The 64,765-nt window shown below is 34.1% G+C and overlaps 3 protein-coding genes across 3 annotated transcripts; all 3 read right to left on the bottom strand.

Annotated features, from left to right (window-relative positions):
* Positions 1-5,508: 5,508 nt before the first annotated feature.
* On the bottom strand, positions 5,509-7,886 carry LOC131605008 (protein NRT1/ PTR FAMILY 2.9-like). Its single transcript, XM_058877415.1, has 4 exons — positions 7,736-7,886; positions 7,429-7,646; positions 6,614-7,173; positions 5,509-6,520 (listed from the first exon to the last, which is right to left on the bottom strand). Exons 1-4 carry the CDS (start codon positions 7,860-7,862, stop codon positions 5,659-5,661), a joined length of 1,767 nt encoding a protein of 588 aa, XP_058733398.1. The 5' UTR covers positions 7,863-7,886; the 3' UTR covers positions 5,509-5,658.
* Positions 7,887-18,682: 10,796 nt separating this feature from the next.
* On the bottom strand, positions 18,683-19,329 carry LOC131622472 (uncharacterized). Its single transcript, XM_058893537.1, has 2 exons — positions 19,051-19,329; positions 18,683-18,946 (listed from the first exon to the last, which is right to left on the bottom strand). Exons 1-2 carry the CDS (start codon positions 19,327-19,329, stop codon positions 18,683-18,685), a joined length of 543 nt encoding a protein of 180 aa, XP_058749520.1.
* Positions 19,330-30,684: 11,355 nt separating this feature from the next.
* On the bottom strand, positions 30,685-34,496 carry LOC131635653 (protein NRT1/ PTR FAMILY 2.11-like). The gene is made up of 4 exons (XM_058906293.1): positions 34,300-34,496; positions 33,977-34,194; positions 33,210-33,772; positions 30,685-31,641 (listed from the first exon to the last, which is right to left on the bottom strand). The coding sequence occupies exons 1-4, from the start codon at positions 34,430-34,432 to the stop codon at positions 30,780-30,782; spliced, it is 1,776 nt and encodes a 591-aa protein (XP_058762276.1). The 5' UTR covers positions 34,433-34,496; the 3' UTR covers positions 30,685-30,779.
* Between the last annotated feature and the right edge of the window lie 30,269 nt (positions 34,497-64,765).

Raw genomic sequence — 64,765 nt, 5'->3', positions numbered from 1 at the left:
AATTTTATTTTAAACTGTCATTTTTCAAACCCCCATAATTAACTCCACTCGTGTGTGAAATCTCATGTCTAACAGTAATAAACAAAATGATAAGCAGCAAAACACCCAAACGAGATAGGATACCATATGAGCAATTTCAAAGAACATATAAGATTTGGACATTCACATGAAGGATATATGAAGTAAAACCGTTATAGCATAATCTAAGTCTCACATTTCAAGGTTCTCCACAAAATCAGGAAGTACCCTATCAAAGTGTTTTCATGTTACACCATTAGATGAATGTCGTGACATGCTCATACTTAATTACTTATGTTATTTGTTTGATGTAATGTCATTTGACTTGCAATTTACACTGATGCAAACATTCTATGTAATCTTTATATTATTTGGTAAGTAAAACATGGACTTAATTACAACTTGTTTTTGTATATGATGAATGGCCTTATAGCAAACTCAATATCTTAGACTTTAATAAAATTTAAATTCATTCAACGTGCCATCATTTATACCAAATTCATTTTCATTACACAAAATGTATTCTACATTCAACAATCAATCCTTTTTTACTTTTAATTCTAACTTCAACACCTACCTCTTCTTACCATAATACCTTGTAGACATGTTGTCTTTGATAGAAGTCACATCCAACATCATTTTTGTTAATAATTCCAAGCACATGCCATAAACACTCCAATTTGATTTGGAAGATAAAAGTCTCACACCCATAAGTAATCTAGAGTCAGAAGACCATTTAAACAACAAAGTTTCTCTTTCTTCAAACAAATTATAATTTTTTTTCGCTTTTGGGAGTTGTTTCCCGTCAAAATATTGAGGTTCATCCTAAGACATATTCACCTTCCAAGTGTCGCAAACTATATCATCATTAGATGAAATTGTTTCTCATATTCCAACAAAGGCAATATGAAGCTCACTGAGATAGGCGAATACAACATGTTGCCTAAAGTGAGGTTTCTAGGCGCCCATTTATCGCAATACGCTAATTGGTTGTAACACTCGCTTATTTTTCACATTACTCTCCCCTTTTCGGGCTTGGGTTAAACCACTCATCACCCACTTACGAAACATGAGATTTGATGTGTCCTTTGGCACTAACAATATATAAACTTAGTCAAAGGGGAAGTCACGTTCTCCGTAAGAATAAGGAGAATAATAGTTTCTACACTTCTGAGAGGAGAAGAGTAACCACTCCTTGGGTCTAAAGATGGGTCTAAGAATTCAGACCCAGTAGACTTTTTAAATACCTCAACCTGGGGGTTGAGTGGGGACACTCAATTCATATAACATTCAGAGAGACAAGGTTCTCCCCACACTGCGTGAGCTTGCTCTAACACCGAAAATAACCCTAAAACCCCGAGACAACCCTACACAACTAAGGGTTATTTCTCATTATACTTTTAGCAAGTACAATTGATGTCCACTGCGGGGCCTTGGTAAAACTGACTTGTGCCACCCCTATATCATACAGTCAAGTTTGTATTCACATCTTCAACCCTTATCAAATATGGTGAGCAAATGAGTAGTAACTCCAGCCAATAGAAGTTCCAGCGTAGATCAAGACGCCATAGTGGAGATGCTTGTCGCCATGGATGATCTGCATCCCCAAAATCAAACTTTGGAGGACAACATCCTTAATCTCTAATGGCGTTAACAAGAGGTTGACCCCCCTGAAGAGACAAAGGTTCTAGTCTCTATACTTCTCTCTGACGAAATATGAAGAGCATCAGTGCCCGAGAATTTCAAGTTGCCATTGCTAGCTAAGTTTGATGGATGTATCGACTCCCACGAGCATGTCACCTCTATCAACAAACATATGAACATTATTGTAGCATCTGATTCTCTAAAACGCAAGCTTCTTTCTAGGTGTAAGATAGTATATGAGTCTGCAACAACTCTCATTCACTAGCTACTAGGACCTAGTGAAGAAGTTGGTCCATCAACTTTCGCTGTGTAGGCACAAAAGGATGTCTACCACCAACCTAATCAACATTCTCCAAGGCTCTTCAAAATCCTTGAGAAAGTATCTCACCCAATTCAATGAGGAGACCATCAAGGCCATCCACCCCAACAAAGAGATGTTCGTATGAGCATTCAAGAACAGACTTAGGAGTGGGCATTTCAATGAACCCATCGCCCAGAGGTATGCTATTTCCATGGAAGAAATAATGAAGCGTGCAAAGTGCTATATAAAGAGTGAGAAGAGCAACACGAAGATAATGGCCTGAGATGTTAAAGAGAGGGAAACCAGAAATCTTGATAACTCAAAGCAGTCACACATGAGCTATTATACCTCGTCTATTTAAGATAGGGAAACCTTCAAACAGAGTTCGAAGCTTGTAGAGAACTTTGTGCCCCTAAACACTCACCATGAGCATATATGGGGTGAGTTTATCCACACCCACGACATTCTACTTCAGTCGACTCCCAAGTAAGACGTCATAGGATCCGAGTCAATCTGATGGTGTAAATGTCACAAAGTGAAAGGCCGCCACACATGTTTGGAGTTAAGGAGATCTCCAAAATAATCAAGTTAAGATATCTAGTTATAGAAGATCCTTCTTCTTATAGCATGAGTATAGGGCGACATGCTTTCAATAAAGTGGGAGAAGACCTCTCCATGTTGTACCTATGCATGAAATACCTGTTTCCCGATGTGCGTGTTAGAGTTATCTAGGGGGATCAGGAGACCACCAAGAGATGTTACCTAGATAGTTTGAAGCCGAAGAAGGCGACTATGACTATGGTCCACACCTAATAGTTAGATGCAAAAAAAAGGAATGTTGTGGACTTAAAGCTAGAAGTAGAACCATAGAAGGAACCTCGAGAGGAAGATTTGACTGCCTTATTCTAGAGGAGCACGAAGGTGACAGACAAAGATGCCATGCAAAGATCATTAACTTCTTTAGGAATTATGACATATTTGTTTTAGTTTGAATTTATCAATTGGATTGATAAAGGCAAGGAATCATCTTTGCCGATTGTACGGTTTATTTCAAAGATATTGTTTGTTTTGAGGGGGCCTGCAAGTGTAGGGGTTTTTAATGAGGTACCCCATGCTATTTTATGAATTTTGGTGTACTGTTGTTCTTGTTTTTGTAGGAATTGATGATCGAAGTTAAGAATATTTTAAAAACCGCCCAAGGGGCGGGTTATGTATGTTGGATCCTCATGGAGTAATCCTTGTCTCCCAAGAGGCAATTAATTATGTTGGGTCCTCATGTAGGAATCCTTGTTGTCGAAGGCACAATTATTATACTGGATCCTCATGGAGGAATCCTTTCCGCCCAAGGGAAATTCATTTATGATGAATCCTCATGGGGGAATCCTTGCCACCCAATGGGCAGTTATTTATGTTAGATCCTCATGGAGAAATCCTCGCCTTCAAGAGGCAACTACTTATGCTGGATCCTCATGGAGGAACCCTTGCAATCCAAGAGGCAATAATTCATATTGGATCGACATGGAGGAATTATTGTCGCCCAAAAGGAAATTACTTATGGTGGATCTCATGAAGTAATCCTTGTCAAGAGGAAATTATTCATGCTGGATTCTCATGAAGGAATCCTTTTCGCCTTGTGGGTCATATAATGACAAGATATCTATTCAACGTATTCTAAAAATAGTTAACTTGAGAAAAATGAGCAAAGGTGTCTAAGGACACCATTTCATTATTCAAACCTTAAGGGGTAAAAGTACAATAAAAAGCCCTCTAGGGAACCATTAATCATTACAAAAGCTCCTAAGGGCGTGGTTACAAAAGAAGCCACAAAAGGAAGAAACAACAAAGCCTGTAGCTCACTAACCATCCTCTAGAGCCTGCTTTTCCTCTAAAGCCTTCTCCTATCGAGTAGAATCGTCCTTGGAATTTTGTTCCCGTGCCTTGTTACCCTCAGGTTCAGCTTCAACGTCCCCATCATGAGATTTGCTTGAATAATTAGGAGGCGACACTTCTTATTCTTCCACTAACTGATCGTCTCAAACCACTTTGAATAGGTCCATTGAAATCTGATTCAGATCAGGGTATAGGAAATTAACAAAATTTAAATGGATAGGTAACAGTTGATTTGAACCTAAGTTTTGATTACCAAATGATGAGAATCTCGGAGCCTCTGATACCAAATTAGGAGCTGAGATGATTGATTTGTAAAAGACGTCACTATTAGGGTGAATAAATGATATGTTTTCCTTTCTCTATGTTTTCTTTTCTCTTTCCTCTTTATTTTGCTCACACATTTTCTTTCTTTTCTTTTTCTTGTGACTGTCTTTCCTCGCATTTTATTTTATTTTCACTTCCTTATCATTTATATTTTAATTTTTAATTACTCCCTATTTTTTTCTCATTGACATAACTTACCATTATTTTTTCCTTATTTTATATTATTTTATTCTTTTCTTCTAGAACAAGAACAATTTGACAATTTTCAAATAAAAATATGTATTTACTTTTCAGATAATCATGCTTTGATCATGTTGCATCCATGGAAATTCGAGCAACAAGTTCCTATTTTTGGAAGGCACCACAATCCAAAGTGCTCCAGCTTTATATTCTCCAAGCGTGAATGACACACATATTTGTTTGAACACCAAAACATCGCTCGTGTTTTTAAATTCTGAATCTTCAAGACTAAAGTATATGCGATTGTGAAAGCTCAAGAATCGTATGTCTCAATTTCTCCATCATATTTGTACTTGTCACGTTGATCAAATATTTTCTATCAATGACCAAGCCATAAATCTTATCATTCACAAAACATCTTTTGTTTGGCTTCCATGATGAATCACTAAAATTAAAGATATAAACTTGGTAAACAACACCAAGAAATATGAGTAAAAAAAGAAATTTTCGATTGTTTTCTTCCTTTTTCCCAACTTTTTTCTCTATTTTTGACAAACTTTGAAATATAACACACCCCGGAATTAACAAAATTTAAATGTATAGGTAACATATCTGATTTGAACCTAAGTTCAGATTACCGAATGATGAGATTCTCAAAGACTTTAGGACCAAATTAGGAGTAGTGATGATGAATTTGTGAAACACGCCACTATAAAGGTGAATATCCGGTTGATAAGTCTAAAAGACGCCAAAGTTTTGGTTGATATTTTGAATGTTTAGTACCATAAAAAATCGATAAGTTAAAAGTAAGGTTCAAAGAATGAAAGAGAATAAACTCTACCTTTTATACTCGATCAAAATCTATGAACACATTACGATTTGTAGAGCTCTTGCATCAAGTAACTCAATAGACTCAAATAAATTAAAATAGCACCTAGTATTACTTTTAAGTTTGAATTAATAAATTTTAAATCAAATTTAAATATATTTCCAAGTTTATTACTTCTTTACTTTAAATCTCTAGGAATTCATGTAATGCTTAAATAATTCTAGTAGTTTATTTTAAAAGTAAGGTCCAATAGATTTAAAGTGACTCAATAATAAGTCATAAACCATGCACCACATAATCCCAATTAAAACTAAGATAGTGCTAAAATAATAAACCATCCACTTGTGCAATAAATCTCCACTTATGTAAGACAATACAAAGGAGTTTAACAATTCATATTACAACATTTATTTTCTTAGGCCAAAATAAAAGAACACTATTATCAGAACTCAGATTTACCTACATTACACTTTCATGCACTATCAATGATACTGCTAGTTTCTCTATACTTGAACCATTTGGAACAAATCAAAAAGTACCCAAAATTGAAGGCTTCTATTGCAGCAATCAAGTAATAAAAATATTCCAATCTTCCCTTATTAAGATCTTCTGATAACCAATTTCCTGTTGCAGCTTTGGAAGTTGTTTTATGAACAACAGAAATAATAAAAGCACTCAAATAACTTGATCCTGCCATGCCACAAAAGAAAACTGCCGCTGCAATGGTTTTCATATTCTCAGGAAACTGTTTATAGTAAAACTCAGTTAGTCCAACAGCAGTAAAAGCTTCAGATACTCCAGCTAATATTAACTGTGGAACCAACCAATAACCCAACATGGACGAAATCGCGCCTTTTCTCGGAAGAATCCCAATGGGATTCGCTAAAGCTAAGCGCCTTCTTTGTATCTCAACTACTGCAGAAACAAGCATAGCTATTATAGATAGAAATATGCCAACACCAACCCTTTGAAGCAGTGTGATTCCAGCTTCTTTTCCAGTGAATCGGCGGAGGAACGGAACAACTAGTCTATCATAGACAGCTAACCATATTGTCATGCTCAACATTAAGATCACTTGGTATGATGCACCAGGAATGCTGAAGTTGCTATTCGCGACTCGTCTATCCGATTGAAGTGCTTGAAAAACAAGGAATGTGTGTTGTTGAGAGATAGATAGAAAGAACAAAATGCCTGAAAAGCATATAGGTAATACTCTGACCAAACACTTTAACTCTTCAACTTGTTGTATGCTGCAAAGACTCCATGGATCAGCTGGTGAACCATCTGGATTTATCTTGTCATGTGGAGTAATCATTGCAGCTTTGTCCAAAATCCTATTAATATTGATCGAATCGAATACTCAGAAAAACACGAAGTTAATTAACAGAAAAACTAGACTCATAAACAGACAAGATTGACGCGTTTACCTGAATTGCTTTGTGTGACCAAGCCTTAAGTTACGAGAGTTGGGTGGCACATAATCAAAGAGTGAAATCATTGGATTCTGAGAAGGTAGTTTAAGTTTTCTTTTCTTAACTGCAACCACTAAAACTTGTATAATACTTTTGATGGGACTACCATTTGGTTTGAGTCGAACATACAATTTGGTTCCCACGAAAAACACGACACAAGCTAAGAACATCAAAGCAGCAGGAATTCCAAGACCAATAACCCAGCTCACATTTGATTGTATATACACAATTACTGTCAAAGACATCATCTGTGCAAAAGTGAGTGTAAAAAAGTACCAATTGAAGAAACTGTTGATTCCTTTCTTTCCCGCATCAGTTTTCGGATTGAATTGATCAACACCGAACGCTAAACTACATGGTCTAACCCCTGCAGAACCTATTATCATTAAAACAAATGCAGACATCAGAAAAAACATTTGTCCTGTTGTTGGTCCTTTGCACGTGGGGCTTTCCTTTTCGCAGGGTGGTGGATGAAGATTCTTGAATACTGCTGTAAATTCTATTCCAAGCAATCCCTGTTAATTAAAAGTGTTTATTATCAATCGAAACGACAATGACTGAATCTGAGTGAATCGTGACAGTATGAAATAAATATAAAAATTAAAAGAGAAAACAAAAGATTGAACAGACAGTCAATTGAAACGCAACAGCTAAATCTCAGTAAATCGTGACAGCATGAAATAAATACCAGAAAATAAAAGATTGAGCAGACGTTCAATTGAAATGCAACAGCTAAATCTCAGTAAATCGTGACAGCAAGAAGTAAATACCAGAAAGCAAAAGACTGAGCAGACGGCTAATGTGTTGTAGCGGCCAAAAAATGTGTCGGAGAAGAAAGCACCGAGCAAGGTGGAAAAGTTGGTGCTGCCACTGAAGATGTTGATGATGTTTGCAGCTGTGACGTTATCCAGGTTGAATACTGTTGTAAGATAAACCAACAGGTTGGCTAATGTTCCAATGGCTCCCAATTTCTCAAATATTTCATTTCCTGTTCATAAAAAATTTCACCCATAATTAGACTAAAAAAACAGAGATTGTAAGAGAAAGAGTGTTCATGTTTTTTTACTTGTTAGTTACCTATGATGTAAGGCATGACTTTCCAGCCTCTGTAGTTGATCTTAGGATCATCATCAACTTCATGCTTTCCACTGATCTCAAAGGTTTCCTTCTCAATTGTTTTGATTGTTGCTTCACTTTCTCCCATTATTCACAGTTATGCATGAAATCTCAGTTCACACGAAATATATATAGACAAAGAAGGACACTGTTAAAGCCTTACTAAGAAGTGTTTTTAAATTAAAAGACATATATTAAAGAGTTATTAATAGAAATTTAATTTTGGAATTATCTATTTGATTGTTTAACATTTAAAAATTGATTTTTTTTAACACAACTTTTAGGATAAACTTTACTCATTTCATCGTAAATAATAATAAAAAAATATTTTTTATTGTCAATTATAAGGAATTTTTTCTTTTAATTTTGACCAAATGTAATTTGTTGTTTCAAAAATACTCTAATATTATCTAATTATATTTTATAATATTCTAATTACTCCTGATTAACTCAAAGGATTAGTCATGCAATGCATTTAAAAGAATACTTTAGGAAAAATTGTTATTTTATTAGTTTATTATTATAAGTAAATCTGATTTTTTTTCTCTTAATTTCATTCAACAACAAATGTATATGGTTTGAATATAGGCTAGGGAGTGTTTGTGTGATAGATTAAAGTTATAATCTCATAAATATCATTTCTAATAATATTATTATTAAAAAAATTATTTCCATTAATGTGTTTGATAAATGAATAAACTTTTTAGGAATATTTTAAAGTTTTATTTTAATTTAAATTTTAAAATTAAAAATTAAAACTAAATGTGTTAAAATAATTTAAGAGTAAGAAAGTTTTTGTTAGTTATTTTATGCTGTTATTAAAATTAGGAATGTATGATTTTCTTTATTTGAGATGATAATAAATATTAAAAAATTCTTATATAAATTATATTACTAATAATAAAGAGTGCTTTTATTAAAATTTACAATTAATAAAGAAATATATGAATTATAATGTCATATTTTTGAGAATAAAGAAAAAAAACATCCTAAATACATCAATTATTTAATAAATAAAAAAATTATTTTTAATTAGAAAAATGGTCAAAAAAATGTTTTGTTTAGTAACTGTTAGAATATTAAATCATTTTTTAATAAACATCTATTTCTTCTTATTAATGAGACTGAAAAAGTATAACTTTGATTCTTTAACATAACTTTGATTCTTTAACATGTGTTTTTACTGTATATTTTATAATTTGTTAAAAGAAATTGTTAAACATTGGTAGTTGATTGTTATTTTTACCGTTATTAACCGTAACGGTAAGTAACTGTATATTTACTTCTCTAGTTTGAAGATAGAAGTATATATTATGCTTCATCTTCCGTTTTCACAAGAATGAGAAATACAAAATTTTCACCATGAATTCCTTGTTGCGCGTTTTCTGTGCATTCTATCTCAACATGGTATCATGAGTTATATGTTTCGATAGCCATTGTTTCTCTGCTTTCTCTTTCATTCCTTTTCTCATTCAACAATGGTTGCTGCGCCTTACTTTGACTTTGCAACAAACTCTGCAAACCCTTATTACTTTCATCCAAATGAGAATCAAACTCTCATTCTATTTTACCCTCTTCTTGATGTCAATAACTATCACACATGGTTAAGATCTATGAAAATCACTCTCATATACAAAAACAAACATCAATTCAAGATGGATCATTATCCAAACCTTTGCCTACCGATCCACTACACACGCCATGGACAAGATGCAACACCATGGTTCTTGCGTGGCTTTTTCACTCTATTTCTGAATCCATCGCCAAATCAATCCTTTGGATTCAAACTACTTATGGACTTTGGACGAATCTCCGCAAGCAATTCGCTCAGAGCTACGTTATTCGTATCTCCAATACTCAAGAAGACGTATACAAATTTTGACAAGGTACTCTCTCTGTCTTCGATTACTTCACTCAATTGAAGTTTTTTCTGGGACGAATTGGAATCTTATCGACCGATCTTATTTTGTTCCATTCAATGTTCGTATGGAGCCGTTACATCTATCAAGAAACATCGTGATGAAGACTATGTTATTTGTTTCTTGAAAGGTTTGAATGAAAAGTTATCATCATCAAAGTCTCAAATCATGACGATGAAACCTCTTCTAGATATCGATCGTGCTTTCTCTATTGTGATTCAACATAAACGCGAACTCAATCCTCTTGATTTTCCTTTTGATGACACCATTGCTCCTACTGCTACATCTCAGATTAACTCCACTCAATACAATGGTGGAAACAAATAATGTAACCCTAATTCCAGAAGCAAACCTCCTTCCTCACGCCCTAATAGGATCTGCACACATTGCGGATACACTAATTACACGATTGAAACATGCTTTGTTAAGCATGGTAATCCACCGGGTTTTAAGAACAAGCCACGAGCCACTTCTTCTGCCAATAATGTTTTAGACCATCCTTCAGCTGGTTCAACAAATTCTGGGATTGGTTTCACGCAAGAGCAATACAACATCATGTTAAAGCTTCTTCAACAATCAAGACCCAATCCTACCACTAATTCCATCATCAACACAACTTTGGCTATAAACACAAACTCTACACTTGAAGTTGGTAAGCATTTAATCTCTTGGATTCTTGACACAAGTGCTATAGACCATATCACATATCACCTTGATTCCTTTATCATACACAAAACCATTAAAACTATCCACGTTGCTTTACCTAATGGTACTAACATTGTTGCTTCCATATCTGGTAGCATTGCCCTCACTCCCTCCATTATCATTCACAATGTCCTTTATATTCCAACCTTTAATGTAAACCTTATCTATGTAGCAAAACTTATTAATGATCTTCATTGTCATTTGTCATTCTTTGCTAATACATGCCATATTCTACAAAACACCTCCAAGAGTCTGATTGGTATAACTAATCTGCACAAAGGTCTCTACATTCTTGAATCCTTTAGACATGTATCAATTTGTAATTTTGTTGATAGTAATTCATATGAACTTTGGCTTTCCATGTTAGGACACATGTTTGATATAGGATTAAAAGCTATTTTTAGAATTTTCCTTTCATTCCTTGTAAGCCTACTTTGGCACCTTGTGATTCTTGCCATAATGCAAAACAAAAAAGGGCTTTCTTTTCCCTCAAGCAATATTCATACTACTGCTCCTTTTGAATTGTTACATGCTGATCTATGGGGTCCTTATTCTACCATTTCCCTTTTAGGTCAAAGATATTTCTTAACCTTAGTGGATAATTTTAGTAGACACACTTGGGTAATTTTCTTCAAAACAAAAGATCAAACAAAAAACAATCTTATTAACTTTGTAACCTATATTGAAAACCTGTTTCATACTACTCTTAAGTGCTTAAGATCTGACAATGGAAATGAGATTTTAACTCTAGCACATTTTATTTTATCTAAGGGTATTCTACACCATAAATCTTGTCCTGAAACACCACAAAAAATGGTGTGGTAGAAAGGAAACACCAACACATTCTAAATGTATCTAGGTCCCTCCATTTCCATTCGAATGCCCCTTTATTTATGTGGAATTATTGTGTGCAACATGTCATTCACATCATAAACAAATTACCTTCACCCCTCATAAAATCCCACATCCCATATGAACTTCTTTTCAAGACTCCTCCCTCTTATATGCATTTAAAAGTTTTTGGTTGCTTGCGTATGCAACTTCTACCTAAGCTCATAGAATAAAATTGAATTCTAGAGCCAAAAAGTCTACGTTCCTAGGTTATAAAGAGGGTTTCAAGAAGTTTATTCTATATGATTTATCTAGTCATGGCATCTTTCTCTCTATAAATGTAATTTTTTTATGAGTCATTATTCTCTTTTCAAAAGGTTCACAACACCCCCATCTCCTACCAATCCTATCCACACTCTTGATGACATGCCTATTTCATGCCTCTATCCCTGCCCAATTTGTTCCCCATTCCCACATTTCCCCACCAAACATTCCAACTGAATCACCCACCCCTTATAATCCTATTCTTGACTTGTCTCCATCACGCTCTCTCCTTTCCCAAAACCAGCCTGCTACCCCTGCTCCAAACCCTCCTTTACTCACTAGACAATCAACCAGAATCTCCAATACTCCTTCTTACCTAGCAGATTATCACTCCTTGCAAACTGTTACACATCATACACATCACATCCCTTATCTTCACCCCTCACATAAACAAATTACCTTCACCCCTAATAAAATCTCACAACCCATATGAATTTCTTTCCAAGACTCCTCCCTCGTATATGCATTTAAAACTTTTTGGTTGCTTTTGTTATGCAACTTCTATCCAAGCCCATAGAACAAAATTCAATTCTAGAGCCAGAAAGTCTATGTTCCTAGGTTATAAAGAGGGTTTCAAAGGGTTTATTCTATATAATTTATCTAGTCATGGCATCTTTCTCTCTAGAAATGTAATTTTTTATGAGTCATTATTCCCTTTCCAAAAGGTTGACAACACTCCCTCACCTCCTACCAATCCTATCCACACTCTTGATGATACGCCTATTCTTGCCTCTATCCCTGCCCAATTTGTACCTCCTGCCCACATTTCCCCACCAGACAGTCCAACTGAATCACCCGCCCCTTATAATCCTATTCCTGACATGTCTCCATCATCCTCTCCCCTTTCCCAAAACCAGCCTGCTACCCCTGCTCCAAACCCTCCTTTACCCACTAGACAATCAACCAGAATCTCCAATCCTCTTTCTTACATAGCAGATTATAACTGCTTGCAAACTTCTATACATCATACTCCTCACATCCCTTATCCTTTATCCTCTGTCTTATCCTATGAAAATTGTTCCTCATCTTATAAACACTTAAGTTTCTCCTTATCCTCACAACAAGAAACCTAAACCTTTGCCCAGGTCAATAAACTTGACTGTTGGAAACAAACTATGAGTGCTAAACTACAAGCTCTTATTGATAATCATACTTGATCTATTGTTAGCCTGCCTTCAGGAAAAGTCCCTATTTGTTGCAGGTGAATTTATAAAATAAAATACAATTATGTTGGTTACATTGACAAGTATAAAGCAAGACTAGTTGCCAAGGGGTATACTCAACTTGAAGGCCTTGATTTTTTTGAGATATAATCTCATGTACCAAAATTACCACCATTCGAGTGTTTTTTTTCCCTTGCGATTATTCAAGGTTGGTATTTAGCCCATGTAGATGTCAAAAATGCTTTTTGCATGGAGAACTCAAGGAAGAGGTTTATATGTCCGCTCCACTTGGCTATTTAGCATCTTCCTCTTCTCAAATTTGCAAACTTCACAAGTCTATCTATGATCTGAAACAGGCTAGCTGGTAGTTGTACTCTAAACTTTCCTCTTTTCTAATTTCTCTTAGTTTCAAATATTCTAAGTCTGACCATTCCCTATATACTAAGTCCTCAAATCAAATCTTTACCACCCCACTTGTATATGTGGATGATTTAGTTCTTGCTGGAAACTCCATAGATGAGATCAATTTTTTCAAACATTCTTTGGATTCAAAATTAAAGATTTAGGCTCCTTGAGATATTTCTTAGGTTTTGAAATTGATAGAACTCCCTTAGGTATATTTTTTTACCAAAGACAATATACTCTTGAGTTATTGCAAGACATAGGAAATCTTGCTTCCAATCCCCCTGCCACTCCTATTGATCAATCTCTCAAACTTTTTGTATATGATGGAACTCCCCTTGTCGATCCCATAATTTATAGGAGACTCCTTGGTAGATTGATTTACCTGACCAATAGTAGGCCTAGAATTTGTTTTGTTATACAACATCTTAGCCACTTTATTTCTAAACCTCTTGCACCACATTATACTGCAACCATCAGATTTATTAGACATCTCAAGTCTTCTTCATCTCTAGGCATTTTACTCTCAACCTCTAGCATACTCAAATTGCTCGCCTTTGCTGACTTAGACTGGGCTAGATGCCCTGATACTCGAAGACCCGTTACAGGTTTTTGTGTTATTCTCGACTCCTCTCTAATCTCATGGAAATCCAAAAAGCAACACACTATATCTCGATCCTCTACAGAAGAAGAATATCGATCCCTAGCCTCTCTTACATGTGAATTATAATGGATGCACAACTTGTTTCAAGATCTCAACGTTTGTTTTCCTTCCCCTGGTTATGTTTATTGTGATAGCCAATAAGCTATCTACTTGGCTCACAATCCCACTTTTCATGAGCGAACTAAACACATTGAACTTGATTGTCACGTCATTCGTGAAAAGATTAACTCTAAGCTGCTTCATCTTCTGCCTTTTTCTAGTACCAATCAACTTGCCGACGTATTCACTAAGCCATTGCATGCTCCTGCTTTACTTGCTAGCCTTTCCAAGCTTGGAATTTGCAACATACATAGTCCACCTTGAGGGGGGTGTTAAACATCTTGGGCCTTTCTCTGTTATCGAGTTTACTTGTTGTAAGGCCCATTTGACTTATTGGTAGTTTATTGTTATTTTTTACCGTTATTAACTGTAACTGTAAGTAGCTATAAATTTACTCTCTCTAGTTTGAAGATAGAAGAATATATAATGTTTCATCTTTCCTTTTCACAATAATGATAAATACAAAATATTCACCATGAAGCAATTCCCTGTTGTGCGTTTTCGATGCATTCTATCTCAACAAATACATATGGATTTGGAATATAAATATTTAGTTTTATTAAGTTTGGCTTTTTAATCTTAAAATTGTATAGTTGAAAATCCATACAAAACACAATTAAATTATCATCTAGAACAGTTGTAAAATCATTAATGGTGATACACAGGGGCAGTTTTGTAGCCTAGCGAGCGCGCCCGAGCTCAACCCTCTACTTTCTTTGTATTTCTCCAATCTGATAGCTGATTTTTAGATAAACCCAGAGACAAAAAATTAATAAGAATAGAATATGAAAACTAAGACAGATGAATAACCAATTATCCAATCCAATTAATCATTTTTGTTCGGACTGTTTAAAATTTATGAATCTGCCACTGCCACTTACCACTGATGGTACACTTACTAATTGATGTATGAAAACGTTACCTTCAAGTATTATTGAGACAGATGGTGTCCACAAGATTTAGAAGGGGGCATCTTTTGTTGCGAGGGATCCCAGATTTGGTTGGAGCGTGGTTTTCACTCATGGATCTGGTATTTAGTTTTATATAAGCTAGTATTTATATTCTATTTTAATCTTTATTTTATATGTTTTTGTTATTTTAATGAAAACTAGAGCTTTTTTTCTCTTTTTCATTTCTCTCTTCTTATTTTTAGGTTTAGATGGTATCAAAGAGTTTATTTGACTCAATGACATATTTACTACAATAAAAAATCTGATTTAATTTTATTGTATTATGTTTTGTTTTCTTGATCTTATCAATTTGTAAGTTACGATTTTGTTAAATTCCCCACAAATGTAACATGTGAAATCTCTATCTATTCATTCTTTAGAGTCACTATATATACACATTACAAGACTACCTGTTTACAATCTATTACAAAATCTACTAATCTCAGAATTCCAATCATAAATGACTCCTAAATATAAGGCAACTGCAACAGCCAAAACCAACACATAATTGTGCAATAATAACACTAACCTCCACCAGTGGAAGATAGAGCAAAATATGCCATAAACTGATAAATCTATAATTGTGCAATAATAACAATAACTTCCACCAGTGGAAGATAAAGCAAAATACGCCATAAACCTCAATAAATCTCAATACTCCCCCTCAAGTTGGAGCGTGAAGATCTCGAATGCCCAACTTGCGAAGAAGGAATTCAAACTGCACTTTTCCCATGGCTTTTGTAAAAATGTCTGCTAATTGTACCGATGTGGGAACATACAGAGGACAAATAATTCCACCCATCACCGCATCACGAACAAAGTGACAATCAGCTTCAATATGCTTTGTTCGCTCATGAAACACTGGATTTTGAGCTATATGCAATGTTGATTGACTATCACAATACAATCGCATCCCTTTGGAATGACTAACTTCCAAATCACCAAGTAATTGTTTCAGCCATTTTAATACACATGTAGTAACCGTCATAGATCGATACTCAGCCTCTGCAGAGGAACGAGAGACGGTTGGTTGTTTCTTAGTTTTCCAAGACACCGGAGAAAAACCAAGTAACACCACCCATCCAGTCAAAGAACGTCTCGTAAGTGGACAACTAGCCCAATCTGAGTCGCACCATCCCTCTAGGTTCAACTCACTATCAGACCGCAGTAGAATACCTTGACCCGGATGTTTCTTCAAATATCGAACAACCCTTAAGGATGCCTCCCAATGCTCTTCACATGGTTGTTGCATAAACTGAGACAAAATATGTACAGAATACGCAAGATCTGGTCTAGTCACAGACAAATAAATCAACTGCCCGATAAGTCTTCGATAAGGTTCTGGATCTGCAATAGGCTTATTAGAAGCCAACGCTAGCTTATGGTGTTGTTCCAATGGAAAATCCGCAGGCTTGGCCCCTAACAAACCTGTTTCCTCAATTATCTCCAATGCATATTTTTGCTGGCATAGATAAATTCCCTCGTGATTACGAGCTACCTCCAACCCCAAAAAATATTTTAAGACTCCCAAATCCTTCATATGAAAGCATGTACCTAAGTAAGTTTTAAAAATTTTTAGGGTTGCAATATCATTTCTTGCAATAATCAAGTCATCCACATAAATCAGCATATTGATTTGTATTTTTCCCTTATGCAAAGTAAATAGTGAGTAATCTGAATAGGACTGAACAAATCCATAGCGCTTCAATGCCGTGACCAACTTAGCAAACCAACAACGAGGAGATTGTTTTAAACCGTATAATGACTTTGTTTCTCATCCCCCTTCCCATCTCAGGTGTCACAATAGTCTCTCTCTCATCTGCCACCTCATTCTCTTCAAATCCCGCATCATCCTCTTTCATCACCACAGCACCAGCCTCATCAACTTTGTGCGTGGGTGCTTCCTCTCCATTTATACCACTGACACATACTCCCTCGTCGGCAGCATTACCACCTTCACGCAACCCCCTGGAGCCGTGTTGGCCCATTGTCTTGCAAGACCACTGATGCGTTCCCTCCTCCAATTGATGCATCATAAGTCTTCCAACCAATATCATCGTCAACATACTCAATGTCAGAAATAATAGGAGGAGCAGAATGAGTTGTGTCTTGTTGCACAGTAAATTGAAATTCATGTTCATAAAATTTTACATCTCGAGAGACAATGTACTCTTTGGTTTCTAAATCACACAATTTCCATCCCTTTTTCCCATAGGGATAACCCACAAATATGCACTTTCGACTTCTACTCGCAAACTTATCCCCATCACGTCGTTGATTGTGGACATAACATAAGCAACCAAAACTCTTCATGTTGTCAAATTTAGGGACTTTACCAAATAATTTTTCATAAGGAGTCTTATAATTTAGTACCCTAGATGGTGTTCGATTAATTAAGTAACATGCTGCCAACACATATTCACCCCAAAATTGTATTGGTAAATGACCCTGAAATCTAAGTGCTCGCGCCACATTCATAATATGTTGATGTTTTCTCTCAACTCTCCCATTTTGTTGCGGAGTACCCACACACAATGTCTCAATCACAATTCCATTATTAAAAAACAATCACGTAGAAAATTAAATTCGGTGCCATTGTCACTACGCACTTTATTTATCTTTTTATCAAATTGTCTATCAAAAAGTGCCACAAAATTCAAAAACATAGTCTCAATCTCAATTTTATTGCATAACAAATAGACCCAAACAGCACGCGAATAATCATCAACAATTGTCAAGTAATATTGTGCCCCACACGACGAACGAGTTCTATAAGATCCCCATAAGTCACAATGAACTAATTCAAAAAAACTTGCTGCATTATTCTCACTTAATGGAAAACTATCCCTATGCTTCTTGGCACGAGGACAAACACCACAAGGTCGATTATTCTTGCTCCTAATAAACTGACTTACATGAGGAATAAACCTTAACACATTTTCTGATGGATGACCCAAACGTTTATGCCATAAATCCATTGTTGAATCCCCTTCCACCATCAAGGCATGCACCTTCGGAACACCCCGAAAAAAGTAAAGTCCATCGATCCGTTCACCCACTCCAATCAACGTCCTCGTCATCCGGTCCTGTATTACACACAATGTATTAGTAATTTGAACGATACAATCGGAGTCATCGATTAGTTGAGTTACAGAAATTAAGTTGCAATTTAATTGAGGCACAAAAAGAACATTATTGAGCCGCAATCCATTATCCAAAATCACACTGCCCTCCTTTATAGCTGCAACATCTTTCCCATCCGGCAATCCCACCGGTGTATTTCTAATATTTTTTACATTAATCATACAAGAGAAATTTCCTGTCACATGGTGTGAAGCTCCCGTGTCAATAATCTAGGAAATGTTATTCTTACCATGGAGGCGATCTTTAGTTTTGGAAATATTCAAAGCGTCGAGAATTTGTTGCCATTGTGTCGGGGTAATTCCTGATATACCTGATGCCTCACTTGAGTGTGGTGGTGCATGAGACTGTCCACCATTACCACCGCTGCTACAACTACTTGTTGTGGCTTTGTTGGCGCGCACAGGTGTGTTATAGGTGCCTCTGCCACGCCCTCTGGAACGGCCTAATGTGTCTCTGCCACGACCCGGTCCACGACCACCACGAGGACGGTCCCCCCACCACTCGGGGAATCCATGAAGCTGAAAACATGAGCGTTCGTCGTGTCCTTCTCTGTTGCAGTGAGGACAAAATTTTTCAGAATTGTCCACAAGTTTAGATTTACCTCGCATATCAGCTGTATCTTTAAAAGCCATGACATTGTCACGGTTCCGATGAATTGAAGATTCTCCTTGCAGCAGCCTCCCGTCTTGAACAACTCGCTGATATGCTTAATCAATATTTGGTAATGGATTTTGAGAAAGCAAATTTGAGCGAATCGTCGCATAAACCCCATCAAGGCCCATAAGAAAATGATGCAGATAATCTTCTGCACTCAAATCAATCACTTGTTGGTTGATGTCACAGGTACACCCTTCACATTTGCAATTTGGCTTTTTGACATAAGTCATAAGTTCGTCCCATACACGAGATAGACGATCGAAGTAGGCCGACACCTCTTCACCTTTGCCTTGCTTGCATTCTCCTAGTGATGCCTTTAATTGGCATATACAAGTACCATTCACAACACAAAATCGTTGCTTGAGATGTGTCCACAAGGATTGTGAATCATCATAATAAGAAAGAGTAGCAGCCTTGCAATGAGCATCGACTGCACTGCAGTCCAGTCTTCCAATTTCTCAGGTGTTGTTGGTTTTGGGACTTTCCCTTCCACAAAACCGTATTTTCGCTTCGCTTGCAACGAGGTTCGAATTGCCCTTGCCCATTCGTCATAATTCGGGCCACGCAATTGTATTGGTGTGATCACGTTGCCGGGATTGTCATTGGTGCCGAGAAAAAACACCAAATCCACCTTCTTCTCCTTATTACCACTTTTGTCACCAACGTTCTTCTCATCATTATCACTGTTATCAGCCATAATCTCTTATGGTGCTTGATCTGGAAGAAGAAAAAAATATGTATTTAATTTTCCCTAGGATATTCCCTAGCTCATGATACCATGTTAAATTCACCACAGATGTAACATGTGAAATCTCTATCTATTCATTCTTTAGAGTCACTATATATACACATTACAAGACTACCTGTTTACAATCTGTTACAAAATCTACTATTCTTCATAATTCCAATCATAAATGACTCCTAAATATAAGGCAAGTGCAACAGCCAAAAACAACACATAACTGTGCAATAATAATACTAACCTCCACCAGTGGAAGATAGAGCAAAATATACCATAAACTGATAAATCTATAATTGTGCAATAATAACAATAACTTCCACCAGTGGAAGATAAAACAAAATATGCCATAAACCTCAATAAATCTCTAATAGATTTGTTTCTCTCCATACAAAAACCTTGGTAGAAATTATTTTGGATTCATCTGCATTGTTTGAATTTGCTGGTATTTTAAATTTTTAGAATATTATCAATGGTCAATAAAAAAGATAATTACCTTCCATCTATTAATGTTTAATGTTCAATTCAATGAACAAAATCACAATTATTAGAACTATGTAATGAAAGAAAAAAAGAAAGAGGGTGTGAAGTTGTGTTGATTGAACATCTTTTAAACTAGAGATAAAAAAATGAACTAGCTAAATATGACAAGAAAGTTTGACATCATTTAAAACATTTATATAATTATTTTAATTTTATAAAATGGTATCAATTGGAACTATTCAAAAAAATTTATTCGATCATGATTAATTTATAGAATCAATTAACTTTTACATAATCAATGGAGTTAAAAATTGTCAAACTATACACCAACCAAAAAGAATACAGTAGAAACTCTTTAAATTAATAATGTTAGGACCGGAGAAATTTATTAATTTAGAGAGTTATTAATTTATCGATAAAAATTAATAATTATTAATTTAAAGAGTTTTTAAGTAATCATATTGTACATGTTAAACAAAAAGGCAAATTAGTCTATGCCTCTTAGAATTACGTTGAAGCGAATCTTGGGACTCAACGTAAATTAGTAACTGTTGTGTTCATATGCATTGGAAATCAATAATGACTTTTGAAGTATAATAAATGTAAACAAGAGGAACAAATGTGTTCAATGTATTCTTAAAGGAAAACAAACAACTATTGAACCATATTTCAATATAGTGTAATATATTTTTTCCAGTTTCTATGAATTATTAATTTATGATTTTCTTGGGACCAAAAATTATAAAGGAATCTCCCGAAAAATTATTATCTTCTTATTTTATCGAGTTTTTCAATTTTTTACATTGGCCCAAGTCGGGACTGAACAAATTTATTATTTTAGAGAATTTATTAATTTATCGAGTATTAATATAAAGAGTGTCTACTTCATTGTCAAAATAAACACCAACCAAAAAGAATATCAGTGTCTTCTTCGGAATTTTTTGAGAGTCTTTTTTGTTTTCATTGTTGTTTCACTTTCTCCCATTATTCACAGTTATGTATGAAATATATAGACAAACGAAGGACAATGTAAAGCCTTGCTAAGAAGTGCTATAATATTAAAAGACATATATTAAAGACCTATAAATAGAAATTCAATTTTGGAATTATCTATTTAATTGTTTGAAATTTAAAAATCGATTTTTTAACACAAGTTTTTAGGATAAACTTTAATCATGTCATCCTAAATTATAATAGAAAAAGATATTCTCTTATTGTGAATTATAAGGATTTTTTTTTTAAATTTTGAGCAATTTCAATTTGTTGTTACAAAAATACTTTAATACTATCTAGTTATATTTTCTAATATTCTAATTACTCACTTAACGTGATTAGTTCAAAGGATTAATCAGTGGAAAATGCAATGTATTTAAAAGAGTATTTTAGGAAAATTTGCTATTTACTATTATAAAATTTGATTTTTTAAAGTACATTAAACAATAAATGGATATGATCAAATACATCAATTAATTAATTAATTAATTTTAATAATAATAATAATAATGGTCAAAGAAAATATTTTGTTTAGTAAATGTTATAATATTAAATCATTTTTAATAGGTTTTTTTTCTTCTTATTAAGGAGACTGAAGAAATATAACATTGATTCTTTAACATGTGGTTTTAGTATTTGTCAAAAGAAATACATATGTATTTGTTGAAATCAAATGGAATGTAAATATTTAGTTTAATTAAGTTTGACTTTTTAATTAAAAAATTATAGATCAAAATCAATACACAACACAGTTAAATGATCATTTTCATTTAGATTATCTATAATGCATGTTTGTTTGCTAAGCAAATTTGTATTCTTGACTAAGTGAGTCTTGGTTTGTTGGAAAAGTTTTTGGCTTGATTTTTTTGTTTGTTTTTAATTAATGCATAGTTAAAATGTTCAGACGGATATTTTTATAATTCTTCACTGATAAATGTCTACCTATTTAATGTATTTTGGCACTTAGCAGTTGTCATGCCCAAATTTTTATTCCCCCCCCTAAGATTTCATATCATATATCATCTCATATACATCATCAACTCAAAGCAGATACCCGAAGCAGTTGCTTGTTCATCAAATCTTTAAATTAGGGTTTCAGGCCTCAAGAAATTCAGGAAAAGGATCAATCAATGAATGAAATGATCCTCAATGTATCAAAAAGATCAAGGTGTCTCATTCATCCACATATAATCTCAAGTCTCAAGTTCATCAAGACCACCAAATTCGGGTTATTGATTCATCAGGGTCTACAGTTAAAAATTTTCATTTGAGAAGGATTTCAAAATTCAAAACATGATGCAAAGAGATCAAGCGTTCTCATATGCTCATATGATTCCCCTCATCAATAACTAAGCCCATGTATGCTTCAATTCAAGATCAACAAACTTTCAATTTCATCTGATCCACAATTAGGGTTTTGACCTAATTCATCTAGGAAGTTGACTTTTAGTCAAAGTATGATTCTATGACTCAAATCATGATCTAATGATCTCCAATGCCTCATTATAATCCACTCATATCGCTCATTTAATTGGAAGAGCCTGATTCATTTTGGTATTGGGAAGAATGCAATTCATTTGGAAAAAGTCAAATGCTCAGGATCACTTTTGACTTTTGAGGAATTAGGTCAACCATGGACTTTTAAGGGTCAAAATAATGAATATATGGTTATTAGAGCCATTTGATCAAGAAAATCAATTAAGAGTCAAAAAGTCAACATTTAGGGTTTTGACTTTTTAGTGAATATATTCATACTTTTCACTCAAACTTTGAAAGGTCATAACTTCTTCATCCCTTGGCCACATTTTTTCAACCAAAGCTCATTTTGAAGAAAAAGTCAAGATCTACAACTTTGTCATGGTGAAAAATTTCTCATAAAATGAATGGTTTTTAAGTTATGAGCTCATGAAAAATCTTCCAACAATTATAAAAAAATTCTAAGTCATTTTTAACCTAATTTCTTACCAACTTCAAGTCTACTTTTCATGATGATCCAAGATGAATCAATCCAAACCATGAACATGAAAGTTGAAGCATGTCATCCAAGCTTTCCAAAAATTCTTAGAACAATCTTTGATTTTACTGGAGCAAGAAGTTATGGATTTTTTAATAAAGCTTCATGAAACTAGTTTTCAAGCATAACTAGTTTTGCATTTCACCAATTTTTCACAAGTTCTTCTTCAATTTAGCACATGTTTATGCATTATTATCAACCAAGATCAAAGAGAATATTTGTGAATAATTTCAAAAGGATTCCAATTACATGATATTTTTCACTTGCATATGAAAAAATAATCATTACAAAATGCGAATTTATGAGATATTGGTGAATCATCAACAAGTATCTCCGAATGCCAAAATTGTGACTCATCAAGTCTAGGATCAACTTGCAAAATTGGATGATGAATAACTAAACGAACCAAGCCATAGTTAAGCTAAGAAGTCATCATTGCAAAAATGGAATATTCTCTATCTGACTCATTAAGTTACTTGAGCTCCAAACTCATTTGCTCATAAGATTATCTCACGAGCTTGGCCTATAAATAGAGACCTCTCCACCATTCAAAATCACACCAAAACAACTTCAATACTTATTTTCTCAAAATTCTCTCCTTTCTCAAAATTTCAAAGCTTCATGGAGTGAAGAATCAGTTTCTTCGAACCTGAGCTTCTTGTTCCAAGCCAAGCATCCAAACACTTCACATACAACATGTAGAAGTGATCCAAGTCCTCATTGAAGTTCTGTAACACCAGAATCACCATCTCCACATTCAAATTGGAGCTTTTACAGTTGGGATCGAGCAGAAGCATCCAAGAGGTTTCAGATCAATTTGAGCATTCAAATACCTTCTAATATCATCTTAGGAGCTATCCAAATCATCACATTGCATCTATAACACCTCAAACTCAGAATCCAATTTCTCATTTATGAAGGTAAGCCTCATAATTTGAACTATATGATTCATGCATTTTAAAATTTCAAATGAGTAACCATCATGTTTTTGCACATATATAGAATGTTTACCCTCAATCAATTGCATCATATCATGCACACGCACGATTTCAGATTGAAAATTCGTTTTAGGATTCTTGAGTGTTCATGCATTTTATTTTAAGTTGCACTGAAAATAAATAAAATTAAAGACCACCATCATATTCCTTTTTTAAAAATGAGCAAAGTTCATGTTTGGATCATATCATTTGGTTGAGAAACGAAGGAGATAGGAAATTCAAAAATGGTTGGAAGCTTGAGGTTGAAGACGAAGATGGTGGCGCCATTTTCAAATTTTTGAAGCATGTTTAATATACTATTGATTGATTGTGTTTAATAAACTGAATAAATCATCTGCCCTAGTGGCTCAACACGCACCTTTAGTCCTCTTCCCATGCCCTAGGTTTGGGGTTCGACCTCCCCTCAAACCTTTTGTCCATTTTATTTTTTTTTAAACACATTTAGCACCTGTTTTGAAATATTTTTGAATTGAGTCACTCTTCTAACACACTTAGTGTGTGGTTCAGTTGGTAAAGTTTTAACTAGTGAGTGTGAGGGCGTGGGTTCAAGCCCTTTGGAGGCCAAAACCAATTTTTTACAACTATTTTCTTTCATTTTTTACAAACTTCACATATTTGTTTAAAATAGTAAAATTAATTATTTTTAAATTATTTTTTGCACACTCTTCATTTATCACATATATTTCATGAATATACAAAAAAATCACAAAAAAAATAATATTTGATATATTTTTAATAGGTTAAAAATAGTACCCTTTTAAAAGTATTTTTATACTTTCAAAAAATGATTTTCTTTTGATTTCTCTTTAACCTAATAAATTTAAAATATTCATATAAATAAAACATCATCTTTTAAGTCTTTATCAATGAACATAAGATAATTATTTTTGAGTTTTTTTTTTGTGATTAAAATTAGTTTTTTAAACTGTCGACTAATCGGACGATTAGAGTTTTCTTCAACCAAACCTCTTATATAAGTAAATAAATAAGAGCTTCTCCTTGAGTTGTAAGTCCCAACATTTTCTTTTTCAAATATTCAAATAAATAAATGGGCTTCTCCTTGAGTTGTAAGTCCCAACATTTTCCTTTTCAAATATTCAAATAAATCAATGGGCTTGTCCTTGAGTTGTAAGTCCCAAACCTTTTCTTTTATTTTCAATCATCAGTGGGCCCCTCCTTGAGTTGTAAGTCCCAAACATTTTATTTTATTTTCAATCATAAATGGGCATCTCTTTGAGCTGTAGGCCTCATCTTCTTTTAAACATTTCATTAGGTGACAATGATTCCACTTATGGATCCATCATTTTTATCGCCTCATAGTGCAATAAGGTTCCCAATTAGGGATCTAGTGTTTTGATCATCTCATAGGGCGGCAAGGATCCTACCTAGGGATCCTTCATTTTGATCACCTCACAGGGCTGGAAGGGTATCACTTAGGGATCCATCCTTTTGATCACCTCATATGGCAGCAAGGATCCCACTTAGGGATCCAACGTTTTGATCGCCTCACAGGGAAAAAGGGTCCCACTTAGGGTACCAATGTTTTTATCGCCTCATAGGATGACAAGGATCCCACTTAGGAATCCATCATTTAGATAGTCTCATATGGTGATCTTCTCTCAATCTTTGCCTCATAGCCAACAAACACATATTCTCTAAAATAATAAAATTAGGGGCCTCACTAAAAACCATCGCCCTATGTAAAGCGTAAAGGAAAAAGAGTGCACCTCACAAAATAACTTGTCCTTACAATCAACAAAGATAAAATACCTGCCGATAAAAATCAACAACAAAATAGTTAAATAGTAGTAAAGAAAAACAAATAAATGACAATAATGCTTGTGGCTCTAGAGGTATTCCTTCTGGGCTTTTAGTCTCAATTTCATCACTATTTAGAGGGGGAGCCTCCACACTCTTACAAATTTCTCCTGACGTCTTTATTTCTGAGCCCACTTTCCTAACTTTCAAGCCTAGAGTGCGGACCCTTTTCAACTTGAGGCTTTCTACGTATCATTTTCTAGAAATCTCCTAATCTCCTTGGATAAATCCCATTCTCCCATTGAAGAGCGGGTAATTCATACATAAATACATAGTGGACAAGGGGCTCCCAGAGTAAATCCATTGACTACGAGCATGGTGGTTGGCTGTCTGTTCTTGGCAATAAAATGGAAGGGAGATTTAGGTCTCGCACATGTCAGAATCAAAATCCATGCTTCCATTCATGAGAAACTTAAACCAAATATGAGCGAACTCATTTTAGGTGAGTGAGAAAAGTTTGCAGTTCATGTCTCCATTGACATGGTAGTAGTCTAACTAAGCGTCCATGTGTTCGACGTGTTCGTAAAAGCCTTACTCTCCGTTGTAATTCCAGAGCTTAGGGGGTTTGTCTTGAGATTTGGGAATTTTATCGTCCAATATGTGGATGGTCAGTGGATTCTTCTTCCTCGGCTGAGTAAGAGCTTCTTCTTCTTTCCTTTCTTTTCTCCTTGGTTGACAAATTTCTAGGGGGAGTGTGACTTCCCCTTTCTCCTTTAGGATCAGAGTATGAATTCGATGCCTGTAATGGTCCAGGTATTTCTAGACCTCTTATGGATCCTTTCTCTACTTTGAGACCTTATGTGAACCCACTTTCTACACGATGTTGTTTTTTTAGGATAACATTGTGTAGACTATCTTCAATATGAGTAAGTTTGTTTGCAAGAGCATGGGACTTTTGCTACTGGATAATCTAAAACATGTTGTTCAACAATTCGTGAGCTCCTTGTGCATAAAAATTAACTTGTAATAGTTGGAAGCTGCGATGCGCTTTTCGTCCGATTATTGTACGGAGAATAATAGGTCTGGCAAAAGGTTCCCCTATATAGAATTGTGGAGCAAATATGACGATTGGAGGAAATTGAGTGGTTCCTTATACTGTCCCTGGTTACACGAAATTTGGTGGTGGAGGAAAAAAGGAGTAGATTTTAAGATTTAGTCGTGCGTCCTTTTAGAGGCAGGAGGAATTTCTTGCTGCTTCAGCAACATGCTATTAAGCACTGGAACTAGTGGCTTTCGATGGTGCCATTGCCTAATAAATCCGACAAGAAGAAGGTCGATTTCATGCTTTACTTAAAGGAGATTTGGATCTGATTTAATTGAATCGGAGATCGGTGGATCGTGGTGATCATAGGAGTCAAAGGTCGATTTCAAAAAACGTCACCAATATTCTTTTTTGGAACAAAACGATGATCAGAGAGGTTGAACGAATGTTGTGTTGCATTTGTTCAAGCTTTTGATGCATGAAAAGAGTTCGACATGCAAGGTTAGCACTTCAACGCACAAGTTAATAAGAGAGTGAGAAGTATAGTATAAATGAAAAATCAAATTCATACCTCAGAAATGGTGTGTTAACCCCTTTAAATAAAAGAGCTAATTAACAACAAAATGCAAATGAGAGAATCAGATGTGAGTGACTGTCAGATGGATATGGAAAGCGAAGATGGATTTTGTGAATGAATTGATCTAAATGATGCGAGAAATAGAATCCATCTGTCCTTCACCTTGTTTTGCATTCTTTCAAGGAGAAAACTTAAATACAACTTCTTAGATGTGGTTTATACTATTTTTTAATCAAAATATGATAAATGTATTTAAATATCCTTTATGGAATAAAAATAAGAGGAAATTACATATGTGTAAAAAGAAATTATACATTTATATTTTAATTGAAAAATAGTATAAACCACATGTAAAGAATTGTATCTAAATTTTTTCTTTTTCAATATGGACCTATGTGCCTATCAACACTAAAGCTAATCGTCTTCTATATTCGTCATATCTTTGTTGCCATAAATACATGTTAGGTATTATGGTATGTTATACAAATTTATGTTGGATTTTGTTAAAATAATACATATTGTTTTTCTGATATATCAAATGTTATTGTCCATTTCTTTTAAAATATAATACTAAGAAAAATGGTTAGTAAGTTTAATAAGCATATTTTACATGTTGAAATTTTAACAGTATCCTTTATATATTAGTACTGTAATTTGTTTCTATTTCAAAATAAATTAATAACATTAACAAAAAACATTTTGAAAATAATAATAAACATAATTGATATGTATTGTTTTGACTTCTTCTCCCTTTCATACGTTAAGCACTGCCCCCATTTCACCTACTCACTCCATCACCCAACCTGAAAGGCTATACATGACAGCAAGGCAATGGATCCTCCCACATGCACCATGACATCCCTCTATCTGATCTATCATACAAATGTTATGTTTTTATTACCCATATATTCAACTCTAACCGTTCCCATTTATTTAGCAAAACAACAAATCAATTTTTTTTTTAATAATCAAAGAAATATATTAATAAGCACTAGGGGTGCTTAACCCAAGAGTACAAGAATATTAAAGAAAAACATAAAAACCCCACATGAAAACAACCACCCAAAACCAAAAGACCACCACCTCACGTAAGATACGGTATCGGATCGACACATCAATCCGGCCAAGTACAACTGTCTTTCTCCTTACAAATTGCATATCGATTAGATGTACTATTTTTCCTAAATTTAGTGTGTTTCAGCTTCTTTTTTTAAAAAAAGATTTTTATAATTTTATTTATTTTTGTTTTAAAAAGTCATAAAGAATTTTAAAATAATTAAATAAAAATTAATTTAAATAATTATTTATAAAATGCTATTTTAATAGTTATTAAAAATTATTTAAATTTAATTTTTTAATAGCTTTTTATAAAAATTATTTTTGAAATGTTTTTTTTTTCTAAAATATCATGTTAACTAGGTTTTGATTTTCAATAATATATACTTATCTTATTATATGTCAAAATTAATCTTGTAAACTTGAAGGTTAGAATTAGGGATTCTCATTTTTCTTTAATCGATTTTAGAAAATTAGCGATTTTGAATTTTTCACCCTTTAGATTGAATTTATTTTTAGACACAAGTTTCATAAGATATGATGCTACACTTTCACCGTTCGGATCGTTGAAAGGTCTGAGGAAGGAGAAATCTTGTTTGCACGACACCTGCATGTTTTTTTTTTGGGAAGTTCTACTAAGGTGTGAAAGAAAACCTAATTGGCACGAGCTCCTGAAGGGCAAGTCATCGGTATGAAGACTTTCCATGGTCGACTCTTAATCTTTGAATGACTCTTATGTCTCCATCCCTACCCAAGCATAAAAGAAATCCTTTGCATAAGCTCTTCAAAATGCTTGTGATATACTAGTTTCTAATTTTTCCAAGCATTGCCTAAAAAGTAACTGTTTGTCGATAAAAAAATACTTGAAGAGGCTTACAATGCAGAACTTGAACACTGCAAGAATAATTTACATGGGAGATTGATCACTAGTAAATGTAATGTGCGACTGAAGGCATCCTAATTACGTGACAAACTCATGAGATTATATTATTCGAGGAAATGGTGTCTATCACGAGGTATTTTTCCTTGATCATCTTAGTGTTTTGATGTAGCCTTTTACCTTTACCTAATTTCTAGAAAATCCAACTAGTGAACCTTAGAAAGCTTTAAGATCGCATGGTTAATTAATACTGCTTGATTTCCCAATCGTCACACCTAACGCTTATGATTATGGACCGTTGTCATGGGAATGGATTCCAACGGCGTCCTTGCATGAGAAAGTGATTTCAGACTCCAGAGTTTCTTTTGATCTCAAATCAGGGTTGGTGGGTGAAGCCTTTACTACCATGATTTGGTGAGCATATCTCTTATGAGCAGAGCTAGTTTCTACGCTCCCAACAAACCCTCATGCAAAAGTCTTGAAGGTATCATGTATTGGTTTGTTCCAATCTCCTCTTCTTGACTCCTTTCCCTTCTTGGACTGGGGGCTTCTTGGGGGACCCCTCCTTTGAGGTCTGAAATTGTTCGATGACTGGTGGGACCCCCCTCGAACTTACCTCTTTAAGTGACTCTCTTGAATGAGTCATTTAATCTATTTTTTAAGCTGATTATAGTCCTCTGTGTGGTGACCCATAACCTTATGACATTTACACCATATATTAGGATCATGCCCCATTATGTCAGACTTAGAGGATGGTGGAGGAGGAATGTCATGGGTATGGAGGACATCGCGCCATATATTTTCACGACGAGTGTTTAGGGGCATGAAGTTCTCCATATGCTTCCCTTTATGCTTAAAAGTTCTATTAAGTCCTGATAGCTAATGATTGATAAATGAGGCAGACTCATATACAACCTCAGTGTGACATCCCTGAATATGTTGGAGAGGAATTTATACTTCAAAGAGTCTGAGGCTCCGATAATTTCAATTTTTGTGTTAATGGAGGCAAAGTGGTCCTAGGGGTTGCTTCTTCCATCAAACTTTGTGAGTGAAGGCGATTTGAAGCTTTCTAAAACGAGGGCTCCATAAATCTCATCAGAGAGATGTTAGAGATCCAAAATTTCAATCTCCTTAGCATGACCTGTCTCGTACTAGCGCTATTAGAGACTAAGGACATTATTATCCAAAGTCTGGTTGTATAGACGCAAATTATCCATAGCGGGACCTTGTCGAGCGGTTCATCTCACGTGGTCCAACCTAGTCGGACGATCTATGGATCAATTCCATGAATCTATTCTTTGTGCACATGAGCTCGTCCAACACATATACCTAGATTTTTTTTTCTTTTTGTTGCTTTTTCATGAGATTATCCCATTCAAGGGTTTAATGTAGCTTTAGAAAAATTGGTCGTTTTTCTATTCTTTCGTTGCATATTAGTGGTCAAAGTTTGCCGATATTAATCCTATTAGATTTATGTGTGCCAAAAAAGTACTTCTAATTAAAAAGAAACAATTAAAGGATACAACAACATTTATTTCTCGATGCTAATTAAAAAGAGCACTATTATCAGAACTTTGATTCTACCTATATTATATTACACTTTCATTTCATGCACTACTAGTGCTACTACTAGTTTCTCTATACTTGAACCATCTAGAACACATCAAGAAGTACCCAAAATTGAAGACTTCTATTGCAGCAATCAAGTAATAAAAATAATCCAATCTTCCCTTATTAAGATCTTCCGACAACCAATTTCCTGTTGCAGATTTAGAAGTTGTTTTATGAACAACAGAAACAAGAAAAGCACTCAAATAACTCGATCCTGCCATGCCACAAAAGAAAAGTGACCCTGCAATGGTTTTCATATTCTCAGGAAACTGTTTATAGTAAAACTCAGTTAGTCCAACAGCAGTAAAGGCTTCAGATAACCCAGCCAATATTAACTGAGGAAGCAACCAAAAACCCGACATCGACGAAATCGCGCCTTTTCTAGGCTGAATTCCAATAGGATTAGTTAAAGCTAAGTGTCTTCTCTCTTTCTCAACTAATGCAGATACAAACATACTCAGTATAGATAGAAATATTCCCACACCAATCCTCTGAAGCATTGTGATTCCGGCTTCTTTTCCGGTGAATCTTCGGAGAAAAGGAATAACTAGTCTATCATAGATTGGTAACCATAATGTGGTGCTCAACATTATGAACACTGAGTATGATGCAGCAGGTATGTTGAAGTTGCTATTTCCAACTTGTCTATTTGATTGAAGGGCTTGAAAAACAAGAACTGTGTGTTGTTGAGTGACAACTAGAAAGAACAGAATGCCAGAAAAGCATATAGGTAAGACTCTAACCAAACACTTTAACTCTTCAACTTGTTGTATGCTGCAAAGACTCCATGGATTAGCTGGTGAACCATCTGGATTTATCTTGTCATGTGGAGTGATCATTGCAGCTTTGTCCAATACCCTAATTTGATCTTATAATATTAGTATCTAACTATTTATTTCACTAAGAAAATACATGAAGTTTAAGTTTTAAAGTAGTGAATCACAAACCTAATTAAAGATGTGAAAAAATATAGTTTACCATATTTTCAAACTGAATAGCACAATAAAAAAACAAAAATTGTTTAAATGGTTAATATATTGGATATAAATTATAAATAATTCAATTAATAAAATTTAAGTTAGAAATTAACTTAAATTGTTTAAAAAAAAGATTTTTTGAAAATACTTTTTATTAATAAAAAAATTGGAATTTCATTTTTTCAAAAAGTATAAGTTTATGAAAATCAACAAAACTTTTGAAAATAAAATAATAAAAAATAATTTTTTTTTATAATTGGAATAAAAATAGTACTCATTTCTTATGAATTAAAAAACGTAATTCCATAATAAAATAAAATTTTAAAAAAAATCATTATTTTTAATCTTTTTTTTTTATTTCTGAAAATGAAAAAAATATTTATCTTAGAAAAATTTAAATATAAAATTGGTTTTAGTTGAAATGAAACTATAATAATTAATTATTCTTTTAGTGAAGTAATTATTTAAAACTTAATCAAACACTCATAAATTTAATAACTGAAATTTTTTTTGACAGTTAATGTTGTTTAGGAGGGAGTAAAATGGTTGACATTTTTATGTTTTAGATATTATTTTGAATTTATGTTAATTTTGGAAGTAATTTTCTTCCTTTCAAAAAAAACTACACCATATGTTTCCTCTCCATATATTAACAAAATCATAATAATTTAAAATAAAAAGATTTATTAACGACTTTTTTTCTTTCTCAAATTGTTATTAAAAAAAGAAGGTCATTTAAGGCATAAAAAAATCTTTAAGTATTTTATGTTTGAGAAAATGGATGATGCACTGACAGTGTAAAAAAAATTTACACTGTCAACCAATCACAACTATGAATCAGGATAAATCAAATTGTAATTTTAAAAAAATTTATATAACACGAAAAAACGATTTGTTTCTATTGAATGACAGTGTAAAACTTTTTTATACTATCAGTGAACTACCTTTAATCTCTTTATGTTTTTCTTTAATGACATTTTAATTTAATTTAACTTTTTGTCAAGCAAATATGATTAAATAACTAATTTAAAATATAAAAAATACTTCCTCGTCAAAATAGGTGTCTCTTTCTTATTAAAACTAATAAATTTTTTTAAGGTTTAGTCAAATTTATTAATATTGAAAAGTGTGATACATTAAATGCATCTATTAATATTAAAATACAAATATGTTAAAGGAGAAATAAAAAGGTCTCTTAAATAATAAATATAAAAGAAACCTAAAAAAATTTCTTTTAAATAAAATCCAAAAAAAACATTTTTTATTATAAAGATATAATGAAATAATCATTTGAAAGTTTGGTAGAGTGTAGACAGCTTCAATTTGAGGATAGAATTGAAAGAGAAAAACAACATGTACCATTGAAAACTTATCTTGTTTTAAAATATCTTTTAGAACAGGTGAATTGCTATCATAGGAAATAAATTAAAATTAATCAGATGCATTTACCTGAATTGATATGTGTAAGGAAGCTTTGGATAATCACACTTAGATGGCACATAATCAAAGAGTGAAAGCATTGGATGCTGAGAAGGTAGTTTAACTCTCCTTTTCTTAACTGCAACCACCAAAACTTGAACAATACTTTTGATGGGACTATTACCATTTGGTTTAACTTTAACATACAATTTATCACCCATGAAAAACAACACACAAGCTAACAACATCAAGGCAGCAGGAATTCCAAGACCAATTGACCAGCTCACATTGGATTGTACATACACAATTAGTGTTAAAGATACCATCATAGCAAAAGTGAAGGTGAAAAAATACCAATTGAAGAAACTAGTGATTCCTTTCTTTCCTGATTCGGTTTTCGGATTGAATTGATCAACGCCGAACGCTAAATTACACGGTCGAATGCCCGCAGCACCTATTAGAAGGAAACCAAATCCGGAAAATAGAAACGCCATTTGACCGGAGGTTGGTCCTATGCATGTGGTGCTTTCCTTTGCACAGGACGGCGGATGCAGATTCTTAAATACCGCTGTTAGTTGTATCACAAGTAATCCCTGATTCAATGAAAAAAATCATTACAAATTTTAAGAATCGAAACGACAAAAACTGAATCTCAGTAAATCGTAGCAGCAAGTCAGAATGCCACGTAAGTTTTTCTAAATTAGTGTCAGTTTTCAGTGTGAGGACACATGCAGAGTGTCGGTGCCTCAAAAAACTTGTCTCCAATGTTAAATATGTTAGCAGCATGAAATAAATACCAGAAAGGAAGCGATTGTGCAGAATCCTAATGTGTTGTAACGACCAAAATATGTGTCCGAGACGAAAGCACCGAGCAAGGTAACTAAGTTGCTACTGCCATTGAAGACGTTGACGATGTTTGTAGCCGTGATGCTGTTTAGGTTGAATACAGTTGTAAGATACACCAACAGGTTCACCAATGTTCCAATGGTACCCAATTTCTCAAATGTTTCATTTCCTGTTGATCAAAAATTTCAACCATAATTAAACTAAGAAAACACATAGAGATTGTAAGAGAGAGAGAGAGAGAGTGGAGATGTTTTTCTACTCCTTAGTTAGTTACCTATGATGTAAGGCATGACCTTCCAACCTCTGTAGATGATTTTAGGATCATCATGAATTTCATGTTTTTCACTCATCTCAAAGGTTTCTTTCTCAATTCTTTTCATTGTTGTTGTTGTTTCACTCTCTCCCATTATTCACAGTTATGTATGCAAACTCAGTTACTCGCTGGTCACACGGAGGAGTAAATATATATTTATAAGTTGGTGGGAGTTCAACTAGACTACAAAGGACGCTTTAAAAGTATTAATAATTAAAGTGTACTACTCTCAATTTAATTATTTAAAAAAAAAAAAAAGTCTTACTCACAAGTGTTTTAAAAGGCATATATTAAACAATTAAAAATTGAAATTTAAGTTTAGGAATTGTATATTTAATTTTTTCAAAAATGGGTCTTTTGAACCAAAATTTTAAAATGAAATTTATATCTTTGACTAAGATTTGTAAGTACTTTAAAATCTTTAATAAATATAACTTAAATTTGATATCGAACACATTTGTAAAATGATTATTTTAAAGAAGAACAACTACAACCAATTGTTAGTTGGTTCAGTGGTGATTGGCACGGTTCGATCCCTCACAACTGCGATCGGGAGGGGGATGAAACCATTTGATACCAGAAAAAAGAACAACTACTAGAAGCAATATCAATGACATTTCAATTAATTAGTGGCGGAGACATATCCAATTTTTTTTATTATAAAAAATATAAAGTTAATAAAGTTTGAGAAAACAACTTTTATATATAAATATCGCTGCTAATATATTTTTTGTTGTTTCTCACATTTATAGAGAATAAAATAATTGGGCTAATTCTCTTGCTAACATAAATCATAGTGTTACAAACTGAATTTACATTAGCTCAATATCTATTTTTTTTAGAGCATGTTTTGTAAAAAACATACTTGTCTATAGATTTGTTTCTTCCTTAAAAGGTTTTAGTATAGTTGTCCTCTCTAATTTATACGAGTTTTCCTTTTGATATATATATATATATATATATATATATATATATATATATATATATATATATATATATATATATATATATATATATATATATATATATATATAAGAGGAGTGCTAACAACACTCTTTTTTGAACACTCTCTCGAACACTCACTTTTTTATTAGTTGAAACATATGTGGGACCGATTTTCAAAGTGAGGGGTCCACATATGTTTCAACTAATAAAAAAGTGAGTGTTCGAGAGAGTGTTAAAAAAAGAGTGTTGTTAGCATTCCTCTTTTATATATATATATATATATATATATATATATATATATATATATATATATATATATATATATATATATATATATATATATATATATATACATATATATATATATATATATATATATATATATATATATATATATATATATATATATATCAAAAGGAAAACTCGTATAAATTAGAGAGGGCAACTATACTAAAACCTTTTAAGGAAGAAACAAATCTATAGACAAGTATGTTTTTTACAAAACATGCTCTAAAAAAAATAGATATTGAGCTAATGTAAATTCAGTTTGTAACACTATGATCTATGTTAGCAAGAGAATTAGCCCAATTATTTTATTCTCTATAAATGTGAGGAACAACAAAAAATATATTAGCAGCGATATTTACCCATTTTTTAATTTTAAACAGCAAAATAGATGGTTTGTTGAGAATTACTTATAATGATATATAATGGTAATAATAATTTATATAGGGTTGAGCTCAGGAATCATTGTGAAGATTTTAATGGTTGATATTCACCAACCAAAAAATATATTTTCTTCTACGGAAAAATCACAAACCAAACAGGTACTTCCTAAGACAATCCCAAAACAAATAAGAACTTTTACTAGTTTAGCTCGCAAAGAAACAACTTATAGAAGGATATTTTACTTAAGAGATAATGTATTACAAAATTTCATTAAGCCCTCCCTGAAAACAATGATTATTACTTAGACATAAGAACACTCTTAAAACATATGACTAAATATATGTGAGAAAACGAGAGATTTATAGAAAATGAGAGAGAGCGGAAATGTGGATCAAAACCTGTTTTTCGATGATTAGAAACAGTAGAGAAACTCTCTATTGATAGGCCATATTATGGTTTAAATTTGGAAATAATCCATGGGCGAAACGAATGCCATAATCGATTAGGCCAATCGATTATTTCACCTCAATAATCGATTGTTCAAGATATAACTGGAAGATGTTGATATATGGTTGTTACCAATCATTAAGAGATTATCCCAATCGATTTTAGACTCAAAAAATTGAAAATACTCGATTAGATGATTAGGGTTAATTGGTTATCCAGTTGTAAAAAGCCCTCCAATTGACCTGACAATCCTCTAATTAGTTAGTTAGGCCTTAAAAATATTTTCAAGTGGTTTTAACAAATAAAGAGAGACTTCTCATATATTTTTAGTGTGATTTTGCCATAGTATTTCCGGAAGTACCTTTGCGTCTTTCGAGGCACTAGCCATTCAAACAGACTCAATCATGCAAGCTTTCACTCTTTTCCTCTTTCACAAATATGAAGCTTAAATTCTTGGCATCTTTATCTTTTAATTTAGGATCACACGTGAACTTTTAGTCTTATAGCTTGACGAGACTTGAGATATATTTAAGCTGATTGCCATTATTAGAGAGTTGAGAGGATAAACCATTGGAGAACCTTGAAATACAAGTCTTCACTTGAATATCGTTTGACCACAATGTTAACTTCATTCAAGAGTATAGCTTTATAAAGTATCTTGAGCATATTTGACATCTTGGGTTATCTTCAACAGATAAGGACTTCACCATATATTATATTTGATATCAGGTGTTGCTATCATCAAATCCAAACAACCAATAAGTTGATTGCAATTTTGCTATCAACAAGCTCCACCATCTTGGATCATCCTGCTAATAACTGCAAGCACATAGATTCACAACTCTAACAAGATCAACATTAGATAAGATGATCCAAACTATAAATACTATTGTTGAATTATAAAAACATAAGGTAAGAGAAACATTGAAAAGGATGAGTAATTGTTGAGTGGTTGGGCCAGACAACATACCTATTGGAGTTTGAAAAGTCTTGAAGATATAAGCATTGAGTGGCTCACCAAAATTTTCAACGAACTTATAAGGTAAAAGAAATGGGTGATTAATAGAGAATAATCACTTTAGTTTGAATCAATACGATCAAGGGGGATATACAAAATTGTGAAAATGATAGGGGATTAAACTTATGATTCATACCATGAAGTTATGAGAAAGAGTGATTGAATGCATAATTCAAAAAAAGACTCAAGTTACTGATAATCAATTTGGTTTCATGGTTGGGAGGTCGACCTTGGAAGAAATCCACTTAATACGACGTATGATTGAACAATATCATATAGATCAAGAAGACTTTCACTTAATTTCCATTTATTTGGATAAGGCGTATGATATATGACTGAGAGAGATTTTTCGGAAATTCGTTGAGAAGGATTAACAATACTTGAATGAGTTTCTTCATTAGAAGGTAAGGCAAAATCCTTAATTTTCTTACGGTCTTATTCTTCTTCCATTAACCTTTTGATTCGTTGGAACAAAAGTCGTGCACATGCGTATCTCTCTGGTTCATCTATTGGATCTACTAAAGCTCTGGTATTGCGAGATCTTCGTATCCCTAAACAACGGTGCCAAAAACTTGATGGGTGTAATCCAATAGTATACGGAGTGTATCAGAGTAATATAAAATCTTTTCGAACCTACAGAGACTAAACAATCAATCTATCGTTTACTATTGATACAGTATTTATCTAAAGCGATCGCTAGAAGGTTTGTAATAAGCAGAACAAAATAAAATAATAAGTTTGGAATAAATTTGGAACAATAATGCTAGAATATGGATTTCATCAATCAATAGTACTCTTATTATTTCAAAATAGGATTACTTATTGGGCAATATTTTCTACCTTGAAAAAGAATTAATTGAACAGAAATTTTCACTTCCACGTATTTGGAACCAGATTTTACTCTCTAATATTTGTCGGGGCTATCATATTTCCCAATTTCGTTTGCGTTAAAGTAGTAAATCCTTTTTTAAGAAATTAGATCTTTTACTTAGTTGAGAAGTAGTTTTGATTTGAAAGTTTAACTTAAAAGGGTTTCTGGCTTTCGCTCGGATAACCATATCCTAAACCTATAAATGTGTCCACAAATAGTTTTAAAATCACTTTCTAGAAATATTAAACTTTCCTAATTAAGTAACAAAGTGCTTATGCAGTGTTTATTAACCAAAAGCAAATTAATTTTAGTCAGAAGTATCGGAGAACTTTTGTTCTTACCCGACGTGTTCACGACTTTACTTTCGTAATAGACGAACAGATTAAATTTAGAAAAATTGTATAAAAACCAAAACAGCCCATAGTATCAATCCTAAGAAATAAAAAAGAGTATCGTCGAATCGACAGTCCTCACATTCCAGCACTAATAAATTAGTTGAACATAATTATGGTAAAAGTAAAAGTGTTTGTTTGAAAGATGGAATTAAACATGTTGAGCGATAAATAAGAACGTGCGATAAAATAAACGTGCAAATAAAGTAAAACAAACAGAGTATATATAAATGATTTTAAATTAAATAAGAACCTACTCCAAGCGGAGGCTTCAATCTGGTACAATTGAAATAAACTTCGACGGAACGTAAATGCGGGAAATGAACTTCGACAGAATATAATTGGCAGAAATAAAATTCTTCAAAGTAAATGTTCTCCAAACCTGAAAACAATAACAATGTGATAACCCTCTAGTGCGAAGAATTAAAGCCTTTTGAATTTGAATGTATGCCTAAGTTGTACTAAGTTTGGATCCTTGCTACACTAAACTGCTATGTAATGGATGCTAACTTCGTGTGAGAGATTGTAGGGAGAAAATGGGGTGAGTGGAAGACCATGCCAAACCCTTTTCTAACTGCTGCGAAAAATAAAATATGGCGAACACCATCCCCTTGTGGCGAAATCCACCTTCCTAAAATGAGGGAGACTAGGTCTTTTAACCATTTGTGAGTGGGACACATCATTCCTTATGTGGCCACCTCCATGGCAAACGCTATGTTGGTCTCCTTTAGTGCAATTTCTTCCTTTTTCTCCGTTTTCAAACCAATTTGCTTCGTTTCTTCACATAGGCCTCTCATATGGTCATATACCTGAAAAGCAGACAAAACACTAACATAACAATATAAGTAATAATAAAACAACGATAAAACATGAGAAAATTGAGTCAAACCTATGATGCGCTTAGGTGTTATCATTAGATAATGACTTTCTTGTTCCTCTTTAATATGTATACACAATTATCATAATTACTTCTTATAAAACCATGTTTAAGAATAAGTTCATCAAACTAATTATACCACTACCTTGTGGTTTGTTTGAACGCTTAGAAAGATTTCTTCAACATACATACCTTAGCCATATCTTCTACAAAATCTTTAGGTTGTTTCATGTAGATTATCTTTTCAAGGTCTCCATGTAAAAAAGATGTTTTGACGTCCATCTGTACTGACACAAGATTATATTGATTTACAATTGCCACAAGTACCCTTATAGAATAATGTTTTACCGCGGGTGAAAAAATTTCAATGTAATCAATCCCTTCCACTTGAGTGAAAACCTTCTCTACAAGTCTTGCCTTAAACCTTTGTTCTTCAATTCCTAGAGTACCTTACTTATTCTTGAAAATCCACTGGCATCCAACCACCCTTTGTTTCTTAGTTTGTTTAACAAGCTCCTAAGTATGGTTCTTCATCAATGAATTAATCTCATCATTTACTACCATCAGTCATCTCTGACTATCTTTCCTTTTCAGTACTTCCTTGAAGGTCTTTGACTCTGAGTCTTGCAACCCTTCAACCACATTTAAAGTATAACAAATAAGATCAGCATACCCAAACCTTTGAGGTGGTACAATATGCCTCTTAACTCTATCACGATCCAACTAATAATTAGGAGACATTGTATTTTGCCCTTCAATAGTACTGGAAATATGTGTCTCTACTAACTCCTCGTCTCTAGTCTCACTAGCAGGAATCTCCACCTCAAACCGAGTCTTTTCCATTGTAGTTTATGATTCTTTAACATCCAATTATTTGCACTTTATCCCCATACGTGTCGCATAAAAAGTAATATCCCTGCTTATCATAAATTTTTATCCTCCAAGATCCATCTTCCATAGTTTGTAACATTTCACTCCTTTAGGATAACCAATGAAGACACACTTCATAGCCCTTGCATCAAGTTTATCTTGTTTGATAAGAGCACACGCCAAGGCTCTGAAAATATTCAAATTTGAGTAGTCTATCGGCTTCTTACTTCAAACTTCCATAAATGTCTTGAATTTTATTCCTATTGATGGACAACTATTGATCAAGTAAGTTTCTATAGCAACAAATTCACCCCAAAAACTCTTTGATAACCCAGCTCCCAGCAACATACACCTTACTCTCTCCAAAATGGCTATATTCATGAGTTCTGCTAAGCCATTTTGTTAAGGTGTTCCACCAACGGTTCTATGCCTTTTGATACCATGTTTCTGCATAACTCATTAAACTTTTATGAAACAAACTCCGAGCCATTTTCAGTTCTTAATACATTCACTTTAGTTTTCAATTAATTTTCTATAAAAGTATATCATTCATTAAACTTTTCAAATGTGTCACTTTTATTTTTCAAAATATAGACTCATACTCTTCTAGAGAAATCATCACTAATAGAGAGGAAATAAAATCCACCTCCATGAGTTGCCACCTATGCCAGACCCCGTACATTTGAGTGAACATTCTCAAAAGGTCTAATAGAATTATGCACGCCACTCCCAAACTTCACCATGTGTTTTTTTTTTGCATAGAAATAAATTATCACAAAATTCTAGTTTATTTAATTTTCTCACTCCCTATCAAACCTTGTTTGGCAATTTCAACTAAACCTCTTTCACTGACATGCCCTAACCTCAAATGCCACAACTTAGATTTATGAAGAAGGTCCTTACTAGCTATTGATGTATGACTAATAATAGTGGGACCATCTAAAATATACAACCCACGCATTTTGGATCTTTTAGCCATTATTAATGCACCATGCGAAATTCTTAACGCCGCACATTCAATTCTAGTGCAGTAGCCTAAATCATCAAACATACTTATGGACAACAAATTTCACTTAAGTTTGAGAATATAACTCACATTGCATAGAAGGAACTCACGGTTATCTAACATTTTTAATTTGACCTTACTAATACCATAAAATTTGCAAGCCTTATTGTTTCTAAGTCGAACGACTCCACCTTCTTCCAGCTCCAAAGTTTCAAAATGTTATTTCCTTGGACACATGTGATAAGAACAACCTGAGTCCATAAACTAACCCTTTTCTATTTCAAAACTTGCTAATAATCCCTGAATGTTAAAATCATTTTGGTTTTATTTTCTAAAATTAAAATCCGCAAGAAACCTACAGATTTTTCTGCTGATTTTAACTTTAGGGACTAAAACCAAATAAAATTAAATATCTAAGGACTTTATCTTAAAAAAAAATACAAAGACAAAAAAACAAAAACACGACAACCTACTGGGACTAGAAATTAGTTAAGCCTAATAATAATAATAATAATAACAATAATAATAATAATAATAATAATAATAATAATAATAATCAAGGTCTCAGGTTCGAAACCCGCTGGATTCAAATTGCTTATTAAAAAATAATAATAATAACAGAAGTAGTAATATTAATAGGGCAATGCTAACGAGTGCCCCCAGGGCATTCGTTAAGGATCATTAATTGCAATTTGAATCCATTAATATTCTTAAAAAACAGAGTTTATTAAATGTGTCATTTAAGACAAAAGGTGTTATTTAAGACAAAAAGATTGAAATTTTCTAAACCATAAAAAATTGAGACGTTATAAATTATTATATTTATTGTTGCTGTATATTTCATTTGCAATACCTACTGATTTTTAATTTTAAAAAATACTATTAGTTCTTTTTAAATTATTCTCATATTTGTAATGATAATGATATTGAAATGAGATTGTATTATTTTAATTTTAAATTTCATTTAATTTCACGTGTATAAATTTTGTAGTGTATGAAAGAGAAAAATGAGCGAATGAGTTAATTTGAGTGAATTTAATAGAAGTAATAATAATAATAGTAATAATAATAATAATAATAATAATAATAATAATAGAAGTAATAATAATAATAATAGAAGTAATAATAATAATAATACTAATAATAATAATAATAATAATAATAATAATAATAATAATAATAATAATCATTTTCTTACAAAATTAATTATAATTTGAAATAAAAAAAATACACTACAATTAATACTATTTGTTAAATTTATGATGACAAATATAAAGTGACCACTTTTGTCATGTACGCAATCCAAAGCGGTCTCTATCCTTCTTAATAACTTTTGCCTCCACCGTTACTTATTTTATTTTAATTTTAAAATACTCTCTTTATTAAGTTAATATATTTAAAACATTCAACTAATTATATATATATATATATATATATATATATATATATATATATATATATATATTGAAATTCTCGTATTCAGATTTTAGATGTTCTAATAGATGTCAAGACATTGATCTCTGAACAACACACAATGACAAGGTAAACATGATTTAAAAACAGGACTGGAATAATCGGCTTCTCTATTTCCTTCTTAAGTTGGTAGGAATAATTGATTTGATGTCCCTTGACCCTATTGAACTTACACCACCTTCCCCACTTATATCCCATCACCTTGGTTTTGGGAGAGGGCGGTGTTGAGTTGTTGTGCAGATGGAGTACCTCGCGCCAAATCTATTCTCGACGAATATTCAAAGGCGTAAAACTTTCCGCCGCCTTCCGTACTCTCTTGAACGTAGACTTATCCTTCACGGGGGAGTCGTAATTATTTTTCGTTGAGGGATGAGAGATTTCCACACTGGGGACCGCTTCTTGATGTTGCAATCCTTCTTTTCAACATTGCTTTTCTTGCCTTTGTTGTAGCACTCCGCCCTGATGACTAAGTTAGTCAGTCTGAGTGTCGGCTTTTAGGCGTGGAGTTCATTTAAGTGTCCCTCCTTAAGTCCACTTTGGAATGCCCCCACAAACAATTCTTGGCTCGGAGGGACGAGCTTGATGGTAGCTTCATTGAAGGGGGCGGGGTAGTCCCTCAGCAATTATGACAGACCTTAGCGAATGTTAAACACATTGGTGGTGGACATCTTCCTATGGTGACTGGCGGCTAACTAGTATACTAGCTTCCTCACTAACTCTTGATAGATTCTAATAGAGGCACATGGGATGCCCATGTACCATCTTAAGGCGGAATCCCAAAGAGTGTTTTGCAACAACTTGCATTTCAGGAAGTCTGACACCATAGGGATCGTTGCATCCATTAAACTTGTCCAATAATGAAGGTTTGAAACCTTCGGGGACAGGGGCTCCCCATATTTCATCTAAGAGTGGTTGAGTATCCAATAGTTCTACCTCTTTCGAAGGTTGACCTTCTATTGACACTATCTAATGTTGTGGACGTCCTCTTCCAGCATCTGGTTATGGTGTCGTAGTTCATCCATGGCGGCGAGCATCTTCTCCATGGAATCAAGGTCGCCAATACTGCTGGTATCCTTGGGCGTAAGGGATGGAGCTCTTCTGTTCACCATGGCTGACAATGGCTAGGTGTAGGAGTTAAGGGTACAATATGAAGGGTAATGGTGATTAAAAGAGGTGGGGCCAGGTTAGTTTTACTAGGGCCCCTTGGTGGGTGCCATTAAACTGGTTAAAAAATATAGGTGTGTATGTTCCCCTTGCAAGGGCAGGGAGAATTAGAGGTCTTAGTAAGTATATAACTCATATTGGTAGTGTTCTGGTCTGGGCCGAGCAGGCCCAACCCTTGTTACCAGCCGAGCAGGCCCAATTCCCTTGGGCCCAATTACTGGACAACAGATAAGGGCTGCCCTTCGCGAAGACTCTGGCCGAGCAGGCCCAAACCTTTGGGCCCACTTACTGGATAACCGTCAAGGAGTTATCCACGCACGAAGACCACGCGTCACGCAGCGAGGGATTCGGTCAACCACATCCGAACCCTACGCTATGATCATCCGGAACGTGAGTCTCCTGCTGACTCAGCCCTAGCATGGGACGTTCTGGCAGTTCCCTAGCACGTGGGCCTCCAGTTGGATTTGGCCCAATTAGGGAACCTTGGCCCAGCGCTGGGGGTTATAAATACCCTCTTTCACTAGAGGGTCAGGTATTCTATTCTTAACTCTAAACTTCATTCTCTGATAGCTACTGACTTAAGCATCGGAGAACCTTGCAGGTACCCTCCCCATCTTGCTCTTCAAGCCAGATATTGCGCCTTGACGATTCTCCTGATCAGGTACGATCAGGTAGTAAGGGTTTGCTCGCGGTGACGAGGAGTCTTGTATGGTAATTGTTTAGGCTGTTTAGGGACCAACTCACATGAGGTAGAGGTCATGCAGACGCCCGGTGCTGCTTGATTGCAGGCGGCTGGTTAGGTTAACAATGATTATGGTTACGGTAACGAGCGTGGTCCCCTTTAATTTGTGGAGAATTTGTAGCACTTAGAGTTTGTCCTTTCTCCTTGAGAGATTGTGTGTGTGTGTGTGTGTGTGTGTGTGTGTGTGTGTGTGTGTGTGTGTGTGTGTGTGTAGGGGGCATATCAAGTGAGAGCATTTTTAAATGAGAGATGAGAGGAAGAAATATCAACCATTGGATTCATCAAGAAAGAGAAATTAATAGTCTCATTAATGTAGTAACATTCTCTCTCTTGATGAATCCAATGGTTGATATTTCTTCCTCTCATCTCTCATTTAAAAATGCTCTCACTTGATATGCTCTATATATATATATATATATATATATATATATATATATATATACACACACATGAGTTTTTAGCATATAGGGATTTTCCCCCTTTTATGTGGTCTTAACCGATCTCTTCTTACTATAGGAGATTATTGACTGTCTATCTTGTAGGAGTCAGTAGAAACTCTTTCTTACTTGCCTCCCACGTTCGAAGAGCCCTTGAGGCGAGTCCCTTAGATCCCGTCAGAGCTGCACAATTTTTGGACGAGGTAGCCCTAATTTAAAATTTTACCAAACATAACACTTTTATATATATATATATATATATATATATATATATATATATATATATATATATATATATATATATATATATATATATATATATATATATATATATATATATATATATATATCAACTTACTCTAAGAGTAAGTTTTGTTAAATTACTCCAGAAAGGCATAAAAAAGTCAAAATACAATAAAAACAATAGTTTATGAGTATCTCACATTGAAGAATATTATAAATAAAATACTCATAAAAAACACATATGATAAGAAAAATAATCGTTCATATAAAATTACTCTTAATATTCAATTAAAAATCAAATTGTTTACATAAGTTTTAAAAGAATGTATTGTGTTCCATATAAAAAGCAATGTAAACTTGTTAAATAATAATAATAAAAAAATAAAAGTATTTATATCAAGAAAGTGGTTTTTTAAGAAAAAGTACGCGAAGAAGGAGAGCGTTTCTTATATATCAAAAGTGCCTTTTTCCTTTCTAGACTATTTGTATTCACCCATACAGAAAGTCAAGAATAAATAGAAGGATACATAATTGCAGTGAAAAAGGTGCGACAATGGTTACTTATCACAATCTTCTTCTCATTCTTTCATTTTTGTGAGTATGTTTTACTTTATTTCTCAATCTTTATCTCTCAAAAGTTTTAAATTTCTTCATCTTTTTCTATCACGTGAATATGTTTAGCTTCATACATGTTTTGGGTTATTTCTATGTAAGTTCATAATCAGCATTTTATATATATATATATATATATATATATATATATATATATATATATATATATATATATATGGTTTAGATTATTTTTATGTAATTTCACATGGTATATATATTGTTTATATATATATATATATATATATATATATATATATATATATATATATATATATATATATATATATATATATATATATATATATATATATATATATATATATATATATGGTTTAGATTATTTTTATGTAATTTCACATGGTATATATATTGTTTAGGTAATTGTTATGTAAGTTTTAAACGTACTTGTATACATATGTTGTTTAAGTCATGTTTAAACCTCATTTATAACAATGTAAAAAATTATTTAAGCATGTTTAAGTTATGTTAAGATCTTATTATTTCTTGTCAGACTCATCTCAAACAATTTTGAGGCATTCTAATTTTTAGAGTTAAACCCTTGATAAAAAGATTCATTGTCAAAGTCAAACTACTCCAATTGCAACAAGTGTCAATTTACAACGATATAAAAATATAAACTTATTTTGAAAATGTTATTATTCCGTGCTATAATCCTGAATAGATAAAAGGCTGAAGATTAGAAAATGTTATTATTCCGTGCTATAATCCTGAATAGATAAAAGGCTGAAGATTACTATAACGCGAAGGATTTCAAGATGATAGTTGTGGTTTTCAAGTGAATAGGGGGTACCTGCAAAATTTTAGTCGTCCAGTGCTCAAGTCAGTGTTTAAATGAAGTGAAAATTTGCAAGCGTGTGCAAGAATAATACACGATTTTTCCATCATGAAGTGTGGGAAATTATTGTATGTAATCAAGAAACGAGGTGATGGAAGAGGATATGCTACTATGTGATATCAAAGAGTTAAGGTCCATTTGAAGGAATGGAAGTAACAATTGAAAATAAACAATAAAAACCAAGGGAGTTGCTTAATACACCATATATATTTCTCTGAAAAATACCTCTTTGTCACGTTATCTTCCAAAGGTACTTGGAGTTTTTTTCATCAAATTATGCAGGGTTTTTTTAAAAATATTTAACATTTCATGCGGATGCACATGTAGTATTTTTGCATGTATTAGTATTAGAAGTTCAAAATGGTACATAGTGCGTTCCAAAGTTAACTTTCAGACATATGGATTTTCTGCGGATTTTACTCTATAATTTACTGTGGATTTTTATTTCGCATCAAATTTTACAAAAATACCTGAAGTTTACCATTTCCTACAAATATGTTTAGGATTTCTTCCGCAGGTAATACTATTTGGATACTAAACCTCGGAAAAAACCTCATTAGTCATTTTCCGAAGATAATAGTATATGAAAATTAACTTCTGAAAAAAGATATTTTTAATACACATATAGAATATTAGAGAAATATTTAGAGTACAATGAGCAACCTCCAAAACTAAGTTGAGATATAATCTTTCATCTAAAAGAGTTTTCGAATACTTTTCTTGTGTCTATTTAATCCTCTATCATCTTCACCTTTAAATTTACATCTTTCAATATATTTTATATTTTTTACTATTAAATTGACACAGTCGAAATTACGAAGGAATAGCAAGCGCTAAACTTATAATGGGAACCCATGATTGCAAATGCAAAACTTGTTAGATAAAGTGAATTTTATCATATTAAAAGATGATCTTTAACTCATGTCAAAAGTGTTTAAATACATAAGCAAAGATATCTTAATGTGCTTTTAATCCAAAACATAAATAAAATAGAAAAAAGAATCTCGAATGACTTTTAATCCAAAACAGAAATAAAATAGAAAATTGTAGAAAATATTAAAATATTGTTTTTGGGCCTAAAACAACTCGAATGGCTTAAAAATAAACTTTAATGGACTTTTATTGGTGCTTTACCCTACTGCACACCGCTAGGGTTGCTACTCTCATTATTATCAGGGTTGGAATCCCTAGTTATTGCACTCTTTTCCTTATTGCATGTTGATTCAAAGTTATTTTGTGACGAATACCTAAAATATGAGAAATTTTTAGGAAATTTCTTCATTATTTATGCCTTTAATGCTAGACTAGATGCCTCAGCTATGGTCCAGACAATTTGTAAGCCCATACTCTCCTGCAAGGATCCCCTTAGGACACTAATGTATCGAGCTACCTTTTAAATCTCTGATTTTCTCAATTCATTACGCTCAGAGAAACGCATGCACTCAGTTGTGTATTCAGTCATATTTCTATTACCCTGAACACACTCTATATACATCTTATAAAATATTTACTCATAATCATCCTTCGGTAAAAACTGCTCCAACATCAATTGTTTCATTCTTCGCCAAGTTCTTACCGATCCCTTCATTTGCCTCTTGTTAGAACAAGATTTGTTTTGATCAATTATCTTAGTTTTGATGATAACAATAATATGAATTTTGCTTAAGATAATATGGTACTCTAATCCAATGCAATTTCCCTTTCAGGAAATATATAAAGAGTACGCATAATTCAGCGCTCAGAAGCTTTGTCTCAAAGGGTTCAGCATGCAACATCAGAACATGGTCTGGCAAGACATCAGAAGATGGTCGAAGCAGAATCAGAACATGGATCTATGGAAGCATCAGAAGAACAAGAGAACAGAAGCACTGAAGTTCTGATGGTATCACGCTCAGAAGCACTTCAAGGTCAGAAGATCAGAAGATGCTATGCACCAAGCTGTTTGACTCTGATGATATTCAAACGTTGTATTCACAAACATCAGATCAGAAGAAAGTACAAGTGGCAAGCTACGCTGACTGACAAAAGGAACGTTAAAAGCTATTAAAGGCTACGTCAGTAGACACAGCGTGAACAAGGCTCGAGGTAGTTGACAAAAGCGTATAACATTAAATGCGATGCTGTACGGAACACGCAAAGCATTAAATGCACTCAACGGTCATCTTCTCCAACGCCTATAAATATGAAGTTCTGATGAGAAGCAAGGTTAACGATTCTGCACCAAAACAACTCATATCAAACTTGCTGAAACGCTGTTCAAATCTAAACTCAGAATCTTCATCTTCATCAAAGCTCACTACATTGCTTTTGTAATATTTTAGTGAGATTAAGCTTAAACGATTAAGAGAAATATCACAGTTGTGATTATCGCTTTTAAGAAGCAATTGTAATACTCTTAGATTGATTACATTAAGTTGTAAGGAACTAGAGTGATCGTGTGGATCAGAATACTCTAGGAAGTCTTAGGAGTGAACTAAGCAGATTGTAACTAGAGTGATCGTGTGGATCAGTAGACTCTAGAAAAGTCTTAGAGGGTATCTAAGCAGTTGTTCCTGGAGTGATCAGTGTGTGATCAGAAGACTCTGGAAGACTTAGTTGCTGACTAAGTGGAAAACCATTGTAATCCGTGCGATTAGTGGATTAAATCCTCAGTTGAGGTAAATCATCTCTGCGGGGGTGGACTGGAGTAGTTTAGTTAACAACGAACCAGGATAAAAATAACTGTGCATTTTATTTTTATCTGTCAAGTTTTTAAAGCTACACTTATTCAAACCCCCCCTTTCTAAGTGTTTTTCTATCCTTCAATTGGTATCAGAGCTTCGGTTCTAAGGTGCAAGCACTTAACCGTGTTTAGAAAAGATTCAGGAAGAGAAAAACGCTTCAGTAAAAGATGGTTGATGAAAGTGAAAAGTCTACACCTGCATCTACATCTGGCTCTGCTGAGCAATACAATGGTTATACTAGACCGCCGGTATTTGATGGTGAAAACTTTGAATATTGGAAAGATAAACTGGAAAGTTACTTTCTTGGTCTAGATGGTGATCTATGGGATCTTCTGATGGATGGTTACAAACATCCTGTAAATGCCAGAGGCGTAAAGCTGACAAGGCAAGAAATGAATGATGTTCAGAAAAAGCTTTTCAGGAATCATCATAAATGCAGAACTGTTTTGCTGAATGCTATCTCTCATGCTGAGTATGAGAAGATATCTAACAGGGAAACGGCCTATGACATATATGAGTCCTTGAAAATGACTCATGAAGGAAATGCTCAAGTCAAGGAGACTAAAGCTCTAGCTTTAATCCAGAAGTATGAAGCCTTCAAGATGGAGGATGATGAAGACATTGAAAAGATGTTTTCAAGATTTCAAACTCTTACTGCTGGATTGAGAGTTCTTGACAAGGGATACACCAAGGCTGATCACGTAAAGAAGATCATCAGAAGCTTACCCAGAAGATGGGGTCCTATGGTGACTGCATTCAAGATTGCAAAGGATCTGAATGAAGTTTCTCTGGAAGAGCTTATCAGTGCCTTGAGAAGTCATGAAATAGAGCTGGACGCAAATGAGCCTCAAAAGAAAGGTAAGTCTATTGCATTAAAAATCCAATATCAAGAAATGCACTAACGCTTTTCAGGCTAGAGAAGAAGATCCTGAAGAATCAGAATCTGAAGAAGAAGATGAACTGTCCCTGATCTCCAGAAGGCTAAATCAACTCTGGAAGACCAAGCAAAGGAAGTTCAGAGGCTTCAGAAGTTCAAAGAAATTTGAACGTGGAGAATCTTCTGATGACAGAAGATTTGACAAGAAGAAAGTCATGTGCTATGAATGCAATGAGCCTGGACACTTCAAGAATGAATGTCCAAATCTTCAGAAGGAAAATCCCAAGAAGAAGTTTCATAAGAAGAAAGGTCTTATGGCAACCTGGGATGAGTCAGAAGATGATTCAGACTCTGAAGACGAGCAGGCTAACTGTGCGCTGATGGCGACAGAAGATGACGGATCAGAATCTACATCAGAATCAGATTCTGAAGAGGTATTTTCAGAACTTACTAGAGATGAGTTAGTTTCCGGTCTAACTGAACTTCTGGAACTCAAGTCTCAGATTAGTCTCAAATACAAAAAGCTGAAAAAGCTATTTGAATTTGAAACAAAAAAGCTTGAGTTGGAGAATTCTGAATTAAAAGAAAAACTTTTAAAATTATCCAATAATGTTGGATCTCCTTCTGATTCAGAAAAATCCATTCCCAGTCTAAACCATATTCTGAAAGAATATGATTTAAGTTTCAGGAAGTTCTTATCTAGAAGTATTGGCAGAAGTCAGCTAGCTTCTATGATATATGCTGTGTCTGGAAACAAAAGAGTTGGCATTGGTTTTGAGGGTGAAACCCCATACAAACTTGAACCTGTCGATAAAATGAAACTCACATACAAGCCATTGTATGATCAGTTCAAGTATGGCCACTCCCATGATATTAGGCACACTTCACATGCTCAAAGTTTTCACATTGCACACACCAAAAAGCATGTGACACAACCTAGGAAATATCATGAAACTCACATTAAAAATTATCATGCTGTTCCTCCTATTGCTTACAATGTTAAACCCAAGTTCAATCAGAACTTGAGAAAATCTAACAAGAAAGGACCCAAGAAAATGTGGGTACCTAAGGATAAGATTATTCCTATTGCAGATATCCTTGACTGCAAAAAGGACAAAGCACAAGATGTCATGGTACCTGGACTCTGGATGCTCACGACACATGACAGGAAGAAGGTCTATGTTCCAAGACCTGGTGCTTAAGTCTGGAGGAGAAGTCAAGTTTGGAGGAGATCAGAAGGGCAAGATAATTGGCTCTGGAACTATAAAGTCTGGTAACTCTCCTTCCATCTCTAATGTACTTCTTGTAGAAGGATTAACACATAACCTCTTATCTATCAGTCAATTGAGTGACAATGGTTATGATATAATCTTTAATCAAGAGTCTTGCAAGGCTGTAAATCAGAAGGATGGCTCAATCCTATTTACAGGCAAGAGGAAGAACAACATTTATAAGACAGATCTGCAAGATCTTATGAGTCAGAAGGTGACTTGTCTTATGTCTGTTTCTGAAGAGCAGTGGGTCTGGCACAGAAGATTAGGTCATGCTAGTTTGAGAAAGATTTCTCAGATTAACAAACTGAATCTGGTCAGAGGACTCCCGAATCTGAAATTCAAATCAGATGCTCTTTGTGAAGCATGTCAGAAGGGCAAGTTCTCCAAACCTGCATTCAAGTCCAAGAATGTTGTGTCTACCTCAAGGCCATTAGAACTCTTGCACATTGATCTGTTTGGCCCAGTCAAAACAGCATCTGTCAGAGGGAAGAAATATGGATTAGTCATCGTAGATGATTATAGCCGCTGGACATGGGTGAAATTCTTAAAACACAAGGATGAGACTCATTCAGTGTTCTTTGATTTCTGCATTCAGATTCAATCTGAAAAAGAGTGTAAAATCATAAAGGTCAGAAGTGATCATGGTGGTGAATTTGAGAACAGATCCTTTGAAGAATTCTTCAAAGAAAATGGTATTGCCCATGATTTCTCTTGTCCTAGAACTCCACAGCAAAATGGGGTTGTAGAACGAAAGAATAGGACTCTGCAAGAAATGGCCAGAACCATGATCAATGAAACCAATATGGCTAAGCATTTCTGGGCAGAAGCAATAAACACTGCATGCTATATTCAGAATAGAATCTCTATCAGACCTATTCTAAATAAGACTCCCTATGAATTGTGGAAGAATAGAAAGCCCAACATTTCATATTTCCATCCTTTTGGATGTGTATGCTTTATTCTGAACACTAAAGTGTTAGGAGTGAATTAATGGTAATTTCATGTGTTAATATAAGTGATTTATTCTCTAAATAAATGCAAAATTTTGATAGATCCATAGGTTTTTAGTAAGAATTGAACTGAAAAGGTTTAGTTCGTGTTTAAAGCAAATCGAATCACTTGTGGGTACTATTGTTACAGGTTTGAAGCCAAATTGAAGCTTGAGAAGAACATGAGGAGGAAAGGAAGTTGGAAGAGCAAAAAGGCAAGAGAAAGAGTTGAGTTTTGCAAAGGGCGCGCCGCGGAAGTTCAGTGAGGCGCCGCGCCAAAGTCTCTGTTTTTGATCGCGCCGCGCCAGCCCGATGCCGCGCCGCGGCCTCGGCGTAAAAAGCCCAAAGTTTCTATTTAAAAGCCCTAGCTTCCAAGTGAAAAAGAGAGTTGTGTTGTGCGAAATTAGGAGAGCATTCTGAAGGTGCAGCCACAATCATCAATTGAAGACCAATTCTCTATCAAGCGAAGACATTCCTTTGATGAAGATGAATTCTTCCATTAATCCTTGTGTGTTCTTCATGTCTATGGAGAGCTAAATCCCTCTTGTTGAATCTAAGGTAGTAGTTAATCTATGAATATACAATACCATTAGTTAATTCCTGTGAACAATTATTTGAATTCATTATCAATAAGTAATCTTGCCTTTATTATTAAATTATCGTTTAATCTTTGATCGAAAGAAAGGATTTAACTTTTGCCCTAGGTTACTATATTGATTCAATACCAATCCGCAGAGATGGGATTGAGATTGGGTTTTCATAATTATCGTTCTTAATTACTGTTATCGTTATTGATATTTGGAGAGATCGAATCTCGTACCGGTAAAAGCTATCTAGTTTGATTTGCAGAGATGGAATCTTATTTGAGGATAAGTGAAGATAATGATTCATAAAGTTGTTCAATTGGGAATTAAGTGATAATTGTATAGGAATAGATTGATGAACCCTAAAGATTCAACATACTTCTCTAATTGTTAAACCACAATTCATTATTTGCATTTAGTTTATTTGTTTACTTTTGATAATATTAGATTATAAATCAAACAAACCTAATTTTCCTAACTCAAAATAAACAACTATAGAAAGGCAGTGATATTAACCAATCCCTGTGGATACGATATATTACCGAAAATATTTACCCACAAATACTTTCAACAAATTGGCGCCGTTGCCGGGGATTGGTGTCAATATTGCACGCATTGCAATAGTTTTTTATTTTGAGTTATTTCCTTATTTTTAGTTATATTATTTTTAGTTATTTACTTATTTTTAGATTTTTTGTTTAGTTACTTATTTTTAGATTTTTTGTTTAATTACTTAATTTTAGATTTTTTTTTTTTTTTTTTTGTTTAGTTCCTTAATTTTAGATTTTTAGTTTAGTTCCTTTATTTTAGAATTTTTGTTTAGTTCCTAAATTTTAGATTTTTAGTTTAGTCCCTTATTTTAGATTTTTAGTTAATTACCTTATTTTAGATTTTGTTATTGCAATAGTCTTTTAATTTTGATTTTTGTATAATTTTTTCTATCTTGTTATTTCACTTGTTTGCTAGTCTTGTAGATGTTTGTTTCTCAGAATGTTTGACCCACATATAAATGACGCGATTCATGCTCAAAACGAGATCCTTTTTCAACAAATGGAGTATCTCCTTCAAAGTGTGTCACAGTTCACACCTCAAGTTAATGAGTTTTATGATAGCGGATGGGGCACACCGGAAGATACGATGGAGTATCATATGGCTAACCATGATTATCATCAAACAGGATTCTGTCCACCAGTGCAAGAAGAAGAAGTGAATTACATGAATAATAACCAAGGACAAAGGCCGTATCAATATCAAAATCAGCCATACCAACAAGGCTATCCGCCAAGATATAACAATCAAGGGTACCAACAAAGGCCACCGAATCAAGGGTATCAACAACAAGCCTTTCAACCTTACACTCAATCATCGCCACAACAACAAGGAGGACAATCTAAGTTGGAAGAGATCATGAATCAGTACATACAAATGTCAATGGCAAATCAACAACAAGGGCTTTCACAGTATAATCAAGGTTATCAAAGTGGACCCTCTGAGTTAGAGGAAACCATGAATCAATTCATGCAACTCTCTTCAACCATTCAACAGAACCGAGAAATTCGAGATGCTCAACTTGCCAAATTCTTAACCGAGCAAAACGTAAGTCAAGTCTCAACTGTTCAAAACCCTACGACTTATGTAGAAACTTGCAATGCTACTTCTGTAAGGAGTGTAAAAGTGATTGGTGAGGATGATGGAAAGAAGAGATTGGAGGAGGAAGTTGATGACAAAGAAGATGTTGTTGAAAAGGATAACATAGAGTATGGAAACATCAAGAAAAATATAGAAGTTGAGTATGAGTTCTCAATGAAGCTACCTTATCCAAGACCGCCTAAAAAAGTAGATGATGTGTTAGTCGAAGGAACAAAAAAGGAGGATATAATCAAAGAAGTCATGAATGAGTTAGAAACTTCAAAAGTTGAAACTTTTTCAAAAGAGAATAGGGTGGACTTAGAGTTGAAGAAGAGTAGTAATGCAAATGAGCATAAACTCTCATTGGAGTTACTTCCTCCACAAGTTCCTAATAAAGAAGGGAAGGAGATTCATTGCTTTCGACCAATGGAAATGTTTAGCCGTTTGCAAACCCCCATTCCATTTTTAGAAGGTTTAGAGTTAAAGCCAACATTTGTCAAGGATAGGTTCTCACAGAAGAAGAAATTAACAGATAAGGAGGTTATCTATCTTGAAGAGAGGACAAAACAAAGGAAGGAAGAGAGATCGCGGGTTGAAGTGGTAAGAATTAAGGATGAAGAAACCAAACAAGCAAACATGAAATACTTTTGGGGCTTCACATTGGTAAGAAAAGTACCAAGGAAAAGAGACATTGGTTGATGATTCAACCATGAACCGTCGAGCCATGCGACGTTAAACGAAGCACTTTGTGGGAGGTAACCCACACTTCTAATGTTTTGTTTTGTTTAATTTTTATTTCAGGAAATAATCAGGGAACCCGTCTAGTGAAAGCTAGGAGGCAGCAATTGATATTGCGTTACTCTCTGTAAGTCACCCTCTCGGATTTGTTACGAAACATTGAGGTCAATGTTTAGTTCAAGTTTGGGGGGTGGAGTATTTATTTTTGAATTGTTCAAAGTTTCTAGTTTCTGTTTTTTTTATTATGTACTCCCAGTTAGAGTAAGTAGTCCCATAACAAAACGAGAATCTCAAGCGAAGTATCAACAATGAAGCAACATGTATGAAAGTGGTAGGAAGTGAATGTTCAAAATTTTTCAGTTTCACTCTCTTTTTCAATAAAAGTAACAAAGCAGGTATGAATTTTTGAACTCAAATTCTTAATGTGTGCATGAAATTTAGGTTGTTAGTAAATACTGTCAGAAGTTCTTTATGGTACACTATTTTATTGGATCAGCTTAGCCTTAACCATTGTGAGGAAAGCTTTCCATTGTTTACTATATGCAGGAGACCATCAATTATTTTGACTTGTTCGTATCATGCTAAACCGGTTGTTGCATCGTCTGTGGAAATCTGTGGAAGTGATTTAGGCAATTGTTTGAATTTGAGAGTTCTTTGAGCCGACTCCACCGTAAAAATTATTTTCTTCTGTGAGAGTGTGATCCTTTGCTAACCATTCTTTGAGCCTGAGGTCAAGGTAAGCATCATAATATGCACCAAGGAAAATACCTGGTGAGTTTTGATCTCAATAAAAAGTTTTGTTTTAGACCATCAACCATAAAATTTGGTGATGTGTTTTCTCTTTGACCTTTTTAGAAAGTAGGGGAGCATTCATATAATCTGAATACAGGTTGATCTCCAAGTTGGGGAGAGTCACATTCAAAAGAAGAGTAAGTACTTATGGTAATCAGTGAAAGATAAAAGAAGTCGTAGCTTGAAAAAAAAAAGAGAAGTAACAACGTTAGAATATAACGGTTGCTGAAAAAAAGTGAAAAAGAAAAACCAAGCTACGAATGAAAAAAGATGGACAGGTAAAGGAAGTAGAGTTTTAGAGAAAAAGAAATAAGTTATGAATTGGATGCTTCCCTATATTAGGAACAACCCTTGATTATCTTCTTCTCTTTGAATCTAAACCACATTACAACCATAGAAAGACCTTCTGATTCTAAGATTCCACAAGACTTGATGCGAGCAATTTGGTGAACGTATGATATGGATCTTTGTTGATTTAATTGTTTGGATGAGTGTTTAACCCCTCTTTTATTCATCATACTTTTTGATGAGAGTGATTAGTGCTGATTCAATTACAATTGTGTAGTGTTTTGAACTTCTGGAGGTAATTTGCTTTCAACGTTTGTTTCATGTGTATATTCTGAGTTTGCAGGTAGAAGAGGAGTATTTGACTTAGTTACTGGATTGAACCACTTGAGAAAAACTTTTTTGAAAAACTTGTTGCATGATTGTGGGTATGTTTTGTTGGAGGTAAGTAATTTTGTTTAGGGACAAACAAAGCTCTAAGTTGGGGAGAGTTTGTTAGGAGTGAATTAATGGTAATTTCATGTGTTAATATAAGTGATTTATTCTCTAAATAAATGCAAAATTTTGATAGATCCATAGGTTTTTAGTAAGAATTGAACTGAAAAGGTTTAGTTCGTGTTTAAAGCAAATCGAATCACTTGTGGGTACTATTGTTACAGGTTTGAAGCCAAATTGAAGCTTGAGAAGAACATGAGGAGGAAAGGAAGTTGGAAGAGCAAAAAGGCAAGAGAAAGAGTTGAGTTTTGCAAAGGGCGCGCCGCGGAAGTTCAGTGAGGCGCCGCGCCAAAGTCTCTGTTTTTGATCGCGCCGCGCCAGCCCGATGCCGCGCCGCGGCCTCGGCGTAAAAAGCCCAAAGTTTCTATTTAAAAGCCCTAGCTTCCAAGTGAAAAAGAGAGTTGTGTTGTGCGAAATTAGGAGAGCATTCTGAAGGTGCAGCCACAATCATCAATTGAAGACCAATTCTCTATCAAGCGAAGACATTCCTTTGATGAAGATGAATTCTTCCATTAATCCTTGTGTGTTCTTCATGTCTATGGAGAGCTAAATCCCTCTTGTTGAATCTAAGGTAGTAGTTAATCTATGAATATACAATACCATTAGTTAATTCCTGTGAACAATTATTTGAATTCATTATCAATAAGTAATCTTGCCTTTATTATTAAATTATCGTTTAATCTTTGATCGAAAGAAAGGATTTAACTTTTGCCCTAGGTTACTATATTGATTCAATACCAATCCGCAGAGATGGGATTGAGATTGGGTTTTCATAATTATCGTTCTTAATTACTGTTATCGTTATTGATATTTGGAGAGATCGAATCTCGTACCGGTAAAAGCTATCTAGTTTGATTTGCAGAGATGGAATCTTATTTGAGGATAAGTGAAGATAATGATTCATAAAGTTGTTCAATTGGGAATTAAGTGATAATTGTATAGGAATAGATTGATGAACCCTAAAGATTCAACATACTTCTCTAATTGTTAAACCACAATTCATTATTTGCATTTAGTTTATTTGTTTACTTTTGATAATATTAGATTATAAATCAAACAAACCTAATTTTCCTAACTCAAAATAAACAACTATAGAAAGGCAGTGATATTAACCAATCCCTGTGGATACGATATATTACCGAAAATATTTACCCACAAATACTTTCAACATAAAGATCATCTTGGTAAGTTTGATTCCAAAGCACAAAAATGTTTCCTTCTTGGATATTCTGAACGCTCAAAAGGCTACAGAGTATACAATACTGAAACATTGATTGTAGAAGAATCAATCAATATCAGGTTTGATGATAAGCTTGGTTCTGAAAAACCAAAGCAGTTTGATCATTTTGCAGATTGTGATATTGATATATCAGAAGTTGTTGAGCCAAGAAGCAACGCATCAGAAGCAGAGCTTCTCAGAAGCAAAGAATCTGAAGATCAAGTATCAGCTTCTCTGGAGGATCTAAGCATTTCTGAAGAACCATCTGTCAGAAGATCATCCAGACTCATCTCTGGTCATTCAGAAGATGTCATTCTTGGAAAGAAGGATGATCCAATCAGAACAAGAGCATTCCTTAAGAACAATGCAGATTGTCAATTAGGTCTTGTATCTTTGATCGAGCCAACTTCTGTTGATCATGCTCTAGAAGATCCAGACTGGATAATTGCTATGCAAGAAGAACTGAATCAGTTTACAAGGAATGATGTTTGGGATCTTGTTCCTAGACCAGATGGATTCAATATAATCGGTACAAAATGGGTCTTCAGAAACAAGCTCAGTGAGAAAGGTGAAGTGGTAAGGAACAAAGCCAGACTGGTGGCTCAGGGTTATAGTCAGCAAGAAGGGATTGATTATACAGAAACCTTTGCACCAGTGGCCAGGTTAGAATCTATTCGTCTATTAATTTCATTTGCCACTCAACATAACATCACTCTTTATCAGATGGATGTTAAGAGTGCCTTCTTAAATGGTTATATAGATGAAGAAGTTTATGTCCATCAACCTCCTGGTTTTGAAGACTCTATGTCTCCTAATCATGTTTTTAAACTTAAGAAATCATTGTATGGATTGAAACAGGCTCCCAGAGCTTGGTATGAACGCTTAAGTTCTTTCCTTCTGGATAATGGTTTCACTAGAGGAAAAGTGGACACTACTCTCTTTTGTAAAACTTTTAAAAGGGATATTTTAATTTGTCAAATATATGTAGATGATATTATTTTTGGAACATCTAATGCTACACTTGGAAAGGAGTTTGCTGAGTCTATGCAGGCTGAGTTTGAAATGAGCATGATGGGAGAACTCAAGTATTTCCTTGGAATACAAATAAATCAGACATCAGAAGGAACGTATGTTCACCAAACCAAGTATGTGAAGGAACTTCTGAAAAAGTTTAATCTTCTAGACTGCAAAGAAGCCAAAACTCCTATGCATCCAACATGCATTCTAGGTAAGGATGAGGTAAGTAAGAAGGTAGATCAGAAGTTATACAGAGGTATGATTGGATCTCTTCTATATTTGACTGCTTCTAGACCTGACATTCTGTTCAGTGTTTGTTTGTGTGCTAGATTCCAATCAGATCCTAGAGAATCTCATTTAACTGCTGTTAAGAGAATTCTAAGGTATCTGAAAGGTACTACTAATGTTGGCTTAGTTTACAGAAAATCTAAAGAATACAACTTAGTAGGATTCTGCGATGCTGACTATGCTGGAGACAGAATTGAAAGAAAAAGTACTTCAGGAAGTTGCCAATTTCTTGGAAGTCATTTGATCTCTTGGTATAGTAAGAAGCAAGCAACTATTGCTCTTTCAACAACAGAAGCAGAATATGTCGCTGCTGCTGGTTGTAGTACACAGATGCTCTGGATGAAGAGTCAGTTAGAAGATTATCAGATATTTGAGAGTAACATTCCTATATTCTGTGATAATACTTCTGCTATATGTTTATCTAAGAATCCTATTCTTCATTCAAAAGCTAAACATATTGAGATTAAACATCATTTCATAAGGGACTATGTTCAGAAGGGTGTTATATCTTTAAACTTTGTTGATACAGACCATCAATGGGCTGATATTTTTACAAAACCCCTGGCTGAAGATAGGTTTAAGTTCATTCTGAAGAACATCAGTATGGATTTATGCCCAGAATGAGAAGATGAGAAGTTCTTATGTATGAGTATCTTCTGAAATAAAAATGGATTATTTTTTATCAGAAGTTCTGATTGAAATGTGTTAGAAATTATGATTCGGTTATTACTAACGTTTCATTGTCTAAGTTGATTCAGAACCTCTTTTAAAGCAAAAACAGCTGTTACGTTTTATCTCGGGATGGTAAACCTGTCGTTACTATTCATGGATAAACGTGCGTGCAGTTGAAGGGACGCCGACCATAGGTAACTGTGCCAGTCACCTCATTCGTCTTTATTACCTCTCCTCACGTCACGTAACATTAAATGCTATTCATCATTCGTTGCATTTTATTTTCTTTTAAATACTCTTCAAACTCTTCTCTTTCCCTCTCATCTTTCTCTATCTCCTTGCATTCCTCATCAAGTTTTTCTCTCTCTCTCTTCCATATCAAACCCTACCTGTTCATTTTTCTGCAAACCCATCATGAACTCTTCATCAAGCCCAGGAAATAATGAAAATGATCAAAACAACAAAAGAAAAGCTGTTGAAACATCACCTTCCAAACCCAAAAAGATCAAAATCACCTATGATCCTCTCAAGGTGAATCCATTCGAAGCAATGTTGTCTGGAAACTATTCTAGACGTGTGTTTCATCCCCCTGGTGAAAGCCCTCCATCATCTCCATCTTCTTCCTCATCGTTCGACCTTCAAGACTCAGCTTCCTCTTCATCTAACCTTTCCTCTCCCTTAATCCATTCCGAAGAAATCTCTTCATCTTCACCCGCTGAGAATGTTGTCTCTGATAAAGATGGTGGAAGATCTGCATCAGAACCAAGTCTCCCTGATCCCTTGCCTGGAAGCCCAAGAAGCAGTCAATGAGGCGTTTCACTCCTTCATGGCATGCTGGCACAGACTTTGTCTTAGCTAGGGTCTTAGGTTTTGGTCTTTGTAGTTTTCTTTTCCTTGTTGCATCTGCTTGTTAAACATCTTCATGTAATATCTTTTGATTATCAATGAAAAGTTTCTTTGCTTTTACATTCAAGTGATTTTATTTGTCGTTTTATGCATCTGAATCTTTTGCAATATTCTTTTTGATGTTATGACAAAAAGGGGGAGAAGATAAATGATAAATGATTTGATTAATCTATCAGTTGCTGGGTAAAGCTCCCACACATTCACTAACAAGAACTGCAAGTTCTATATGGTTTAAGTGTTTTGCAGGTATAAAGAAGTGAAGAGAATCTTCAAAGCAAACACAGAAGCAAAACCATGGAAACTGAAGCAAGCCGAGTGCTATCAAGCTTCAGAAATCAGAAGCACTGACAATAGAATTTGATCCATATTTGTCTATTTGCTATGACAAAATTCTATTTGCTCTGATACATTATTTCAGCCTATATGGCTCTGATACATATAATGTTATAGCTCTGATACATATAATGTGTTAGAATATACATTTTATGTTCTGACTCGTTCATGCTGACTTTTGTCGTTTAGTTTTTGTTCTGTAACATTTCAGGATGTAGAGATGCTCTGATGATGCTCTGGTACATTCAACAATGTTCTGATACAAATCTAGCATGAAGTAATGTTGGTAGAAATTCAAGCTCTGAAGTTATCCGAGGGAAGCAGAAATTCAAAGCTGTGAATGTTCTAAAGATCCAGAAAACTCAAGTTCTGAAGCTGTCCTAAATGGAAGCAGAAATCAGAAGCTGTGAATGTTCAGAAGATCAAAGAAATTCAAGTTCTGAAGTTGTCCTGAATGGAAGCAGAAATCAGAAGCTGTGAATGTTCAGAAGATCAAAGAAATTCAAGTTCTGAAGCTGTCCTAGATGGAAGCAGGAATCAGAAGCTGTGAGTGTTCTAGGGATCTAAGGAAATTCTAGTTCTGAAGCTGTCCTATGGAAGCAGAAGTCAGAAGCTATGAATTCTCTAAAGACAGAAGCTTATATGATCGTCTCTACCGAAATAATCAGGGAAGTCTTTTATTAAAGTTCTTCGAGTATTTATTTCAGGGGGAGATTATTTATCTCAGGGGGAGATTGTTAATCTCAGGGGGAGACATATTCATATGCTTATGCTATAGCTGTGTAATTTGTCTTTTGCCGTCTGTTCTTTCTGATCGCAAATTCATATCATTTATATATGTTTTTGTCATCATCAAAAAGGGGGAGATTGTTAGAACAAGATTTGTTCTGATCAATTATCTTAGTTTTGATGATAACAATAATATGAATTTTGCTTAAGATAATATGGTACTCTAATCCAATGCAATTTCCCTTTCAGGAAATATATAAAGAGTACGCATAATTCAGCGCTCAGAAGCTTTGTCTCAAAGGGTTCAGCATGCAACATCAGAACATGGTCTGGCAAGACATCAGAAGATGGTCGAAGCAGAATCAGAACATGGATCTATGGAAGCATCAGAAGAACAAGAGAACAGAAGCACTGAAGTTCTGATGGTATCACGCTCAGAAGCACTTCAAGGTCAGAAGATCAGAAGATGCTATGCACCAAGCTGTTTGACTCTGATGATATTCAAACGTTGTATTCACAAACATCAGATCAGAAGAAAGTACAAGTGGCAAGCTACGCTGACTGACAAAAGGAACGTTAAAAGCTACTAAAGGCTACGTCAGTAGACACAGCGTGAACAAGGCTCGAGGTAGTTGACAAAAGCGTATAACATTAAATGCGATGCTGTACGGAACACGCAAAGCATTAAATGCACTCAACGGTCATCTTCTCCAACGCCTATAAATATGAAGTTCTGATGAGAAGCAAGGTTAACGATTCTGCACCAAAACAACTCATATCAAACTTGCTGAAACGCTGTTCAAATCTAAACTCAGAATCTTCATCTTCATCAAAGCTCACTACATTGCTTTTGTAATATTTTAGTGAGATTAAGCTTAAACGATTAAGAGAAATATCACAGTTGTGATTATCGCTTTTAAGAAGCAATTGTAATACTCTTAGATTGATTACATTAAGTTGTAAGGAACTAGAGTGATCGTGTGGATCAGAATACTCTAGGAAGTCTTAGGAGTGAACTAAGCAGATTGTAACTAGAGTGATCGTGTGGATCAGTAGACTCTAGAAAAGTCTTAGAGGGTATCTAAGCAGTTGTTCCTGGAGTGATCAGTGTGTGATCAGAAGACTCTGGAAGACTTAGTTGCTGACTAAGTGGAAAACCATTGTAATCCGTGCGATTAGTGGATTAAATCCTCAGTTGAGGTAAATCATCTCTGCGGGGGTGGACTGGAGTAGTTTAGTTAACAACGAACCAGGATAAAAATAACTGTGCATTTTATTTTTATCTGTCAAGTTTTTAAAGCTACACTTATTCAAACCCCCCCTTTCTAAGTGTTTTTCTATCCTTCACCTCTGCCTCTTAACAACACTTTTACCCCTCTAGACATAAACATTACTCTTTAGACTAATTGTCACCATTTAAGTTGCTTGTCTTAGGGACGACTATAACATCGAAGAACCCGTCGACGTTGATCTTCCAATCCAGAAACTACTCCCATCGTTCCATAGAATAATGGAATACTAACCTTCACTCAATAATCATTGTTATGTCGATTCCCATGATCAACCGCATCTTCCTCGTAGGGTTCTTCTTCAGAACTCAATTTTCAACAATAACAACATGATGATTGATTCCACCCTGAGGAACTCTAACATGTTCTCCTACCTTGTCTCTTCGCCGATTCACGTTGTTGTTGGCGTTGTTCACCAGATTTGCTAAATTCATCATATGTTCAGTCAAAGAAGTTAGAGTTGCGGTAAAAGTTGTGGTAATTCCCTCAAGATTTGCTCTGATTACTAGTTGATCTCCCATTAATGATCAAATTAGGAAAAGAAATAGGAGAAGATTTTCTCTAGTGACACCTGACGCAGACGAAATCACGAAGAAATAACAAATGCTAAACTTAAAATAAGAACACATGATTGCAGACGCAAAATCTGTCAAATAAACTCTATATTCCACCAAATAAAAAAATACTGAATTTTATTATATCAAAATATGATCTTTAACTCACGATAAAAGTGTTAAAGTACAAAATCAAAGAAATTCTAATGAATTTTTAATCCAAAACATAAATAAAATAAGAAAAAAGAAATTCTACTAAATTTTTAATCTAAAATAATAAAAAAATTAAAAATTACAAAAAATGTTAAAATATTATTTTTGAAATTGAAATAAATTCCAATGATTTAAAAAACACCTCTTTAATAAATAAATATATAAATTAAACCATAAAAAATAGGAATTAGATGGCGGA

This window comes from Vicia villosa, linkage group LG1, assembly GCF_029867415.1.
Source record: "Vicia villosa cultivar HV-30 ecotype Madison, WI linkage group LG1, Vvil1.0, whole genome shotgun sequence".
NCBI classification, from domain to species: domain Eukaryota; kingdom Viridiplantae; phylum Streptophyta; class Magnoliopsida; order Fabales; family Fabaceae; genus Vicia; species Vicia villosa.
The sequence above is the reverse complement of the archived record's forward strand: the minus strand, read 5'-3'. Positions and strand labels throughout refer to the sequence as shown.

What these genes read in the sequence shown, in the direction of transcription:
- LOC131605008 (XM_058877415.1), bottom strand. Translation starts at nt 7,862, where the DNA reads ATGGGAGAAAGTGAAGCAACAATCAAAACAATTGAGAAGGAAACCTTT. An exon ending in AGTCATGCCTTACATCATAG is followed by an intron (nt 7,647 to 7,735) that starts GTAACTAACAAG and finishes TTTTATGAACAG; the next exon opens with GAAATGAAATATTTGAGAAA. An exon ending in GCTCAGTCTTTTGCTTTCTG is followed by an intron (nt 7,174 to 7,428) that starts GTATTTACTTCT and finishes TTTAATTAACAG; the next exon opens with GGATTGCTTGGAATAGAATT.
- LOC131622472 (XM_058893537.1), bottom strand. Translation starts at nt 19,329, where the DNA reads ATGGCTGATAACAGTGATAATGATGAGAAGAACGTTGGTGACAAAAGT. An exon ending in CAGTGCAGTCGATGCTCATT is followed by an intron (nt 18,947 to 19,050) that starts GCAAGGCTGCTA and finishes TGCCAATTAAAG; the next exon opens with GCATCACTAGGAGAATGCAA.
- LOC131635653 (XM_058906293.1), bottom strand. Translation starts at nt 34,432, where the DNA reads ATGGGAGAGAGTGAAACAACAACAACAATGAAAAGAATTGAGAAAGAA. An exon ending in GGTCATGCCTTACATCATAG is followed by an intron (nt 34,195 to 34,299) that starts GTAACTAACTAA and finishes TTTGATCAACAG; the next exon opens with GAAATGAAACATTTGAGAAA. An exon ending in GCACAATCGCTTCCTTTCTG is followed by an intron (nt 33,773 to 33,976) that starts GTATTTATTTCA and finishes TCATTGAATCAG; the next exon opens with GGATTACTTGTGATACAACT.